The following is a 71769-nucleotide window of genomic DNA, read 5'->3' as shown; positions in this document are numbered from 1 at the left end:
AAAAAGAACCAAAAAAAAAAAAATACTTTGTGCGTATGGGTGTTTTGCCTGCATGTGTGTCTATGCACCATGGTGTGCCTGGTACCCACAGAGTCCAGAAGAGGGCATTTGATCCCCTGGAACTGGCGTTACAGACACTTATGAACTGTCATGTGGATGTTGGGAAAGGAGCCTGGGTCCTCGGGAAGAGCAGCCAGTGCTCTTAGCTGTCTCTGACTCCTCCCTTTTGCTTTTAAAAGTGTCTGTCACTGGCCTGGAACTCGGCAAGCAAGCTAGGGTGGCCGGCCAGTGATCCCCAGGGTCTGCCTGTCACGGTCTCTGCCATCTCTTTATGCGTGGGTTCCAGCTACCGAGCTCGGATGCTTGTATGCTGCAAGGCAAATGTTGACTGTCGCTTTAGCCCTTAAAGGCATTGTAAAATTAGAATAACTTTAAGCATACAAGGAGGCCGAAAGACTCATACACTAACATAACTTAACCTACACTCAGATTCAAGCATTAATAATTTGCTTTCTGTGTGCAAGGGTCTTTCCTTCTCACACAGCTCCGTGCTCACGCCCCGGTAGAATCTGCCCTGTTGAATCATTCAGAAGTACAAGGGGGCAGTAACACTTGAACTTTCACCCCTTGGTGTAACTCTTCCACTCACACAAACAAGCATGTCCTCTTGTGTTATCTCAGCCCCACTACTACCCTACAATAATTATCAACAACTCAAACGATATCTAATATCGAGTATGCGTGTTTGCATGTGAGCACGGGCAGACGTGTGCTGTGAAGACAGCGTGTGGTGATCAATTCTCTTCTTCTACCATGGGGGCGGGGCACATCCCAGGGGTGGGGCTCAGGTCATCAGTCTTGGTAGTTAACACCGAGACTTCTTGCCAGCCTTCTTTTGTGACAGATTGGATACGAAAGCATTTTCTAATACAGGTAATAGTAGTACTATGTTGTCTTAAAGCTGGTGTCTCAGCTCTAAGCAACTCTTATGCAGAATTATTGTCTTAATAGCAGAAAATTCTATTGCATTCCTGGTGAAGCTAGCAGTCCAAGGTCAAGGTAAAATTAAGCTTGGTTTCCCTGGAGGCCATTTTCCTTGGTTCGAAGGTGGCTGCCTACTTTCTCGCTGTGTCTCCACAGAGGTGTGGTGCCTTTTCTTGCCCCGAGCTGTACGAAGCCCCATTATTCAGTCTGCATGTTAGGGTGGATATTGAGCACTAGATGTCACAGGTGAGAGGCGGTGTGCTTTGCTGTTGGTGGCACGCAGGAATGGGCGCTCTGTAAGATGACTTCAGCTGCCTGCCTGCCATGTGTGGTGTGCTCAGCTCACTCCCCATCCCTGTGGTGATGATCTCTTCGAATCGTCGTCAACTGGTTGCACGGCAGAGACAGCCGTGGTTTGCATGGAAATCTAATGAGGTTTTGCTTCGTTCTAATTTATGTAATGTCAACCCTACAGTTTTAAAGAATGCTTCACAGAGCAAAACCAAGAGAGGTGCCTCCCGTAAGCAACAGCAGAGTGAATCCAACTGGAGAAGGAGAAGGGAGAAGGCACTGGGCAAGGTCGGGACACATTTAGCCAGTGGTGGCGACTGAGTCTTGGCGCCTCTCCCTTCTCTCCCTCCTGCGTGTGCCAAGTGTCTGAGGCATAGGGCCCTCCACCTGTCCAGATGCGCACATCGCAGTTACATAGATTGGGCTGTGCTCTCTGCCTCTCTCCTGTTACTCTATCTCTGTCTCTCGTTTTATTCTATCATGGAGAACCACAGAGGATCGGTTACTGTGCATGCTACCTCTTATTTGGTTTTGAGATGAACAGCTCTCCAGGGGCCTTTTCTCTTGAGCAAGAGTCGATTAACATCACCCCCACCCCCAACAGTAGCGCTTGGGTGTAAACGAAAACCTTTCGTGTTGTATCCCATGATCGTTTGACTTCAGTCTGATGCGTTAAGTTGCACAAGTCAATGATGGATGGAATTTCAGGCATCAGGCACAGGCAAAATGGAAAGGTTTCATTTTATGTTTGAAAGACTTTTCCCCTGAGGGTCTCTGAAATGACTTGTATTATACTGGCCACCAGCACTCTCCATGGCCACCAGCACAGTCCTTCTTTCTGCTGCTCACTTTGCCCTCCTGGCAGCAGGAAATAAGGCATGTGACACTAGACTCCTTTCTTCCCCTTCAATCCCAGTGTCACGCAGCACTAGTTTTTCTTTTTCCTTTTTGGACACGAGGCTTTTACGGGCAGCCATCTGAATTACACGAATAAGGTTTAATTTCTTGTAAAGAAAAAAATATTAAAAGTTGGGATTCTCTCTATAACTCCTGGAATCTTGGCAGCCCGTTGGGCTGTGCTTGGAGGGAAAGGAGGATTTTGACATGTGTTGGCCCTGGAATCCCACAGCGCGGGCCGCCGTGGCCACTGTGAACTTTCACCTGAGGTCTCGTCTACATTGCTTTCCTCTGAGGTGGGGTGGGCGGGTCTGAGGAGGGGATCTGAGAATCTCCATGACTAAAGAGAGAAAGAAGATGAATTCTCTTCCTGTCAAAGTAGTAAAATACACGTCTAGACACGGTCTCCGATTTTACCATTTCATATTATCAATGCTAAGTCTATAAAATGTTAGCTATCACGGCCTTTCTCCCTTTAAATGTTGCTCTCGATGTAATGCCACAACCCAGGGTGGACCGGCTGGTTGGGTTTTGTTTCTCTCCAAAACTGGGAAGTTTAGCTGTTCCATCTGTGACAGAGGGGTCACTCACAGTTATCACAGAAGAACTGGGTGAATTAAGGCCGAGCGAGAAGAGAGAGAAAGCAAGATGATTGGACAGTTCTCTTGTGACTCAGGCTGGCATGGCCCAGTGCACGCAAATGTGAGAAGGCAGGTTAGGTACTGTGAGGGGCTGACAAAGCCCAAACATGCTGTGCACACGGGAGGCCACTGCGTGTCTATCACATGAATGGGTGTTAGAATGGGCTTCTAACAGGAACATGATTCCAGCAGGGGTCAGCAGCATCTCATGACTCAATGTAGGCAAAGAATGGCTTATAAACGTCCACCTACTTCCAGGGCATTAGAAATCTAGACCACCATTCTAAAAGTTCGTTATTATATGCATACATTTGAAAATTAAATAATAGTATGACTCTAAACGCTAAAACAATTGGGTGTATTTCAAAGAAGAAAAACTCCAAGCACTTCAATTTCACAGCCCTCAGGTTCTTTGAGACCTTGCTCTCTCCTGCCATTTCTGAGACTTCATGTTGGCTACATATCTACAGGTTTGTGCTTATAGAGTTTCTCACTTCTGTCAGGCAAGCAGACATGGCAAAATACATGTGCACACACATACATATACACACATACACTCACACACATACACACATATACACACACACACACATATACACTCACTCTCTCTCTCTCTCTCTCTCTCTCTCACACACACACACACACACACACACACACACACACAAGCGAAGATTTCATTAGAAGTTAAATGAAAGCAATGAGATAAGGACTGACTTTGTGGTGTCTGCTCCAGCACTCTTGACTTTTTCTTCTGTTGTTTGCCGAATACACACAGAGTTTGTGCACCTGCTAAAATCCCCATCTCAGCTCCTTATCTCCCCGGTAACCCACCCTTGGGCACATCCTCTATCTCGGATTGGAAACATTTCTCACACCAGTCACTCTCAGCAGCGACTGGGCTCAGAGAAAGGCATCATGGTGAAAGATAGCGTAGCTGATTTAGAATGTTAATGGTTTTAGCCACGGCCAGGGAGTTCATTTTTTACTAGCTGAGCAGAGATTTATGGTGAATAAAATTTTGATCTGGAGGAATTAAGGGTCTTTAATGATCTTAGTTTTTGTTTTTTGCTCTTCTGTACAGCCATGAGGAACCACAGTGCTGTCCGTGAGTTTGTCCTTGTTGGACTGTCCACCGACCCCTACATTCAGCCTGCTCTCTTTGTCCTGTTCCTTCTGGTTTACCTCCTCACCGTGGTGGGGAACACCCTGATGCTGTTTGTGATTGCGGCTGATTCTCACCTCCACACACCCATGTACTTCTTCTTGAGACAGCTGTCCTTCCTGGACCTCTGCCATTCTTCTGTCACGGCTCCCAAGATGCTAGAGAATCTACTTTCTGAGGAGAAAACCATCCTGGTTGAAAGCTGCTTGGCTCAGGCCTTCTTTGTCTTCGCCACCGGTGGCACCGAGGCCTGTCTACTTGCAGCGATGGCCTATGACCGCTACGTGGCCATCGGCTCCCCTTTGCTCTACAGCCAGGTGATGAGTAGCCAGCTCTGTGTGGGGCTGGTGTGGCTGTCCTGGGGTCTGGCCATTGTGGATGCTCTCCTCAACATACTTCTGGCTGTCAGTTTAGACTTCTGTGAGGACCAAACCATCCCTCACTTCAGCTGTGAGCTGTCTTCTCTCTTCCCTCTGTCCTGCTCTGACACCGCCGCCAACTTCACACTCCTGCTGTGCTCCTCCGTCGTGCATTTCTTCGGAACCCTGGTCATGATCGTATGCTCTTATGGCCGCATCGTCTCCGCGGTCCTGAGGGTCAGCTCCTCCACGGGGCGAAGCAAGGCCTTCTCCACCTGCTTGTCCCATCTCACCACTGTCATCCTGTTCTACGGCTCGGGGTTTATCAGTTATCTCTTACCGGTTTCAGGGTCCCCCCTAGAAATGGTCTTCTCCTTGCAGTATAGCCTGATCACCCCCATGCTGAACCCCCTCATCTACAGCCTGAAGAACAAGGAGGTGAAGGCAGCCGTGGGAAGAATGATCAGGAAGCATTGTTAGCCTCTTGAACATCACACACAACGTTACGGTAAGACAGACGCGGAACCGTGGTGCCACGTGACCAAATAATGGGCTCTGAGGAGAGTTCCTGGTTGTCCACGATGAGAAGGCGCTACTGGGGACAAGCCTCTTGCCTTTTTGGAAATATTTGTGAAAGAAGCAGAACTCTTTGGGTGATAGATCTCATTCACAAAATGGTAAACGGATCAGTGGAGCCTCTTTTCCAGGAGAGCATCTTACAACAATATTTCTGTTTCATAGCTGTGCACATAGCTGTAATCATTGGCAGCTCACTACTCTTTCATATTTAAGGAGATAGACCCCAAGTTTTCAGGAAATCTGACTCCCCCAGAGACAATGACTATCATGTGGTTGGGGGAACCTGTGGCCCCGGAGAGGCTGACAGTCTTGTCTCTTCCTCCTGATGAAGCGTTCCAACCCAGACATTCTAACCCGGAGTGAAATCAAGACTTAAGCAAAGTTATCTAGAATCATTTCTAGGAAGTCCAAATATTAATTATAAACAAAAAAAATCCCTTGGAACCAAGCCTATAATACTGTACCTCCTTAAAAGAACTGTAGCCCCGTTCTCTTGCAACTCTCCTTGGGGTGATGTGTGAAGAAAGAATAACGATGTCATATCTGATATATTTCTTAACATTCCTGGGGTAGCAAGAGGCGACACTTGTAATTCCTGGGGCCTCTGGACAGATCTACTTCAGATTATGAGTATCCTAGATTATCCATGGGGGTTTAGCACAATCCCACGAATCCATAGAGTGTGAGCATTCTACAGCTAGACACACAGAAAAGGCCAGGCAAGCGGGAAGGACAGAGATAATGTAAGCGAAAGAAAGATTTACTATCACCCCGGCCTCTCAATGCTGGCGTTCTTGATGAAGAGGTCATGAGGCAGGAACTGTGGCCAGCTTCTAGAAGCGAAGAGCACCAGCCAATAGGCAGCAGGGGGACAGGGCACTCGCTTCTCAGCACTGAGCTTTGTCAGAGCCTGGAAGAAGCAGAAGAGGATGTAGAGGCTGAAGAGGCAGAAGGGCTTCTTCACAGGCACTCCAGATCAGCACTGCCAAACCTTGGGCAACGCAGAGTGTGCAGCCCACCCAGACTTCTGACCTAATGTATTATAACATAAGTATCTTCATGACTTAAAACATGTTTTATTTTTTTTTTTTTTTAGAATTTCATCCAGGAGTACTGTATTTACATCATTTTTATCACAAACCCTTTTCCACACACAACTACCCCCATATTCCCCCCACTTCACTTCACATTCATGAGTTTCTTCTTCTTTAATTATTGCTGTCCTACCTGTCCCCCCCCACCACACACAACCTACTGAGTCCATTTCGTGCTGCTCATGTGTATATGTGTTTAAAGTCGGCCACTTAAGATCTAATTGGTAAGCCCTGAAAAGGTCCGATTCTCTCTCAGTAGGCTTTAATTGCCTGCAGTGTTTCATCTGGGCGTGAGGCCCTGTGGGATTTCCCCCACCCACGTTGCCATTTCAACTGGTAGTGTGTCCTATTTAGGCAGCCATGTTTGAAGTGGAAGTTTCTGGATATGTCAGGTGATGCAGACTCAAGCGGTGGAGCTACCTCACAATGGTGTTTTGCTCAAGCAAGACCCGTGGGAGGGCACGTGAAAATAGGACTCAACAAACAGTGGTGGTGCACTTGCACAGCTAGCTTTGCAACACTTGGTCTTCGCTGATCTTCACGTCATTGAGAGAGGCACAGTGGAGAACTTCTCCAGGCATCCTGGCTGGTCCTGGTTGCTCTGCTGACTCATGCTGATTCGGTAGAGGAGGCCTGGTGGTTTCTGCTGGATTATGCCACTACTGCTGATTCAGTTTGCTATCCTGACACTACTGAACTGGACTATGGTATCCTGACAGAGATCAGAATTGCCCCAAGAGGGTGAGGTGGGGTCGAAGCATTAAAAAAACTCTTATTAAAAGTAGGTTTAAGAAATCTAAACCTACACATGTTGATGAGACTTCATGGGTGTAGCTTCACTTGGCGTCTCTAGGAGACGCAGTTCTCACAACAAACTCCCCGTTCCTCTGGCTCTTACAGCCACTCCACCCTCTTTCCTCCCATGTTCCCTGAGCTTTAGTGTAGAGGTCGTGTTATAGATGGGTTTGTTGGGGGGCACGGGTATAGTTTTTCTGCTACTAAACTAGTAATAATTTGTTATGGTAGTAATAGAAAATTAATGCATACCACGACGTTGAATATTCTACTTAATAATCGTCTTAACAGGTACGTGGGATAGAGAGGTTCTACTGTGAAGAGATAAGACGTAAGATGTGTGTGCTTGAGAAGTTGTTATCAGCAAGACGATGGTGCCTGACCCTAAGCCAGGAAACTGGGGCTAAACCATGCTCTCAGTTACTGAACACAACCCATCACTGCTACCTCTACGTCTCCCAGGTCCTCTGTGTATGCTCACAATCTGATTCAGTTCCTTAAGACCCAAGGATGGTAACTGGCCTTGAAACAGGAGATGTGACTTGTCAGGGAAATCTACAGTTTGTTTCATAGATTAAAAACAACAAAAGACCTGTCAGGAAAAGGAAGCTATTTGGGATTAATTGCTAAAATGCACTGAAGAAAGTGAGCCACGCCACTCAACCACTTGTGGCATGCAGGAGTGTTCCTATTTCTCCACATCCTCACCAGCATCTGCTGTCACCTGAGTAAACGTTTGGTCGTGGCCATTCTGACTGGTGTGAGGTGGAATCTCAGGGTTGTTTTGATTTGCATTTCCCTGATGACTAAGGATGTTGAACATTTCTTTAGCTGCTTCTCAGTCATTTGATATTCCTCAGCTGAGAATTCTTTGTATAGCTCTGTACCCCATTTTTAATAAGGTTATTTGATTCTCTGAAGTCTAACTTCTTGAGTTCTTTCTCTATTTTGGATATAAGCCCTCTATCAGATGTAGGATTGGTAAAGATCTTTTCCAAATGTGTTGGTTGACATTTTGTCCTAATAACATTTGTTTTTTGCTTTACAGAAGCTTTGCAATTTTATGAGGTTCCATTTGTTGATTCTTGATCTTAGAGCACAAGCCATTGGTGTTCTGTTCAGGAAATTTTCCCCAGTTCTTTTATTGTTGAGGATAGTTTTTGCTATCCTGGGTTTTTTGTTATTCCAAATGAATTTGCAAATTGCTCTTTCTAACTCTATGAAGAATTGAGTTGGAATTTTGATGGGGATTGCATTGAATCTGTAGATTGCTTTTGACAAGATGGCCAGTTTTACAATATTAATCCTGCCAATCCATGAGCATGGGATGTCTTTCCATCTTCTGAGATTGTCTTCAATTCCTTTCTTCAGAGACTTGAAGTTCTTCTCATACAGATCTTTAATTTGCTTGGTTAGAGTCACACCGAGGTAATTTATATTATTTGGGATTATTGTGAAGGGTATCATTTCCCTAATTTCTTTCTCAGCCTGTTTATCCTTAGAGTAGAGGAAGGCTACTGATTTGAGTTAATTGTATATCCAGCCACTTCACTGAAGTTGTTTATCAGGTTTAGTAGTTCTCTGGTAGAATTTATGGGGTCACTTAAGTATACTATCATATCATCTGCAAACAGTGATATTTTTGACTTCTTCCTTTCCAATTTGTATCCCTTTGATCTCCTTTTGTTGTCTGATTGCTCTGGCTAGAACTTCAAGAACTATATTGAATAAGTAGGGAGAGAGTAGGGCCACCTTGTCTGTCCCTAATTTTAGTGGGATTGCTTCAAGTTTCTCTCCATTTATTTTGATGTTGGCTACTGGTTTGCTGTATATTGCTTTTACTATGTTTAGGTACAGATCTTGAATTCATATCTTTCCAAGACTTTTCCCATTGTGGAGTGATGAACTTTGTCGAATGTTTTCTTGTAAGAGTGGGGTGTGAAGTCTCCCACTATTATTGTGTGGGGTACAGTGTGTGCTTTGAGCTTCAGTAAGGTTTCTTTTATGAATATAGGTGGCCTTGCATTTGGAGCATACATATTCAGGATTGAGAGTTCATCTTGGTGGATTTTTCCTTTGATGAATATGAAGTGTCATTCCTTATCTTTTTTGTAACTTTTGGCTGAAAGTCGATTTCATTCGATATTAGAATGGCTATTCCAGCTTGTTTCTGGCAACCATTTGCTTGGAAAATTGTTTTCCAGCCTTTTACTCTGAGGTAGTGTCTGTCTTTGTCACTTAGGTGTGTTTCCTGTGTGCAACAAAATGCTGGGTCCTCTTTACATAGCCAGTCTGTTAGTCTATGTCTTTTTATTGAGGAATTGAGTCCATTGATGTTAAGAGATATTAAGGAATAGTGATTGTTGTTTCCTGTTGTTTTTGTTATTAGAGGTGGAATTATGTTTGTGTGGCTCTCTTCTTTAGGGTTTGTTGCAAGAAGATTACTTTCTTGCTTTTTCTAGGGGTTAGTTTCCCTTCTTGTGTTGGATTTTTCCATCTATTATCCTTTGTAGGGGTGGATTTCTGGAAAGATATTATGTAAATTTGATTTTGTCATGGAATATTTTGGTTTCCCCATCTTTGTTAATTGAGAGTTTTCCTAGATATGTTAGCCTGGGCTGGCATTTGTGTTCTTCTAGGGTCTAAATGACATCTGCCCAGGATCTTCTGGCTTTCATACTCTCTGGTGAGAAGTCTGGTGTAATTCTGATAGGTCCGCCTTTATATTTTACTTGACCTTTTCCCCTTACTTCTTTTAATATTCTTTTTTTGTTTTGTGCATTTGGTGTTTTGACTATTATGTGACAGGAGGAATTTCTTTTCTGGTCCAATCTATTTGGAGTTCTGTAGGCTTCTTGTATGTTTATGGGCATCTCTTTCTTTAAGTTAGGGAAGTTTTATTCTATATTTTTTGAAGATATTTACTGGCCCTTTAAATTGGGAGTCTTCACTCTCTTTTGTACCTATTATCCTTAGGTTTGATCTTCTCATTGTGTCCTGGATTTCCTGAATGTCTTGGGTTAAGAGCTTTTTGTGTTTTACATTTTTTTTTCATGGTTGTGTCAATGTTTTCTATGGTATCTTCTGTCCCTGAGATTCTCTCTTCTATCTTTTGTATTCTGTTTGTGATGCTTGCATCTATGACTCCTGATCTTTTTCCTAGGTTTTTTATCTCCAGGGTTGTCTCCCTTTTTGATTTCTTTATTGTTTCTATTTCCATTTTTAGATCCTGGATGGTTTTGTTCAATTTCTTCACCTGTTTGGTTGTGTTTTCCTGTAAATCTTTAAGGGACTTTTGTGTTTCCTCTTTAAGGGTTTCTACTTGTTTACCTGTGTTGTCCTGTATTTCTTTAAGGGTGTTTTTTACGTCCTTCTTAAAGTTCTCTATCATCATCATGAGGTGTGATTTTAAATCCAAATCTTGCTTTTCCGGTGTGTGTGGATATCCAGTATTTGCTCTGGTGGCAGAACTGGGCTCTGATGATGCCAAGTAGTCTTGGTGTCTGTGCTTAGGTTGCTGCACTTGCCTCTTGGCACCTGGTTGTCTCTGGTGTTAGCTGGTTTTGCTGTCTCTGACAGTGGCTTGGCCCTCCTGTAAGCCTGTGTGTCAGTACTCCTGGAGGCCGGCTTTCTTCCAGTGGGATCTGGATACAGAGAGCTGTGTCACAGGGTCAGCTCTGGGCACAGGCAGAAACCAGAAGGATCCTGCCAGAGGGCTCCAGCGGGTTCCTCTTGCACCAGGAATGTGAGCAGACGTGGAGGTCTCCCCTGTGCTCTCAGGATTGTCTGCACTTCTGAGAGTCTAGCTCTCTCCCCAGGGGATCTGGGTACAGATCTGTGGGTACAGAGCTGTGGGACTGGGTCAGCTCTGGGCACAGGCAGAAACCAGAAGTCTTGTGCTGTTTTTATCAAATGTATCTCTCCTTTCCCAGCTTTATTTAGGCAGAGCTGCTGGTTTAAAGTTGTATGGGTTTCAAGCTAATTAACATAAACATTCACTCACATATTTCCCTGTGCGTTAATAACGTTTAAGATCTACCCTCTCAGCAAATCTCTTCCCTATAATACAATAATGTCATATTCGCAGGGTCAAACAGCTGCTCCCTGGGCTTGGTTGTATAACGCTCCCTTTGTGCTTGTTGTAGTTGAGCAAACAGGAATGCCCTCATCTAGAAGGCAGCCCCATTCTGTCCTGAGCAGTCTCTTTCCTGTGACTAATGCTCGCAATTTTCCAAATTCCTGCTGTAAAGACCTTTCTTCCCCCTTCCAGAAAATCCTCAGTCCTCCAAGTAACCTTCCCCAAGTCCCTCCCCCCAAGAAAACTCTGCACATGAGTCCAGACTGCTCTCTTGCTATCGCCCTCCCCCAGTGTACTGGCTGGTTGCTGGGAGTCTTGGGTTCTATAAGAGAGCAAGCTGAGCAAGCCAGGGGAAGCAAGCCAGTGAGTAACATCCCTCCATGGCCTCTGCATTAGCTCCTGCTTCCTGACCTGCTTGAGTTCCAGTCCTGACTTCCTTTGGTGATGAACAGTGATGTGGAAGTGTGAGCTGAATAAACCCTTTCCTCCCTAACTTGCTTCTTGGTCATGATGTTTGTGCGGGAGTAGAAGCCCTGACTAAGACACCTGGTAAGAGCCCTTCTCAGGTTTAGAAATAAACCTGTCTGGCTCCAGAGCTGCCTCCCCTGCCACATCCGTTTACAGTACATGCTATTGCCATTTCCTCCAAGTTGAAACATTCTCTCTTCAAGGGAAGAGGGAGGCTCCTAAGTTTTAGGAAGCTAAAGAAACTTAACAAGGCTCAGAATGTTGCACAATTCACAAAGCCCCTGGGAAGGTTCCAAAAGCAGTAACATGCTAGGGAGAGGAGACTCTAGAAAATTGTCCAAGAAACTCCCAGGATGCTGTTGTATATAGTACTTTCTGTTAAGATTAAAACATTCCTTCTTGGAGGGAAGGATATTCTAAACAGAGGGAAAGCATCATCCTACAGAGAAGCTCCTTAAATTAGAAAGTAAACAATACAACAGCCTGAGGAAGTCCCTGAAACTGACCAGATTCACTAGTCCTCATTGGGCTCCTCTCACCACAAGCATATCTAATCAGTAAGGATTACTGAGAGACATTCTCACACAAACTTGAACTGCCTCCAAAAGGCTCAAACTGGCCAAACCACCTGAAAGAAACAAACTGCCTGGAAAAAGGAGAGATCAGCTGAGGTATCTAGAAGAAACCAAAAAGAACCAGCTACTGGGAAGAGGCTCTATTACCTGCACTATCTGAAGGAGACAGTCTCCAGCCTCTTAAGCTACCTGATGTTTGTGTGCTCCAGGTTTCCAGGTTTCTGGAGCTGTCACCTATGCTAGGGTGGAATTTTTTTGACGAGGCTATCTTTGAGTCATTTCTGCACCTGTAAACAATCCCAATAAAACTCTTGGCTCACCAAACTGCACTTTGGTGGTATCCCAGGCTTTGCTCTGTAGTCAGTTACTTACCTGGTGTGAGTAGATGTTTCTTCTCCCCAGGGAGAGTCACACAATAAGGGACAGTTTGGTTGGAATGAGTGGCAGGTAAAAGAGATTGGGACCTAATCTGAATGCAACACATGTATACATGCATGGAATCACCAAATGACACATTTAACTAAGAAAAAGACAAAAGAAAAAGAATCACATCGTACTAAGATTTTTCCCAACCTGTGTCTCCAAACAAGCCCAGTGTCCTCTGAAGCACACAGTCAGCCTGCAGCATCCACACTTCTTGGAATCATTTCTGTGTTCACATTGAGGTTTTAGTTCTATGACAAAGTACCAAATAAATGAAGAAAATACTGATTTTGGTTTCTAGTTTCCAAATTTTCACCTCTGATTGGCATCTCTCTTTCCCTCAGGCTGTAAGAAGCAGAAACATCCTGAGAGAGGGGGAGCAGCAGAAAACTGCTAAGCCCTGGGGATGGAGGGGGTAAGGGGGTCTGAGGTGGGGTGGGGGGTGAAGGGGCAATGTATGGAAAGAGACAGTGTATATACTTTAAAGCATGCTCCAGTGCCACATTGTCTCCAATTAGGCCCCACCTCCAAATTATATTTTAACTGTGAACTCATTAATGGGTTAACCCAGCCACCAGCTGTGCACCAAGATCTTAACACAAGAGTGTTTGGGGTATTTTATATTCAAACCATAGCAAGACTTTAGTCAAGAACTTTGAAAATTAAGAAAGAAGTCAACTGTATAATGATTTTTTTAAAAAAAAAAAAGTTAGTATAAGAACAAGTAACAAGGGCTGGAGAGATGGCTCAGCGGTTAAGAACACCGACTGCTCTTCCAGAGGTCCTGAGTTCAAATCCCAGCAACCACATGGTGGCTCACAACCATCTGTAATGGGGTCCGATGCCCTGTTCTGGTGTGTCTGAACAGTGACAGTGTATTCACATATATGAAATAAATAGGTCTTTAAAAAGAACAAATAGTAACTAAAAAGTAACAAATGTTTGTAGGTGTGTGTGTGTGTGTGTGTGTGTGTGTGTGTACATACACACAGGTACACAACATTGGAGCAGTAAGTTTATATAAAGCAAAGAGACCTTGAGAAAACATCTGGTGCTGCTTAGTTCTTTTTTTTTTTTTTTTTTTGTCAGCTTGAGAAAAATCGTGGGAGGCTGGGAAGTGTAAACATTAAACTGAGACAATGTTTCTATTTGATTGGCCTGTGAGATAGTTCTTAGTTAATGATTGACCTGGGAGAGGACAGCCCACCTTGGGCAGTTCGATTCCTACCCAGGTGGCCCCGTAGGTGTGAGAAAAGTAGCAGGATTCGATCGTGGATCCAGAGAAGAAGCCTGTGAGCAGCGCTCCTCCAAGGTCTCTGCTTCGGTTCCTGCCTCTAGGTTCCTACCTTGAGTTCCCGCCCTGACTTCCCTCGGTGATAGAGTGCGGCCTGTACAGCAAATAAACCCTTTCCTCCCTAAGTTGGTTTTGGTGAGTGTTTTATCACGGCAATAGAAACCTGGCTGGAAAGGTTGGTAGCGGTAACAGTAGAGTGGTCTTCCTCTCTCAGCCATAGCCTATGTAGACAGAAACCCCACAACCATCAGAGTTAATCTGAGCTCTAGACCAGATGGCCCTGCTTACGGAGCACCCCAGTCAGTCACCCCGAGCACACATTCTCAGCAGCAGGTGCACATTCTGCAGGCCATGCCGCGTCAGGATACAAAACAAGTCCTAACAACGAAAAAAATCAAGTACATTTTCTGACCAAAATGGAATAAAATAAAAACTGTTAAAAGGGGCGACTATGAAATCCCAAACATAAATAGAAACAGAATGCCCTGCTTCTGCACAATTAATGGGTCAGTGTAGAAAATAAAAAGGGATTGCAAATTATAATGGAAACACGATGTACCAAAGCCTGGAATCATAGGGAGAAAAAAAACCTGTAACAATAAACGCCCACTTAAAAAATAAAGATTTCAGATAACTTAGGAACAAACAAAAGTAAAGTAAAAAATGTTAATGAACCAAATCCAAAGTTAGTAGGCAGGAAAAAATAATACCAGAACAGAAATAAAACAGACCAATCTCAAATCGCTGCATTTATCTATCTATTCACATAGACGTGACAGTAATCATTAAAGAATAAAAGGTCGTACATTTGAAAAGGGGCACAGATGGGTCAGGGGGATGGGGAGAATTTAAGGGGTTGAAGCAATAAAGGGGGTAAATCATGTAATTATATCTTAATTAGATTTAAAAATATAGACTAAAAACAATGTGAAAGATTAATTATTTTAAAAAGAGAAATGTGGGCACAGGGACCAGGAAGTGGGGGGAAATTGCCGGGATTCAGACTCTGGACACCAGCATGAGGTGCAGATCTAACTTTATTGTTTAGTGTTAAGCTTATATACAGTTTTTTATCGGATTGGGGCATGTTTATGTACTCAAGGGTAAATTGGGGCACAACATGTGTTATTTCACTTATTCTGACTCATCTGCCCGTGACCTTGTAGGGGAGGAGTCAGCCACCCAGGGAGACTTCCAAGAAGACTGGGAAGCAGCCACCACCTGGCCTGGGGTCCTTTGTGTTGTCTCACCCGAGTGCCATCTCAGATCCTACACACACACAGCAGATCAGGACTCCTCAAGGAGTCAAAAGAGCCATGGTGCTGTGCTAACCACTTATTCCTCCACAGCCCCCACAGAGAAATTGATATCTCTTCAGTGGAATAAAGATGATTCAAATAAAATCAGAGATAAAAAGACGTTACAACAAAAGCGTGAAGAATCGGAAGAGATTTCTTGAAAAAAATTCATACCAATGACTTGGAAAACCCACATCCTGGACACATACAATTTACGAAGTGATAAATCACACACACACACACACACACGTACAAACACACACATGCATACACACATGCACACACACATGCACACACATGCACACACATGCACACACACATGCACACACACACACACACACACACAGAGCAACATTAAGCTACTTATTATTGTTTCCCACCGAAGAAAATGGCAAGGTTAGTTTTGTGCTGGATTATATCAACCATTTAGGAACTAACATGTCTTTTCAAATTTTCCCAAAAGCTGGAAGAGAGAGAATATCTCTCAACTCATTTATGAGTTGTTTTTTTTTTTTTATGAAGCCAGTGATGTGTGTATTAGACAAGAGCACCATGAAGACTAAAACCACAGACTATTAACTTTGACAAGCATACATGGAAAAATCCCTCATTAGCTACTATCGACTCGATACCATGTTAAGTGGGCTCCATGTTCAAACGGGATTCACGCTTAGGATGGACGAATAGTGCAAAAGGAGCCAGGCAAGACATAGGACACATCGCCTTATTAGAATGAAGGACCAAACCCTGTGTTCTTCTCAACAGATGTAGGAAAAACATCTGCAAGATTTAATATTCATTCATGATGAAACCTCCCAACAGGATATGCATGAAGGAAACGCACCTAACGCAGTAAAACCAAGCACCAGCAAACACCACAGTCAATAAAGAGGTAAGGACATTTACTCTAAGACCAGGGACGACACAATGATGTTTACTCTTGCTCTGAGAGTTGACATGACTTTTGGTGCCTTGGTCGGGAGTATTAGGCAAAAGAAAGCAATGAAGGACACATGGAGTGGAACAGATAAACTCTGATTTCCTATTTGCCTGGGACACTATCTTATAGATATAAAATCCTGAGGGCTCCCCTGAAAAAACCCTTAGGGCTCATAGCCAAATTCAGCCAACTTACGAGATAAAGCCGGTTGTTTCTGGTCAGTTCCAAGGGCCGTCTTTAATTAGGTCGTTTGTTTTCTTGGTGTTTAGTTTGTCTTAGCTTCTTTGTATCTTCTAGACGCTAACCCTCTGTCTGAGAGCTGGCAAAGACGTTTCCCATTCTGTGGGCGGCCTCTTCACTTGATTGACAGTTTCCTTTGCTGGAGAGAAGTGGTTTGGTTTCACAAGGTCCCATTTAGAAGATGTTATTCCCTGAGCTACTGGGAGCACTGTTTAGTAAGTCCTCACTCATGCTTATGAGCTGGAGTTTGCTCCTCACATCTTCCTCCGGAAGTTTCCGAGCATCAAGTCTTATGGTCCTCCATCTATTTGGAGTCGAGTGTTTCGGTGTCATTGTCAGAGACCAAGTAGCCATAGTTATATGGCATTTTATCTGGATCTTTAATTGTATTCCATTGATCAAGACATCCGTTTGTACGCCAGTAACATGCTGTTTTTATTTTATTTTTTTTAATATTTTTTCTTTTTTTTTTTTTTTCGGAGCTGGGGCCCGAACCCAGGGCCTTGCGCTCGCTAGGCAAGTGCTCTACCACTGAGCTAAATCCCCAACCTTTTTTTTTTTGTTTTTATAACATATGTTTCTGTAGCATACTTTGAACCCAGGTGTGCAAATACTTCCTGCAATATTTCTGTGGAATAATACAAACCTGGTGCACAATGAAATATTGCTTAGTTTCAAAGGGAAAAAATGAAATTGTGAAATTTGAAAGTAAACGTGTAGAACTTGAGGAAAAAAAATCAAATGCACGAGGTCACCAAAGCCCCAAAGACAAACATGATGAATTCTTTTCTCATCTGAGGGTCCTGGCTTCAAATTGTCCATTTTGTATATTTAACATGAAATATATGTGGAACCTGGAAATAGGCCATTGCTGGGGGAGCATTCAGGGAGAGGAAATGGTAGAATATAGGTAAAAGGAAAATAGGTACGGGGAACACAGAGGACAAATGGTTTGAGCAGACAATGGGGTGACAGGATGGAGAAAGGAGGGGTCAGGTGAAGGGTGACACCAGGGTGACGTTTACCCGGAGAAGCCTCGTAGGATTCTGTAACCCAAGTAAATAACTATAAGCCAGGGAGACATCTGTGGCATGAAAGAACAGAGGAGCATGCTGGGAGCTTCAAGCGAGGACGGAGACGGAACGTTGGAGAGAGGAGAAAGAGGAGCTGATTAACCAGAACCAAGAATGCACGAAGCAGCTTTGTGAGACACCACTAGTGTGTAAGATAATTAAACATATAATTTTTGAAAGGTGCTTGAATGGAAATACCTCGCATTAGTAAATAATGATGTTCCTAGAAGACGCGGGTTAGCAAATGATAACCCAGTGCCGGACACAGATTATCTCCCTGTGAGCTGTTGACCCAGGGGCACACTAAACGCAGGCTATTGCTGTTCCTCTTGGTTGCCCACCATGACTAGATTGTAAGACGTATTGATGAACTACTGTACACACTTTGACTGTAGGACAGAGGAAAAACGGTCTTGGGCTGACCAGGAAACTGTCCCTCATGATTGGTGTTCTAGTGCTGGGAGGTGCTATGCAGGCTTCTTTTCTTGGGAAGAAAAGACATTAATGGCATATTTATTCACTGCTAGACTCTTCATGCTGTAGTGTCTCTCTGCCAGAGGAGATAGGCCCCACTGGTGGTAAGATTGTGTGTGGGGATAACCAAAGATTTGCTCCTTAGGAGGGAATCATTGGTTGGCACTGTGAGCATGGTCAGAACCTACAGCCTGGTCAGAACCTATAGCCTGGTCAGAACCTATAGCATGGTCAGAACCTATAGCCTGGTCAGAACCTATAGCATGGTCAGAACCTATAGCATGGTCAGAACCTATAGCATGGTCAGAACCTATAGCATGGTGGGAACCTATAGCTTGGTCAGAACCTATAGCATGGTCAGAACCTATAGCTAAGGATGTCCTGGATCTAGGTGTGAACCTAAATATTGTTCTTATAAATATTCATGTCATCAAACTGAATTCTAAATACTTATATTTATATCCATAGATTTGTGCTGCTCCAATTTTGGTCGGAGATGCTACTCACCGTGGTGGGTAGCAGTTAATTAATTCAGAGACACATCCTGCTCAACGTGTAGAAAATGAGTGACTGTGAACATGCCGCCGTGAAAGGACATTTATGTCAACATCCCCCAACATCTCCAGGGGTCACTGCAGAAGAGGGAAGGGAAGAACTGAGACTGGAGGATGAAGAGCAGTGTGTGAAGTGCTGTCTGTCCTCCAAACACAACACAGGATTTTCACACAGGAACTCACAGCAGCTGCGGGTAACCACAAAAGATCTGTGCAGGATCAAGCCAGTTAAAAATTCTAGCATAGAGGCTGGAGGGTGCTCATGGCGCTACCCCTAGTGGAAGAGTTACTGGTGGTTGATGGCTGCTCAGGGAGAACTACTTTTCTTCAGGAGTGTGGCTACTGGTAGGTTCCCCTTGCACACTCAGGGCCCCACACCCACATATGGGAAGGACTAACTGGGCTCAGTGGGTTAAAACACAATAAGACCCTTTAAAAATATCAAATGAGGACACATGGAGTTGGGAGGGAGACAGGAAGTTGGGAGGGAGACATGATGAGGTATCTTGGGGAGGGAAGGAGGATGGCAGTAAATCGTGGATATAATAAAGATATATCACAAACAAGTATGAAAACTTCAAAGTATAATAATTAAAATAGGAACAATGAAAATCAGTATCAATCTGGAAGTTTCTCAAAAAAAAAAACTGGAAATAGTTCTTTCTGAAGACCCATTTATACCGCTCCTGGGCATATACCCGAAAGATGTTCCACCATACCATAAGGACACATGCTCCTCTATGTTTAGAGCTTAGCCTTATTCATAATAGCCAGAAACCAGAAACAACCCAGATGTCCCTCAACAGAAGAATGGATGTAGAAAATGTGGTTCATTTCCATAATGAGATTCTCTCCCGCTATTGAAAACAAGGACATTATAAATTCTGCAGACAAATGGATGGAACTAGAAAATAGCATCCTGAGTGAGGTTACTCAGACCCAAGAGGACAAGCATGGTATGGTATGTACTTACTGATAAGTGGATACTGGCCATAAAGCACAAAATACCCATGATCCACCCCACAGACCCAAAGAAGTTAAATAAGAAGGAAGGATCAAATGAGGATACTTAAATCCCACTTAGAAGAGGGAACAAAATAATCATGGGAGGCAGAGGGAGGGAGGGGCATTCGTGAGAGAGGGGAAGGGAGGGGTAGTGTGAGGGGGAGGGGCAGGATCAGGTGTGAGGAGAAACAGGAGAGAGGCCCAGAGGGCCAGGAGAATGAGCTGACATATGCAGTTGTGGGGAAGGGAATGGGGGGAATTTCTAAGAATGGGGGACAGAGACCTGGGGTGGGGGAGGCTCCTAGGACTCAATGCAGGTGACCTTAGCCAAAATGCTCAACAGAGGGGATATGGAAACTGAAGAGACCACTCCAATAATGAGACCAGATCCCCAGTGGAGGAATAGGAACACCTACAAAATTTTCAACCCCAAATTGCTCCTGTCTAAATGAAATGCAGGGGCAAAAATGGAGTAGAGACTGAAAGAATGGCTGACCAGTGACTGGCCCAACTTGGGGTCCACCCCACAGCAAGCACCAGCCCCTGGCACTATTACTGATGCAATGCTGAGCGTACAGACAGGAGCCTAGCACGGCTGTTCTCTGAGAGGCTCCACCCAGCAGCTGACTGAGACAGAGGCATTTCCACAGTCAAACACCAATGGAAGAATTAGGAAGACCAACAGTGTCAACTAACCTGGACCCCTGGGAGCTCCCAGAGACTGAAGAGCAACCGAAGAGCATACACCGGATGGTCCAAATCCCTGGGCTCACGTAGAGCAGAGGGCTGCCTTATCTGGCCTCAGTGGGAGAGGACGCATCTAATCCTACAGAGACTTGATTTCCCAGGGTTGGTGGGATACCCAGAGAGGAACCCTCCCAAAGGCGAAGGATGGGGGAAGAACTTTGCGTGTGTGTGTGGGGGGGGACAATTAATTAATAAAAACAAACAAGTAAAAGAGACAGAAAGAAAACAAACGAATCAGTAGGTATTCAGACATCCTCACAGTGAGTAATCTGAAAAAGTGAGTAATCATTTGTAACAATCACAAATTATCCGGACATACTTTCAACCAAAGAGGCAGACTGCATTTACAAGAAGTATGGTGGAAGGGTGAAAGGCATCAGAGGGGGACGGCAATAGAAAGGCCCCTGCGCTCAGATCAGAAAGCTCAGTGGTGCTCACGTCCCTGCTTCCCTAAAGGGGCTCATAAACTCACTGCATTCTCCATCAAAACACCAATGACACTTTGTGCAGGAAATAAAAAAGGAACCTTGACGTTTTTGGGGAGCCTCAAAAGGACTCAAATAGCCAAAGCAATCTGAAGAAAGCAGAACAAAACTACAGTGCTCAGCCAGCGCGATGCGTGTGTAAAAACAGACACGGAACAGTGAAACAGAACAACGCCCTCCCCTGCCCCCAGCTTCCTTTTGTCGAAGACATCAAAGACGCACACTAGTGAAAGAACAATCCTCTCAATAAACTGCTCCTGGGAAAGCTGAAAACTAAATTGAACTAGACCTCATGCCCCGCTCCATACACTGACGGAACACGCAAATGTAAGACCAAATTTAAATTTATGAAGCAGCTTGAATAAAATATACAGCAGATGATTCTCGGTATTGGGCAGTGTTGAGGCTTTGCCTTTCACCATCTACTGAAATGCTAAATGCAGGCCTGCAAGACCTGGAGTCTACACGTAGCTCTGTGACCCTGCCCCCAAGTTAATTCTGATTGGTGAATAAAGATGCCAACAGCCAATAGCTGGGCAGGAGAGACATAGGTGGGGTTTAGGTGTCGAGGGCTTGGGGGAGAGGAGGGCAAGGGAGAGAGTGAGGAGGAAGAGGAAGGAGAAGCAGCCGTGGGCTTGGAATCCGGAGATTGTGGCCCTGCGGGATGGCTGACCAATTGGAGTTAAGAGCAGGGCAGATGAAACAGTAATAACTCGGGTTCACCAATAGGAAAGTAGATCGGAACAGCATGGAGGGTGGGCAGCTGCCCACCTGTTGTGTTATTTAAGGCTTATTGTGAATATAAAGACTGTGAGTGTCTTTCATCCTGGAACTAAAGGGTCAAAGGCAGGGTCGAAACCCCAAGTCAGGATTAAATATTTTCTACAACAGGGCAGGGCAGGGATTTGTTTTAGATTTTAGAAGCCCAGAAAACAAAGACAAAAATAGACAACTAGAGCTACATAAAACTAAAAGGTTTCTGGATCCAAAGGGAGTGATCAATAGGTCAAAGAAACGGTGTACAGGGAAGGGACAGAGAGCTGACACCCAGAATGTAGTGGGAGCTAACAACTCAAGAACAAAAACAATAGACAGACCAGAAAAGCGACTGAACCGGGGCTGACTAGCGGACACTGAATAAAAGGAGGCATGCAAATGGCCAATAGAAAGGAGGCATGCAAATGGCCAATAGAAAGGAGGCATGCAAATGGCCAATAGAAAGGAGGCATGCAAATGGCCAATAGAAAGGAGGCAGGCAAATGGCCAATAGAAAGGAGGTAGGCAAATGGCCAATAGAGAGGAGGCATGCGGGGTTGGGGATTTAGCTCAGTGGTAGAGCGCTTGCCTAGGAAGCGCAAGGCCCTGGGTTCGATCCCCAGAACCAAAAAAAAAAAAAAAAGAAAGGAGGCATGCAAATGAACAGTAGAAAGGAGGCATGCAAATGGCCAATAGAAAGGAGGCAGGCAAATGGCCAATAGAAAGGAGGTAGGCAAATGGCCAATAGAAAGGAGGCATGCAAATGAACAGTAGAAAGGAGGCATGCAAATGAACAGTAGAAAGGAGGCATGCAAATGGCCAATAGAAAGGAGGCATGCAAATGAACAGTAGAAAGGAGGCATGCAAATAGTCAATAAAAAGGAGGCATGCAAATGATTAATAACTACATGAGAAAACACTGAACATCACTCGTCATCAGGGAAATTCAAATCAAGACCACAAGTAGATATAACCTAAGCCTAGTAAAAATGAACTGTTAGCGAAGAATCAGCATAGGGTTGTGATCCCAACATTTGAGAGGCAGAGGAAGGTGATTTGAGATTAGCCTGGGATGGTGCATAGTAAGACAGAACAGACAAATGTCTGTGGGACATTTGCATTCTCTCAGTGGGCAGAAAAGTTTACTCCAGCCCTGTGGAAGCTCCTTTAAAAACTAGAGCTGGAACTAACACCACATGATCCAGCCACCCCACCCTTGGCCGTGTTAGCCAGAGGAGCCAAAGTGAGCATGTTAAATGTGAATTGCGCACACAGTGGAGTTTTTGAATGTAGTATAATACACGTTGGCCGTGAAATGAGTGAGATCCTGTCGTTTATGACAATCTTGAAGCTGAAGATCTCTACGCAGAACGCAATAAGTCAAGCACAGCGTGGTCAGCACTCCATGGTCTCTCTCCTGTGTGGACTCTGGGTAGGAAAGCTGAGCTCAACAAAAGTAGGACATGAGTCCGTCCTCAGGCTGTGGAGGGAGCAAGGGAGGCACAGGGGGAGAGGTTGGTGAAGAACAGGCAGACCTAAGAGGGGACATTCTGGTGGCTGTTGCTATCAACAGTGAACCCCATGTTTCAGAATAACGAAGAGAATTTTCACACACTCTCCACCAAGAAACAATGTTTGAGGCAATAGACGTGCTGATTATTCTGATTGATCGTGGCAGCGCGCACACCTGTATTAAAGCGTCCCACTATGTGCCTAACGAACACGTGCAGTATTAGATGCCAATTTAAAATCAAGTCAAACCAAAACAAGTAACAGGTTAATGAGTCGAAAGTTTTGGTTTTAAGTTGTGCCTTCAAGGAATACAAGGTACCAACCCAGCCGTCTTTGGGGATCCAATTCAGCTACAATTCAGCAACCATCTACCAACTATTTAAACCTGCTGACTGTGTGTTACCCCTGAGAACTCCGTGTCTGCTAACTGCTCTCTGATGCCGGGAGCATAGTGGAAGCCATAAGGAAGAAATGGACGCGTGCCTGGGACGGAGGTGATCAGAGACAAGTTGATTAAAAACGAACGAATGGGAATCTTAGTGATTTCTAGCTTCTCTTTTCAAGGGTGCAGACAAGCCTGAGTTCAGGACCAGTTCTGACCTGTTTAAAATATATATATTACATATATTATGTATATATATGTATGTATGTATCCCTGTAAGTATGATCTCATTTATTCACAAATATTTCTAGGAAGGAAAAGGATTACCAGTTACGGGACTTAGATGGTTGTGAAAAGGCTTCCTAAGGTCAGAGCTGTTTGCTGTCGAAGCAGATTAACTGGTTCAGTTAATGGTTCATTCTTTCCATCTGCAGCGTGCAAAGACCAGGGAAACGTGACCGCCCGCCTCCTGGAGCTGGTTATCCCTCTTCCCTTCCCTCTGTATGTTTCCGTTGCTCACTATGGCATCCTCTCTCTCTCTCTCTCTCTCTCTCTCTCTCTCTCTCTCTCTCTCTCTCTCTCTCATCTTTCTTCACGAGGTAGAGGTAGTGGTGGATTATCAACCCCACTCTGCCTTTCAGCTCCATCTCATTTCCTGTTTCTTCTTTCTCTTCAGCTTGGTGGGTAACAACCGAATAATTAAAATTAGAATGATGAGCAGGCTAGAAATACCAGACGTAGTGTGCTTAGTGCTAAGTCCTCAGAGTTTTGCAAATAGCGTTGTTATCACATTGTAAATTTGGGGGAAATGACACACACAGAGACATACAACCACACACACACACACACACACACACACACAGACATATAGCTACACACACATACAGATACACAGAGAGAGACAGACATACAGCTATACACCCATTGTGTACACACACAGACACACAAGTGTAGACACACATGTGTACACACACAGACATACAGAGACACGCATATGTATACATACAGATACACACTTAGACACACACATACATGTACACACAGAGACACATACAGACACACACAGACACACACGTGCTTGTGCAGTGGTTAAATGAATTCGATATTTTTCTCCAGGACCACGTTCTCTCTGTTCTGGTTCCCTCTCATCCCATCCCGGGATCAGAATATGGAGGGATTTTCTAGAACTGTCAGGAAGCTGTATCAGAGCTGCTGAAGCAAGACTGGGAAGAAGTGGTGATACAAAGAATAAAATGTAATCGCTGTGTTCTATGTCTCCTGATCCAGTAAGGTATGTTTATGGGCTACAGAGAGCTCACTTCTCGTTAGAACCCCTCTCACCTCTGCCACCAGACACGTGTGGGGGCATGGCAGGCACTGTCAAGACAAAATCTGCAGGTTTATCCACAGTGTCCTTCCATCTTAAGTTTCTGTTGCTTCTTTGTAAAGCTGGAGATCTGTCATGATTCCAGACAACCCATCCAGAGAGACGCTGACCCAAATTTGCCTCAAGATAACCAGGTGGCTCCCACAATGGTGTTCACTGTCTGGGCTTTGCTTTTATTCCTTGTTTCAAATACAATTTTTAAACTGTCTGTGGGCAAGTTTTAATTTCTTGTCTGATTCTGGGATAATTTATTCTAGGAAATGCCTTGGACAGTTTTTAAATAACTGTACTACATTTATTTCTTTTCTACTAAACTCGCTTTTATTATACTTCCCCAAGTTTGGCTCAGGTTGTACTTTACCTAGAGTCTGGAGACGTGAACTGCTAAAACGAGTGCGATTTCGAAAACTAAGAAATATACCTTTATATTTTATTATATAGATATTGCTTTGTTTTTCTGGGACCCTGTTTTTTAAAATACTTGAAGTTTTAATTATGCATATGCGTGTCTGTGTAGGTATATTTACATGTGTGCATGGGGCCCACAGAGGTTGGAAGGGAGTGTCACATCCTGAGCTGAGATGCCCGGGTGGGTTCTGGGCACTGAACTACATCTTCTTCCTCAGAACTATGCATTCTTAACTACTGAGCCACCTCTCCAACTCTTCTAGGACTCTTCTAGCAAAGACAAAAACCCCTGTGAGGATCCTGGATTATGCCATTAAATATCCTTGTATGTTTCACATGAAACCATCCCCCAAAAAAGTTTTTATATTTTTTCTAAGTAAGAGAATTTTTGCACAAACATGAGAACATAATTGGAACTTTCCAGAACACATGTGGAAAGCCGGTGTGGCCAGGAGCTTCTGTAACCCTGGAAATGGTGGCAGGGGTCAGGGAGACAGGAGGATAGCTGGGGCTTGTAGTCCACTAGCCTTGCTCCAGGTTGAATGAGAAATGCTGTCTCAAGGAGCAAGGAATGGGCACTCCTAGTCTCTGGGTTCTACATAGGCATGGGTAGCACATGCAACCACACACACATGCTCACACACACACACACACACACACGATGTATATGTTTTCAATTTAATTTCTAAAATTGGAAACAATCCTATAAGGCAAGTCAGCCCTGGCAATTGCAGTTGGGGCTAACTCTGTCCGAGGGGGGCACCTCTTTTCGATGAAGTGTCTCAAACTCCATCAGTCATGTGGCTTCCTTTGTGACTCTCAGACACCATGGTCTCTGTGCTCGGGGGAGATGGTTTATTGATGTTATTATCTGCCAAGTGCTTTCTTCTACTGTCATGAGATGAGGGATGCATCTCAGAACGGAAAGCAAGAAACCCCCTCTAGGCATTGTGTGCTAACCATTTCTCATGCCTTAGTAAAGCACTCGTGGGAAATACACTCTCCAAATGCTGACACAGAACCTAGGGAGGATGCGTAAGTCCTGTAGAAGCTGACCAACCCTGACCCCAGACCATGTCTTAACCTCTAGCGATTAAAAGGGTGAGGACCACGGATGATGCTGAAACAGAGCCAAGAGCATTGAACAGCCTCTGTGAGCTAGACGTCCATATCTGATTGTCAACCAGGGCAAGAGAAGATGACGTTAAGTTATAATCAACTGTGTGGCTGCAACTTCATCGTCTGTGCGCTTTATCCTTTTGTTTATGTGCTTTCTTCCAGGTGTTTTTGGTTGGTTTGTTCTTTTACATTTCGTTTTTAAGCAGTGTGTAGCCTTAGGACATTGAAGGTCAAGAGTTGATCAGGCTGGCCATTGTTTTTCTTTCTTCCAAAGAGACTTTCTTCCACTATATCCCCATTGTGGCCAATGTTATATGACCAATATCTATATGTATGTATATATATATATATATATACATATTTTTTTTCCTCTTTCTTTCCTAACTATCCTTGGCTAGGCAACTCCATGACCCCAGTGACTCCTTGGCTGAACTGAGAATTCCAGTCTTTTGAATCCACTCATGGCCTTGCTCTTTGGACATGTTATTTTTCAGATCCTCGGCTTTCCTTAGAAGAACATAGACCTAAAACAAACAAACAAACAAACAAACAAACAAACAAAACAAAACAAATCCCAAATGACAAAATCCCAAGAGCCCATGGCCGAAGGGTAAGAATGGCCAATGTGGACAGTTGGCTGGCATGATAAAAAAAAAAGTGTGTGATGTTTAAAATATCAAAATAGTTATCATGTCTGGACCAACAATGGACAAAATTTGGATCCCAGGGTGTTGAGGAAGTTATTTATTTGAAGAAGAGAAGACATCACAGAAAAGGAGGTCTCTTTCTTTTTCAAACGCCAAGAGAGGGAGCACTACATAGCTATGGGGAATGTCAGTGCCGTCTCTGAGTTCATCCTCCTTGGTCTGTCTGCTGATGCTCAGGTCCAGGCTGTACTCTTTATGGTTTTCCTTGTGATCTACGTCCTGACCCTGGCGGGGAACTCTATGATTCTGCTAGGGATATCGACTGATGCTCGCCTCCGTTCTCCTATGTACTTTTTTCTGGGCCACCTCTCCTTCCTGGACCTTTTGTATTCGTCAGTCTCCATGCCCAAGATGCTGGAGAATCTAGTGTCTGAGAGGAAAACAATCTCCGTGAAGGGTTGTCTGGCCCAGGCCTTCTTCGTGTTTGCCATTGGAGGCACCGAGGCTTTGCTCCTTGCGGTCATGGCCTATGACCGCTACGCGGCCATTTGCCATCCTCTCCTCTACCACCAGATGATGAGCAACTGGTTCTGTCAGGGGCTCATGTGGGGATCCTGGAGCCTGGCCATACTGAACTCACTCATTAATACCCTCTTAGCTGTGAATTTGGACTTTTGTCACCATGGAACCGTACACAACTACAACTGTGAGCTTCCTTCTCTCTTCCCTCTCTCCTGCTCTGATGTCTCCACTAACGTCACTGCCTTGCTCTGGACTTTTCTCGTACACGCCTCTGGAACCTTCCTTCTCGTGGTATGTTCCTACGGCTGCGTTTTCTCCACCATCCTGAACATGAGCTCCACCAGGGGCAGAAGCAAGGCTTTCTCCACCTGCTCCTCCCACCTCACCGTAGTGACCTTGTACTTTGGTTCAGCCTTCCTGCGCTACGTCCTGCCGACCTCGGGGTCTCCCGTGGAAACGTTCTTCTCTCTGCAGTACAGCGTCATCACTCCCTTGCTGAACCCCTTCATCTACAGCCTGAAGAACAAGGAGGTGAAGACGGCTATGAGGAAGCTGCTCAGAAGGTGCTGCCAGCATTTTGGGTATGTTGATCGGAGACGCAGGGTGAAGTCTTGAGCAGACTGAAATCAGGATGCAGAGGGACGAAAGGGACGACTCGCAGAAGTCAGACGCTATGTGAAAATGCTGGGATTTTCCCTGAGGAATGACACTTCCCTCAGTGGCCTTCAAGTTAACCCTGTTCAGAGTCAAAGCCTTAAATCACCTGACTCTCCTATTATGAAGTTAATTTTAAAAGTTATTTGTCTATTGTTTTATCTTGAAGAGGACATGTCTTAGTTTGTCTCCCCCAACTCCAAATACTTTTTTTTTTTTTTTTTTTTGTAACAGGACCCATTTTCTTTTGGGCAGAATTCCAGTGTCCCGTTATCTATGTATCAGGGTCAGTGCCTTTTACTACAATAGGGATGTTCACGGGATGCTGTGGGCTGGTCATTCTGTTTCAGCTCCCAGGAGTGTGACTGATCAGACTATCCAGCTTCCTGTAGCGATAATCTTTTCAGCGTGACTTGGCAGCTTCCCCATCTATTTCCCTCCTCCTTGCATGTGAATGACTGTATGATGTCTGATAGCTTTTAAATAATCCATCTCTGTGGCATGACTTACATAGAGTTACCAATTTTAAGGTTCAGCGTGACCATTACTTTTAACAATGGTACTGGCTTATATTCATTGTCTGTTGTGATGAGTTTCATAAAGGCATTTTTGAGAACTTCATGTATAGGAATGGAAATTGCCACTACAGTAGTGAATAAAATATTTCTATACGAACACAAAGTACCCATGGGCCTATTGGCAATATATTTCCTTTCATCTCCTGGCTCTTGGCAACCACAGATCAACCTTCAGTGATTTAATGTTGCCTCTCCTAGAATTTCACATTGATGCAGTCATGGTGTAAAGTAAATATTTGTGTCTGTTTCCTTTCCCTCACCACAATAAGCCCAATATATTCATTTACTCTCAAATTCACATATATGGGTAGAAATATTTGTGAAGATGTATGTGGGCATCCACCTGGGTAAATAAATACCTAGCGAGGAATTATGGGGTTGCAATGATTGTCATATTTAAGTCTATAAGAACCTGCCTTGCTACTTTTAAAAGTGTCTGCACGATTCTGTTCCCATCAATTGTCTATGAAGACCCCATTTGGTCTCTAAATCCTTGCCAATACTCGGTATTGGAAATATATTTCAGATGTATTTTCCAATTCAAGATTCAAGTAGACTCAGATAAGCTCAGTTTGTACGGTAAAAACGTTCATAAAGGAAACCCTAAGACTGCTGAACCTTCTGGTGAATTTTTAACAAAGTTTATGAGAAGCAATAATATAAATTTAAAACAAGACCTCCCAAGACACAGAAGAGCACAAGTATTCTCAAGTAACTTTATGAGATCCTGATACCAAAATCAATCAAGGAAAATAATATAGTCTCGGGAAAAAGCTTTCATTCAAGAATCTGAAAACAGAGTTTCTAACTAATATTGCAATTATTTTTAATACAACAACACTTACTCTTGTAAATAAATTTTTGTCTTACAGTAGAGTGCCCTCTATTTTATGTGCAGGAGCATCCACATTCAAAATTCCATTTCTGTTCTTATCTCTTGAATAATCTGGAGAAATAAAGATAACTGGTCTGTACAATTCGCTCATACCTACAGCACTTTTATCTTTATTGTCTCCAAAAACACAGGCATTCACAACAGTCAAGAATTCCTATAAACCGATGGGTAAGGGCTAAACATATCGAGAAGAAATGTCTATGTGGAAGAGAAAGTTACATGTTCTGAAGAGAAGCGGTGAACAGGGCGGTAGTCACTACACTGTGACTAGAAACATTGTTTCAAAACAGTGAACAATGCCTTTCGGCTGATGTCCTGTGAACAAAGACGTTCTATTAAGCTCATTCCTTTATGTACTTGGTAAAACTAAACCCACCCACTAATTATGTCGCCAAAGGAAGCATCAGAGTTAAACAGACCAGAGACTATTGTGGCAGAGTGGAGAGACAGCTCCACTGATCCCAAAGGCAGGACAATGTTTAAACACTGGAGTGAGTTAATAGAAGGTTCTGGATGACATTATCCAGGACATTAGTCAATGGGATATATCAAGCACATTGGGTCATTCTGAGTTTTCAAGTGTTTGCCTCTGGGATTAGACCATCTGAGTCTCTGTTGTCAGAGAGTCACAACCTGAAATGCTTTCCCCTGCAGTGTTTTTACTTTAAAGACGCTCCCTAGGTCTTTGTGAGAAACATTCCCGGGTTGTAAAGCTGGCCAGGGGTCAAGGTAGTATTCCTGTACAGTTCAAAGAGGCAAACAAGTAACTTACAAGTTCAGAGTTTCCAAAGTAAAGGGAGAACTTTGGGAGGAGAGATGACTTAAGAGCTCTCACTGCTGTTGGAGTGGACCAGAGTTCAGTTCCCAGTACTTACATTAGGAGGATCACAGCTGCCTGTAACTCTAGCCCCAGGGGATCTGATCCCATTTTCGGCCTCCTAGGGTACCCTCACACGAGTGCACAAACACATACACACATAAGTAAAAATAAAGTAAAAATAAAAAAACAAAGACAAACAAACAACAACAACAACAACAAAAACAGAGTCATTGGGGCTGGAGAGGTGGCTTAGTAGTTAAAAGCACTTGCCATTCAGGTTCTATTCCCGGTAGCCATAACCAAAGTCCTCTTCTTGATGCTCAGGGACCAGGCACACATGCAACGAACAGACATGCATTCAGGCAAAACATTTATACACATAACATAAAAATAAATCTAGACATCCTTAGATGGACTGCCCTTTTCTAAAAGGAAATGGAAGAGGGGTGGCTCTGGGGTGGAGGGGAGGTGGGGGAGGGGCTGGGCAGAGGGGAGGGAGGAGAAACTTTGGTCGGGACGTAATGTATGAGTGTGGGTTGCTGTCTATGTGCAGGTGAGGGCGGGCACAAGATAAAACAGGGCCTGTGGTTGGGCAGTGAAAAAGACAAGTGGGCAGAGAATTTTAGAGACAGGACAGAGAGGATGGAGAGGGAAGAAGGAAGGAGGATGGAGGAAGAGAAGGATGACGCAGATCCGTGTGGCTTTAAATAGCCACAGGTAGTTATGAATCTCTTATAAGGGATGGATAATTACAGGACAATTTGTCTTATCTAGGTGGGCAGTTTATATCAATATCAATTGACTCTGAGTTCATCGTGTGGACGTTTTGTGGGGTGAGAATTTACTGATACAAATCTGATTGATAAATTACGAGCCTGAAGAGTTTTGATTTTACTGGCATTCGTGACAGCTAACTGGGAGATGGACGGCCGATGAGTGGGGCTAGCCATGGATGCAGTGAGACCGTTGGGGCCAGAGGGTAGCCGGAGCTAGCGTGGGATAGCCCCTCATTTTTTATTATTTAACACAACCTATGAGAGAGAATTGAAACAAAATTTTTTAAAAATCAGAATTAAAAGGGTTTCATGTTCAATACATATAAGGAAATTGCTAAGCTAGTTAAGTCAAGAAAGCAAACAGTTAATAAATTTAAGACACCAATTCACCTGTCTTCTAGATGGGCAAGCTCAGCTGTCACTCATTAGCTACCTGGGTGTAGCTAGCCTTCTGCATTACTGTACTTGAGGAGTCTGGTCTACTTACATAGCAGCCTCAGAGAAACACTTAGAATAAGGAAATCATGGGGAAAAAACAAAAACCAAACCAAACGAACGCCGACCAATGGTGTGATTGCCTGGGTGACATGCTTGTATCCTGAGAATCAGTGTTTCCTTGTTGACTTAATGTAGCACAAGATTAGAAGATCCTCGAAACGTTTTCAATGCTGAGCCTGGAGGGTTATCCTGGCACACCATCTTCATCCACTTCCTGTTGCTGCAACAGAGTACCTGAGACTTGGGGACTTAGAAAGAAAGAAGTGCGCTTAGGCTCTGGATCTAAATGTGACACTGGCTCACTGCAGTTATGTTTCTAGACGATGTCACAGTTGAGGACTGGAGCACTTGTGGAGGTGCTTGCTAGAAACTGGATTTTTAAGGTGACACCCGCAATTCATCACTTCTCCATGACGGTGTGGTTTCACACGCAGCAAGCTTTGCTCAGCACACTGACAAGTCGGACCAAAGAGGAATAGAGAGTGAAATATCAAAGAGTGACCGGTTCCATGCAGACGAGGTGATAAAGGGATGTGGTAAGTTCTCTCAGGTTCTTTATTAGGCCAGACGGCCATGGGTGACTACATGACCCTAGAGTCAAGGTGGGCATCAAAGACATGTCTCTAACGAGCTGCTTTTCATTCTGAAGGCTACAGCCCAATTTAGGGAAGGATGTAAAGTGGGCCAGAGCGTCAGGGAGAGGGGAGCCTGATGGACACCAGGACCTGAGCAAAATAATGCTGTCTGGAAGAGAAGTTACTTTCTTGCACACATGCCGAACACAGCTATTGCTGTTCACACAAGGAACAAAACAAGAGGATTTCTTGGTTTCTCTCCCTGCAGTAAGAGTAAGAAGTAAGTGGGTGTTACAATGTAATAATGTGGAGAGGGAAATGTTCATCCAGCGGCGGCCACTGGGCTTTCTGCAGAAGCTCCAAAAGGAAGATAATGCGTGCCGCTGAATCCTCCTTCTAGAAAGTGTCAATCTACCATTTTATCAATTAATTATCCCTCGTCTGGGCTATACACAGATGGCCTCTGAGTAAGCATTCAGTTATAATCTAAAGACCAAAGAAGACCCCCTCCACACATGCGCATACTGTTACTTCCTCTGTGACTATGAACTTCCCCCAGACAAACAGCACCCTAATTATTTATTCATCGACCTACAACCAGCCTAGCACAGGGCAACCAAGCAGGAGGAAAACAAACGAGAAAGTGCTAGTGTCACACAGATTGCCCAGGAGCATCCTTACAAGCAAAACAAGAAACCAGGAAACAGGAAGAAGACAATGAAGATGCCCAATGCTTCTTAACAGGCACTCATTCAAATCAGAATGCACGAATGCTAACATTTTAGTGTTTATCCAATCAGAATGCACCCACGTCAACACTTTACCGTTTACCCAACTAGAATGCACACGCGCCAACATTTTTGTGTTTATCAAAAATTAAACATATGTTCTGTGTTGTCTATGTTGTTACCCACTGTGGTAGTTTGAATATGCTTGGCCCAAAGAGCAGCGATATTTGGAAGTGTGGCCTTGTTGGAGGAAACGCATTACTATGGGCTTGGGCTTTAAGACCTTCCTCCTAGGCTGGAGAGATGGCTCAGAGGTTAAGAGCACTGACTGCTCTTCCAGAGGTCCTGAGTTCAATCCCCTGCAACCACATTGTGGCTCACGACCATCTGTAATGGAATCCGATGCCCTCTTCTGATGTGTCTGAAGACAGCAATGTTGTATTCATATAAATAAAATAAAATTAAAAAAAATATACCCTCCTCCTAACCATGTGGGAGTCAGTCATCGCCTAGTGGCCTTGCAGATGAAGATGTAGAACTCTCAGCTCCTCCTGCACCATGTGTACCTGGATGCTGCCATGTTCCCACCTTGATGATAATGGACTGAATCTTGAAGCTGCAAGCCAGTCCCGATTAATGTTGCTCTTATAAGAGTTGCCTTGGTCACGGTGTCTGTTCACATCAGTAAAACCCTAACTAAGACACCTACTCAGATTTTTATTTGGTTAGGGAAAGAAAATCAACTTCTGAGACTTAAAAAGCTGAATTCTTGGAATATTCTACATCATTTCCTTTCGATGTGAAGCAGGTGGCAGAAACTCACTCTCTGAGCTCCTCCATTCTTACTAAGTTCCGGTGTTAGGAGTTCCAGGGCTGTTTCCCAGTAGTGGAAACTCAGGTTGGGATGAAGGACTAAAGGGCTAGGAATGTAATACACTTGGGGAATTTTGCTTAGAGTTCATGAGGTCCTGGGTTTGATTCTTAGTCCATGTGATGAGAGAGAGGAGGAGGAGGGAAGGGAGAGAGGAAGAAATGAAAAGGAGGAGGAAAAGAAGAGGAGGAATAAGAAGAGGAGGAGAAGAAAGGAGAAAAAAAAGAAGAGGAGGAGGAAAAGGAAGAGGAGGAAGAAGAAAAAGAAGATGATGGAGGAGGAGCACAGGACAGAGCTGTCATATCATAGAGAAGTCTGAGACTTTATCAATCTGCCATTCTTTTCATCGATCGGATTTCTTTAGGACTGAAAGGGAAGGCACAGTTCTACCCGTGGAGTGGGAAGCTGCAAAGGTCAGCATGAACAATTCCAAATTATGGTGACAACGACTTCAGAGTATTCTCATTTTCTCTGGTAGGGAATCTCCTGTCTAAATGTCAAGGACTTGGTCTGAAATCGCTTTAGGGGTCATTTGTTTTACAGCTCCAGTCTCAAGAAATTTTGAATTTATAGAAAACAGCTTGATTATGTAGCCCCTCAGAAATTTTTAGAGATAAAGCAAAATCTACAGGCCCCGTAGATTTGGGCAGCTGGCGGCCTTGCAGGAGTGTATCAGTTCTTCCTGGTTTTCCAATGCGTTGTTCCTGTTCACAGTAGATCTGACTGTCCTTTGCGTGTCTGTGGTATTGGATGTAAGTATCTTATTCCTGATTATGAGTTCTATTTTTCTGTGTTGGCTTAGTTAAGGGTTTGCCGGTTTTATTTTTGTTAAAAGTGCAGCTTCCAGTCCCACCCATCTTCTCTAACTTCCTTCTCCCATCTCACTCACATGATAAGACTCTTGCTGTCTCTGCCCTTGTGCTAAGGTTGACTCAGTTTGTCCTTTTCCACAGTTCCTTAAGAGGTGACATTTAATTGCTGAGATTCGTCCTTTTATGTTTAGCCGTCTATGGCTATGACGTTCCCACTTAGGATCACTTTTCCTGCATCCATTTCTTTTTCAATCCTTTCCAAGATGATTTGTAAACAATTCATCCTTTCATTTTTCCTTCGAGACATTGGTTGCTCAGGAATATCCTATTTGGTTTCTACACATTTGTGAATTTTCCCTGGTTCCTCCTAAAACATGAAACATGTTGGTTCATTTGTTTGTTTGTCTGTTGGGCCGTGCTTAAGTAAGTATTCCATCACTGAGCTAAACTTCCTGCCCTTCTCTCTTTACCAGGGTCATCCGTGTGTCTGTGGGAATGGTTACTCAGGAGACCATTGTATTCTACAGTGTCGATGACATCATCCATAAAGAACGATGATTAAAACCAAGTCATGAACGCACTAAGTACCAAAATGTAGATAAATACTATTATGTGGAAACTAAAACCCATAATTTATTCAAATACTTTATTGATAAAACAAATCAGAGTGAGGGTGTGTATTTGCGTACAGATGAAGAGTAAATGCCTTGCCTTACGGATGACTTTATGAAAAGATTAAAAAAAGGTAAAAATGAGTGGAGGCCTCCTTCCTTTCTGGGCATGCTGGTGTGGGTGAGGCTGGGGCAGGATCGCCCCACTGTGGGCATTGCCTAGCTGATCCACATGCACGTTCAGTTCTCAGCAGACAGGTCACAGCTGATTCAGGTACAATTGGTCACGTAGCTCATGGGAATTCCACAGTTATAAAAACCACGTCTGGGGTTCACATGCCTATATTAAAAAAATGAACTAGAAAGAAATGTTCTGATGAAGCCTAGGTATGCTGGTGTTGAAATTTATAAATTTGTTGATCTAGGGAGTTCCCAGTCAGAATGTCCTACGTCATGGTATACCTAATGAGTTTCTTACAGACACTCTAGGGACAAAATGGAACCTCCAATCAGTGGGACATGTTTCCTGTGTAGACTGACCTAGTCACAATATTTTTCTGTCTAAATGGTGCACCCATGAGTGCTGTTGATGGCTGGTTATGTATCTTGCCCTCAGCCTTAGACTTCTGAACACCTGACAGTAACAGAAATCACGATTTTGGATCACAGTTTAATCCTACAGAAGAACTAGCTTGGTGGGAAGAAAGGATAAAGGGGAAAATATCCTTGACTCTGTAGAAAGTCCTTTGGCAGAGGGAGCTCACAGCTCAACGATATCTAATCTGAAATAACGAAGTTGCAAGAGGTTTAAAAAAAAATGTTTGAAACCAGCACATGTGTTCTGGGTTTTGAAACTCGTTTCCGGTGACCCTGTGTTTCCTGTGCTGTGCTTTACAGTGTTTACTTATTTGTGTCTTAAGCTTCAAACGAGAATCTCATAGGGAAGTGATCCCCAGCGGTGGCTGGTGTAAGAATTGCTGAGGAAAGATTGAAAAATAAAAAGACCCCACAGAGATCTACTCTAGAATAGAATTATGAGGATGTGAAGGTCAACCTCGTGAAGGAAAAACGGGGATGGAGAGCCAGGCCCTGCAGGTTTCTGAGACTCCTCAAAGAGTCCAGATCTGCTATACACATCATGAGATCTAAGATGGCCCCCGGAACACCAGGGAGACAACAAAAAGAAACCGAGCCCAGGGTAGTGGCTACTCTCTCCCCAGCACACTCTTTCTGAGTAACCTCATCAGGCAGGGGCTTTCACTGGGGCACAGTAATGGTGTGAGGAGATACAATTGGCCAAGGATTTAGGAGTTTGGGATTGACTCAAACATTGTACATACACTTATGCGCTGCAAATAAACTCAGATCTGCACCCTGATGCTGCTCTCCCAAGTCTGATTCCCAGGATTTGTCTTGTGACTCTAATACCTTTTAACTCCCATCCTTGGTCCTGTTCCCACACAGAATCTTGTGCCTTGATGAGTCTGAGAACCCAGCCACCAATACTGTAAAGTTCCCCAGTGCTGAAAACTGTGTTTATGGATAGAGGAGACAGGGCTAATACACAAAGACTGCTGTCTTAGTCAGGGTTCCTATTCCTGCACAAAACATCACGACCAAGAAGCAAGTTGGGGAGGAAAGAGTTTATTCAGCTTACACTTCCACATTGCTGTTCATCACCCAAGGAAGTCAGGACTGGAACTCAAGTGGGCCAGGAAGCAGGAGCTGATGCAGAGGCCATGGAGGGATGTTACTTACTGGCTTGCTTCCCCTGGCTTGCTCAGCTTGCTCTCTTATAGAACCCAAGACCACCAGCCCAGGGATGGCACCCACAGTGGGCTGGTCCCTCTCACCTTTGACCACTAATTGAGAAAATGCCTTACAGCTGGGTCTCATGGAGGCATTTCCTCAACTGAGGGCCCTTTCTCTGTGATAACTCCAACTCGTGTCAAGTTGACACACAAAACCAGCCAGTACAACCGCTAACCTCTTGAGACATTTGCAAGTTTTCTTTAGAACCAAGAACTGTAAAATGATTGAGACCTCTCCCTGCGCCCAGGGAAACCTGCTACATTCTAAGGAAGTCTGTATTCTATGTGTTAGAATCTAACCAGATACAATTCATTCATTTAAAAAACAAAAACAAAAACAAACCAGAGTTTCATCAATGGAGCAGGTCAGGGACCATTGGGTTCTTAATGATGACATAGTAAGAACCATGCGATACATCATGTGATTGTCAACACATGTGACTGTCACTTGACATAGCACATTAACTCCTTGGCCCACTCCACCAGCTTCCTATTTCATTTCTTTTCTGCTCTATTATTGACATCCCTGTGTCTGTGAGTTTCCCATATCACACAGCGCATCCACCAGCACCTTCTGAGCAGCCTGCAAGGTTCTCACACCCCAGCTCCGAAGCTGATCTTGGAACTCTTCCTCAGAAAAAAATGTAAAGGTGGCATCATCTGATGGCTGGTCTCCACATATGTAGTTTCCCCTTGCGATGTGGTGTGGTGTTTGGCCTTCCATGCAATTACAGGGGAAGATAAAAGGATACCATCCCAGAGACAGGCGCACCAGATTAGAAGTCAGACCAGGGCTTGCTTTCTTCCCTACTTCATTTACTCCATGGCCCTGAACTCAGGTAGAGGCAATGTCTACACCTGACAAGTGTTTGTTGATTGATTGCTAAAGAGATGGAACTGCCAACACAAAATATAATTGTATCTTACATTAATTCCTTGTCGCATTTGAAATAATACCCTGCCTGGCATAGAATAGATATTTATTAGATGTTAATGCCCCACTTGTCATTGGATTTAAACCTATTTTGCTTCCTTTTCCTTCTTTTGGGACATAGAATATTATCTCACAATGCCCCCACTTCCAGGGGGAAAACATTTTTCAGTTTTTCCCAAACTGGCTTTTCAGATAAAGGTAGGGTTAGGTGGTCAGTTTAATTTCACACCATGCATCAGACAACAGTGTTTTCTTTTCTACCAGGCAGGCACACTTTACTTCACAGTCTGAGTTTACTTGTGGCCGTGTAACTGACTGTATGAATTCCAGTTACAGCACTTTTCCCTAGCATACTGAGCCCTTTGGGACATGCCCTGCTGCCCTGAGTGACCTGACTTCACCCTGGACCTTCTACTGTCAGGCCACTTCTCTGCCCACCTTCACCAGGCCTCTTGATCTGGAACCCTTCCTGCACCCATTTCCCCTGCATACCAAGTCTTCTTAGGGATGCCCAGCTGTCCTGAGTGGCCTTCTATCCCTGCACCTCCCTTCTACCCCACAATCCTCTTCCTGCCTATCCTCAGGGGCACACCCAACTGCTGGGAGACTTGCACCACCCTCTAATTTCCACTGTCCAGCCAAGGATACCCACCAGAGGTCTGCTACACCAGGATCATTGAGGTTAGGCAATACCTGCTACAACAGAAACATCCAGGGACAGCCAGATGGCTAAAAGCCCATGAAAGAATACAATCAACAAAAGTCAGGCAATATGACATCTTCAGAGCACAGCTACCCTACTACATCAAGCCCTGGATATCCTAATACAACAGAAACACAAGAAAATGACCTCAAATCCAATCATATAAAGATGATAGAGACCTTTAAAGAGGAAACAAATAAACCCCTCAGAGAAACTCAGGAAAATACAATTAAAGAGGTGAAGGAAATAAATAAAACTGATGAAAACCTGAAAATGGAGATAGAAGCAATAAAGAAAACACAAACTGAGGGAATCCTGGAAATGGGAAACCTAGGAAAGAGAACAGGAACAATGGATGCAAGTATCATCAAAAGGATACAAGAGATGGAAGACAGAATCTCAGATGTAGAAGATACAATAGAAGAAATTGATACATTAGAAAATGTTAAATCTAAAAAAATCCTGACACAAAACATTCAGGAAATCTGGTGTGCCATAAAAAGACCTAGCTTAGGAATAGAAGAAAGTAACAAGTCCCAGCAACAAGGACCAGAAAATATTTTCAACAAAACCATAGAATAAAATATTGCCAACCTAAAGAAAGAGATGTTTATGAACATAAAAGAAGCTCACAGCACCAGTTAGATTGGACCAGAAAAGAAAATTCTCCCACCACATAATAATCAAAACACTAAATCTACAGAACAAAGAAAGAATATTAAAAGCTACAAGGAAAAGGCCAGGTAACATACAAAGGCAGACTTATCCGAATTACACCTGACTTCTCAACAGAGACTCTAAAAGCTAGAGGGTCTGGACAGATATCCTGCAACCTCTAAAAAGCCATAGATGCCAACCCAGACTACTATACCCAGCAATTCACCATAGAAGGAGAAAATAAGATATTTCAAGATAAAACCAATTTTAAAATATCTGTTCACAAATCCAGCCCTATAGAAAATATTAGTAGGAAAACTACCCCCAAGAAAACACAGGAAATAAGCAATTCCAAACAAACAAACAAACAAAAAAAACAAGAGAAACACACACACACACACACACACACACACACACTTACACCAGCACCATCAAAATAATCATTAATATCTCTCAACATCATGGACTCAATTCCCCAATAAAAAGACATGGGCTAACAGAATGGATTGGAAAATAGGATTCTTCATTTTGATGCATATGAGAAACACACCTCAGCAATAAAGATAGACATTACCTCAGAGTAAAGGACTGGAAAAGCAAACGGATCCCAAGAAGCAAGCTAGAGTAGTTACTCTAATATCTAATAAAATAGACTTTCAACCAAAATTAATCAAAAGAGAAAGGGAAAGACACTTCATTTTCATCAAAGAAAAAAGAAATCTACCAACATTACATCTCAATTCTGAACATCTATGCCCCAAACACAAGGGCATCCACATTTGTAAAAGAAACATTTATTAAAGCTCAAATTGCATAATGAAACCCACACATTAATAGTGAGAGTCTTCAGCAACCCACTCTCACCAACCAACAGGTCATGAAAACTAAACAGAGAAATAATAAAAGAAACCAATGTTATGAATCAAATGGATGTACCAGACATCTACAGAACATTTCACCCAAATGCAAAAGAATATACCTTCTTCTCAGTACCGCATGGAACCTTTCCCAAAATTGACCCTATAGTTAGTCACAAAGCAAGCCTCAACAGATACAAGAAAATTGAAATAACGCTTGAATCTTATCAGACCACCATGAATTAGAGCCAGACTTCAACAACAGAAGAAACACCAGAAAATCTACACACATATGAAAATTGAACAACTCTCTACTTAATGACCTCTGGGTCAAGAAAGAAATAAAGAAAGAAATTAAAGACTTTCAAGAATTCAATGAAAATGAAGGCACAACAGGCCCAAATTTATGGGACACAATGAAAGCGGTGCTAAGAGGAAAGTTCATAGCACTAAGAACCTCTATAAAGGAATTAGAAAGTTCTCATACCAGCTACTAAAAGCACACCTGAAAGCTCTAGAAAAAAGAAGCAAGCACACCAAAAAGGAGTAGACAGCAGGAAATAATCAAAATCAGGTCCAAAATAAATCAGTTAGGAACCAAGAAAACAAAACAAAGAGTCAAAGAAACCAAGAGGAGAAAATCAACAAGATAGACAAACCCTTAGCCAAACTAAAAGACAGAGAAACAGCATTGAAATTAACAAAATCAGAAATGAAAAGGGAGACATAAAAACAGACAATGAGGAAATTCCAACAATCATTAGGTCTTACTTCAAAAGCCTATACTCCACAAAATTGAAAAATCTAAATGAAATGAATGACTCTCTAAACAGATACCACTTACCAAGTTAAATCAAGATCAGTAAACTATTTAAACAGCCTTATAATCCCTAAAGAAACAGAAGCAGTCATTAAAAGTCTCCCCCCACCCACTCCCCCAAAAAGCCCAGGGCCAGATGGTTTGTCAGAATTCTACTAGACTTTAGAGGAAGAGCTAACACTAATACTCCTCAAACTATTCCACAAAATAGAAACAGAAGGAACACTGCCGAACTCACTCTATGAGGCCACAGTTAGTCACCCTGATACCTAAACCACATAAACATTCAACACAAAAAGAGATTTCAGACCAATTTCTCTTATGAACATTGATGTAAAAATACTCAATAAAATACTAGCAAACTGAATCCAGGCACACATCAAAAACATCATCCACCATGGTCCAATCGGCTTTATCCCAGGGATGCAAGGATACTTCAATATACAAAAGTCCATCAACGTAACCCATCATATAAACAAACTGAAAGAAAAAAAAATCACATGATCGTCTCATTAGATGCTGAAAAAAAGCCTTTGATAAATGCCAACACCCCTTCATGTTAAAAGTCTTGTAGAGATCAGGGATATGAGGCACATATGTAAACACAATAAAGGCAGTATACAGCAAGCCAATAGCCAACATCAAATTAAATGGAGAGGAACGTAAAGCAATTCCACTAAAATCAGCGACAAAATACTCTTTCCCTTTTTCTTTAGTATAGTATCTGGAGTCCTAGCTAGAGCAACAAGGCAACTAAAAGAGATCAAAGGGATACAAATTGGAAATGAAGAAGTCAAAGTATCACTATTCAAGGATGATGTGATAGTATACAGAAGTGACCCCCAAAACCCTACCAGAGAACTCCTACAGCTGATAACTACCTGTAGATTTATGGGCGTCTATGGGTGTGACCCTACATTAGCTTCCTACCAGAGGGGTATATAGCAGCTGAAGTGGCCACCTCCTGTAGCCAGGCAGGGCTTCCAGGGGAGAGAGGGGGACATTAATAATCCACACACAAAACCTTCAACCCAAAATTTGTCCTGCCTACAAAATGTGCAGGGATAAAAATGGAGCAGAGACTGAGGGGTCAGCCACCAATGACTGCCCCTTGAGACCTAGCCTATGTTAGAGAGCCAACCCCCGACACTATTAATGATACTCTGCTATGCTTGCAGACAGGAGCCTAGCATAACTGTCTCCTGAGAGGCCTCATCCAGCAGTGGATGGAGGCAGATGCAGAGACCACAGCCAAACATCAGGCAGAGCCCAGGGAATCCTGTGGAAGAGTGGGGGACAGGAGTGAGCAACTCGGGGGCACAAGAACACCTACAGAGTCAGCTAACCTGGAACCACGGGGACTCACAGAGCCTGGGCCACCAACCAGGAAGATGCAGGCGCTGGACCTAGATCTGCTACAAATTGTAACAAATGTGCAGCTTGCTCTTCATGTGGGTCCCGGAACAAGTGGAGCAGGGGCTGTCTCGGTCTCTGTTGCCCGCCATTGAATCCCTTTTCCCTACCCCGACTGCCTGGGTGGGCCTCAGTGGGAGAGGATGTGCCTAATCCTGCTGGGACTAGATGTCCTAAAGTAGAGTGGTACCAAGGTGGCTCCCGTTCTTTGAGGAGAAGGGAATGGGGGGGGTTTGTAAGGATGGGACTGGGAGGAGAGGAGAGGGGAGGGAGGCTATGATGAGGATGCAAAGTGAATAATTTTTTAAGAAAAAAAAGGTCAATAAAAATACATACTTTGCATGTGTGTGGGTGTGTGTGCGGGCGCGTGCACGTGCGTGAGGGCACACCCATGCACATGTGCACGAGTTCTTGTGCATAACAAACGACAGACCAGTCAGGCGAAAAAGTTTGGAGTGAACTTATCCACAATAGAGGAATTAACAATAATTGTTTTCTAATAAAGATCACTTTTATTGTCGAGAGAGGGTGGGGGAGGTGGAGGGAGGGAGGGGGAGGAGGGGGAGAGGGGAGAGGAAGAGGGAGAGGGAGAGAGAAAAGGAAGAAAGAAAGAAGGATAGAAAGAAAGAAAGAAAGAAAGAAAGAAGGAAGGAAAGAAAGAAAGAGTATTTGCAGGATTGATTCCTAATACAGCTTACAGGTCAGACACAGCTCTCTTCCCTCTTACCCTTGGACAGGACTATTCTAAGGCCACTTGAGACAGTGGAGACGCTAGGTGAAAGGAACCTGGTCCTTTCATAAAAACAAAGAGCAGAGATCCTCTCCCACCCCCCACCCCCCACTGGTTTCACACCGTCCACCCACATGTAGTGAAGGACATGAAAAAGCTTTTACTAGAGTTACGGTACTGATTTGTTGGGCTACACTAATAAGCACCTCTCCCCTACCTAAGAGAACTTCCAGCACTGGTTCTGGAGCTGAGGAGAGACGCTCTGGTCCAACCATCCTCACACATCCCGTGAGCTGCTCCTAGAAGGCCCTCTACACCGGTTCCCAACTGCAGGTGTCCCTCCTCTCTCATCCCATCGTCCCCGCTCCTCTATTTCTGTGAGTCTCTGACCTCCCTGCCAGACACAGTCACTTCTCTTTGCTTCTATCCCGGCTCGGGGTAGATTTTTAAAAACACGTATCACATACCTTATGATACGCCTCTGGCACATGGCCTCCACTGATAGGCTATAAGATTTTGCGGAACGACTGTGATAAAACAACGGGAATATATCATTTACCAGCTAGGTTCTTTCTACCATTATCTGTTTTGTAGGTGTTTCTGGTCTTTCCCAGTCTCCTTCATTTTATTAATGCTTTAGGGGAGCCCTGCCCAGCAGAAATGTAGTGCAAGTCACAATTGTAATATGCAAAATTAACACACTTAACCCAATGTAGCGTAAACATTGCATTTTAAAAAATCAAGTCTTCTAAATGTGCCGTGCACACTTGTAGCTCATGTCTCTTCAGATACGAAGGCAATGCGGCAGCAGGGCCCACTTCACACAGCACCATCTTGGTGGAGCCAACGTGAAGGAAGGCGTCATTAGAAGTCCACTGTCCAGTCGGTTGTCTGTCTGTCTGTCTGTCAGGAGGGCTAGCCTGAGGGGAGGGTTCCAGCCCTCTTGTCGCCCCCACCGCCAGGCGCTGTGGGTGGTCGCAGGCTGTGGGCGGGGCCCCGGGAGTAGCAAAGCCCCTGGGCTGCGGCAGCAGCGACAGGAGCGTGGGTCCAGCGGTCCCCTCCGCCCCCGCCCGCCCCCGCCCGCACCACGGAGCCCCGGAAGCGGCGGGATTTCCTGTGCCCGCCCCGCGCCGGCCCTGTCGCCTGTCGCTGGCTCTGCGGGCCACGGGCTCGGCCGCGCCGGGCGGGAGGCAGTGCCAAGGGGCCGAGCCGGGGTGAGTGGGGCCGGGGTGCGGGTGGGCGTGGAGGAGGGCGCCAGCCTGGCCGTGGGGACGGTGGCGTCGGTGTCGCATGCCCGGTCCCGTCGCTGTCACTGGCATGGGCGTCCCCGCAGCACCCTTCTGTCACTTGCTATAGCCCCGGCTCGCAGGAACCTGTTTTCTGGCCTCACTTAGGGAGCTCCAGAGTCTTCTGAAATCTGACCCTCCCCGTGGTGCTGTGACCAGGAGAGAAGAAATCTTACTCTGCTGGGCTCAGGGCCCGAGGTGCCACACCTGCGGTGGCCCGGCCACTGGGAACCACTCTTGTCCCTGTGCCCTTGGGCCACTTTTTGAAACCAGGGTCCTGAGTCTGTCCATAGAACTTGCTGCAAAAAAAAAAAAAAAAAAAAAAAAAAAAAAAAAAAATTCAGCAGGTGCCCTGCCTCCCAGATACATAAGCAGGCAAGAAATGAAAGCCCAGGAACCCAGGCTCCAGCGGACTTGGGATCGTCCTGAACTAGAGGAAAGGAAAAGAAGAAAACAGGTGAAAGCTGAAAGGCCAGGTGCTGGCCCTGCCTCAACACCCTAGGAAATACAGGCAGGTGACAGTAGCAGGTGACATCCTTTGCTCGGTTCCTGTTAACATCTCCACAGGTTTTCTGTCCTCACCCAGCTGGCCCAGTGTGCAGACACATTTCCCATGGAGGACTCTCCTCTGAAGGAGGGGACAGGGAAGTGGGTTGAGACTGGTGTCCCAGTACTAAACTGGAGAGGAACCTGCTGGAGGGCCTGCCTAGGCAGCGAGGGAATGAGGAGGACTGGAGGTGCAGAAGGGTGGTTGGTGCCCTGCGTGTCTAAAAGTGAGAAAGGACACAGGCGCTGAAATCCAGAGGAGAGCTAAAATGGAAATTCCACTAAGTGCTGCCTTACCCTCTTTCCCTTCCTCACCTAACACCTCTGGAAGAGAAACCACCCACGCTGGGAATCGGCCCAGGATGCGTCCATGAGGCCCCAGAGTCATCTTTGAGCTTCAATGATGGAAGAGGAGTTTGTTCATTTAGTACATTGTTCTTAGAAATCTGTTGTCACAGGCAAATGGACCAGGAAGTAGCTGGCCTGGAGTCTGCGGTAGCCCTTCCAAGCCTCCTGGGGTCTTGCAGATGTGACCGAATGACCCTGTGAGGCAAAACAGCCCCTGAAATTCTGACTTGTTCTAGGGAGATTACTGGCCGCTCTGTCTACATGGGAAGGGAGTAGGAGTGACAGAAATCCATTGGCACGCAGAACGTCGTTCTACCATGGTTGTCAAATGCGTCCTGTCCTGTTCTAGGACTGCTGTGGATTCTAAAACAAACCCCAACCTAAATCCCTTTCTTGCGATCAAACCCCATTTATTCTGTTTTATGGGTGGCGTGACTGACCGGCCGTCCGTTGCTCGTCAAGCCCAAACTATGTCTGCTGTTTCGGCTTCCCTTTCTTGACTCAAACCTCTTCCCATGAACAAACACCGGCTTCCCCATGCCGTTCTTGGACTTCGATATATTCTTTGTAAGGCGCCGTGACTGGTGCCCATCACGTACTCCAGCCCACAGGGATGCTGACGCCCTCTAACGTTGTGTTAATAATGCCGCCTTCCCGCTTCCCACCGCTTCTCCACGCTCTGGTCTTCCCACCAGTCCCAATTAAACTTCAGCTCCTCACCGACCTGTAGTTTCCGCTCCCTGTCAGGCTGCTCTGGGTACATCCAGCTCGCCTGTGTAGCGGTCCAGGTCGCTGTCTTTCTGCTGTGTTTGTCTCAGTTCTCATTTCCTATGTAGGAGTGACAGGTCATGGGTCCCTTCACTGAGATTTAAGGGAGGGCTGTCTGGTTCATCTTGAGAGAGCAGGTACTCAGGACAGGTCTACCCCCTGGGTGGGACTTCTACACCAGTTGATGAAAATGTAATCTGAGGCATAGACTCTCTCGGTATGTTTGCACCCATCTTTGTTGAGTGGATTCCCTTCCTGCGTTTTCAATGAATTCGCTGCACCTTGAGTGGCTGAAAAACAATGGAAACCCTCTGGGTTTTCAGGAGTGGTCTTTAAAGTGAACTTCTTGCTGTCTGGAGAGGTCTGTTTATAGCGTGAGGCCTTTGAATACCCGGGACCTGACTGTGGAGCACCTGTCGGCTCCTGAGTTCCTCCAGGAAAGCTAGGCTCACACTGCCTTGTAAGCACATCTTCCACGGGGCTCCTCTGCTTCCTGTCCTTAGCCTTGGGAACTGCATCTCCTCCTCTTCCGTAGATGAGTAGATCCATTGTTGACTTGTTCCAGGTCCTAGCGGACGCTCGCTGCAGACATGCTTTCGGAACAGAGCGTAGCCCCGGGTGCAGGATGGGAGCCAATGAGTGCACAGCTGGATGCAGCGGAACCCGGGTCAGAAAGAGGAGCCCGGGAAGAGGGCCCGTGGAGAACAGCACCAAGGCCGCTGGAGCACCTTCACGGTGGTCTTGAAGACGAGACACTGTCCCTTCAGGAGAAGGGTAAGAGCACACGGGGATGGGGAGGTTGGGAAGCACTAGAAGTCTCTGTCTCTGCTCAAAGAGTGGCATTAAAAATCCCTACATGCAGTGTCTCACACTTGTAAGTTCAATCCTTGGAGGATAGTTAGGAGGATTGCCATGAGTCCCAGGCCAGCCTGGGCTACATAGCACGGCGCTGTCTCGAACAATAATAGTAACGTCCAATTGCCACTGCCTGAAGACTGTACCAAACACCAGGTTCAGTCTTTTTTCCTGGGCCCTGCTGTCCAGTAAGCCATGAGGTCCTGCATCTTCCAAACTGTGTAAACAAGCCTCTTCTGTTTCTCACACCGTCATTCCTCCTATGGGCAGGTGCGTCATTAATGGCATTCAACATGGGAGACGCACGGAGTGCTGGGAGACCCATGACAGTTGGAGGACGCGGTCAATGATATGTACACTTGACGAGAGGAGCGTCAAGCAGTGCGCATCTGAACTACAGCTATTCTAACTAAATGTCCCTAGATCCTTGTGAAACTCTGTCAGTGGGGGCCTCTATGTACGTTTGAGTTGTACCCGTGAGCGCAGATTGAGAAATAAATGGGGCCCAGTGCATCCTGGGGAAGAAGATGGGTAGTTCATCTCTGACGGCTCCTCTCTCCCCTCACCAGCTCCGTCTGCTCCCTGGGTTCCTGCCGTCCCCCAGGAGGGGGACACTGGAGACTGGGAAATGGCAGCCGCACTTCTTGCAGCTGGGTCCCAGGTGAGCCGTGCTCCCCTTGTCCTTCTACAGCTGGGGCACCCTCCCACTGGCTTGCTACTTCCCGTGAACGCTAAGGTGTGCTTGTAACGGGATAGATTCTGTTTAAGGGATGTACAATGGTGTGTTGTTGGGTGAGTATGTTGTCTGCGGGATGGGGGTGGAGAGTTCAGAATGACTAGCTGATCCGATTGTTTTAGGAAGAAAATCTGAAATCAGGCATGGTGGTGCCTGCTTGTAATTCCAGTTACTAGGGAGGCTGTTGTAGGGGGGCAGCTTGAGCCCAAGAATTTTGGGCCAGTCTGTGTGGCACAGTGAGACCTTATGAGAGAGAGAAAGAAAGAAAGAAAGAAAGAAAGGAAGGAAAGAAGGAAGAAAGAGAGAGAGAAAGAAAAAAGAAAGGAAAGAAGGAAGGAAAGGAGAGAGGGAGGAAGGGAGGAAGGGAGAAGAAAAATCCTGGAAAAGGTGAGAAAAGAGGAGCCAAGAATGCTTGGAAGATCATCAAGTAGACAGGGTGGTGTAGATCGTGGAGCTTTTGCAAAGAGCTGGAAAGAGAACGTAAGTCGAGAGAGTAGCTGTGGAAGGATAGCAGTGTTGGCAGCAGCAACATCTCAGAACGCTTACCATGGGAAGCCTTCCTACGTACTTTATACGTACTGAATACCGTGAGAACAACTCAGTCGCTCCACTCCAAGAACACTGGGGCAGAGAAAGATGGAGGCCTTTGGATGGTGCCACTCCTGCGGTAGTAGCTAAGATCCATTCGCCTCCAGATTTTGGGCTTATCCGTTGTGTTGTAGCACCTGGGGGGACGTCATCAGCGCCCCAGGGAGACAGGCATGTTCTGTTTCTATCGTGCTGTGTTGACAGAGAAGGGAAGGTCAAGTGGAAGAAGGAGGCTATGGTACAGTCTACAGGAAAGACTGAGGCAGGTAAGAAGGGATACAGTAGACACCTGTAGCTAAGCCACGGGCCCGATGGATCCTGGAGCCTCTGACTCCTCAGGGTCTAACTCGGGAGCTTCCTCTCATCACTTTACCCACGTTCACTTCTCGGTCTCATTTCCTTTTTTCTCTTTAAGAAAGCCACGTGCCTGGCCTAGTGAGTGACCTGCTAGTGGGTTTTCTTCAGGGTCCCCTCCTGCCCTCCTTCGTCCACCGCCTCAGCCCTTCACAGTGAGGTCATGTTTCCCGTCAGAGCAGCTGCTAACAGACAACTGCCTGTCTTGTTTCAGGGCTTGGTAACTATCAAGGATGTGTCCTTATGCTTCTCTCAGGAGGAGTGGCGGAGCCTGGACCCCTCCCAGACAGACTTTTACGGAGAATATGTCATGCAGGAAAACTGTGGGATCGTCGTCTCTCTGAGTAAGGGGGATCTTATGTACCCTGGAAGGGTAGGGCTGCCCACTTCTGGGTGTTAGAAACTGCCTGCCTAGGAGACTTTCCTTGGCTGGGACTCCGTCCAGGCAACAAAGACAGATGTTGGTGCTGAGCCCAAAAGAGTTGAAGTGAGGGGTCTCTTTGGAAACAATGCTAAACTGTGGAGTGAAATCGTGAGGCTCGTCCTGGTTGGGAACTTGAGGCTCCTCACACAGCAGAGAAAGGGACGACTGGAGCTCAGTCCCAGGAACTGGAGCATTGCTCTGGGGAAGGGGAAGGTGGGGCAGGTCAGACTTAGCAGTGCTAAGGTAAAGTTGTAAGCAGAAAGGACAGAGCCCGAGGGTTTGAGGAGGAGGACTGGCTCTTTGGGAAGGAGTTTGTGGTTTTCTAGGAAAAGGAAGAGGGACTTGAGATGTGACTGGAGGCTGTGTCTGGCTGTTTTGTCCTCTCATCCCAGCGAGGAATCTAGGAAGTGGTCTTGGCCATTAATACAGAATTGCTAACCTGGTGTGTGTCTGTTTCCTTTTCTCCTGGACAGGGTTTCCCATCCCCAAACTGGACATGCTTCCTCAGCTAGAAGGAGGAGAAGAACAGTGGGTCCCTGACCCCCAGGACGTAGAGGGGAGGGACATCCGGAAGGTCACGTATGCAGGTGAGGACCTAGAAATACCCATGAGGATGTCATCTTTACGTGTCTCTAACCAAAACGTTGAGAGTTTTGGTTTTCCAAAAGCAAGGCTGGGTGCGGAAGGCATGGAAGTCAGGCTGTGCGGGTTTGGCCTGCAGCCTGCAGCCGTGAGACCTTGCTATCTAAGATGTTACGGTTGAATACGCTAACACCGGGAGCAGTAGACGAGGGCCCAGGCACATAGCAGGCACTTGGCGAGAGTTGACGCTGGCGTTCAGCATCCGAGCCATCGTAGAGATGTCTTCCAACTCTGTCCAATGACGCTGACAGCAACCAGCAATAGCTGCAGCTCACGCCTTCGCTCTCGTTCTATGCAGAAGTGTGAAGATGGTACCTAGTAGTGATGCACAGTAGTAAATGTGAAAGTAAATAGTGTTGGTAACTAGAGAGCAGTGAAAGCGTTTATCACTTACTGAGTGCTGACCAAGAACAGATATGATTACCTTAAGAAGGGGTTCAGTCCTACTACACACACACACACACACACACACACACACACACACCACACATAGACACACAGACACACACACATATACACACATACACACACCACACATAGACACACAGACACACACACATATACACACAAAGACACACATATACACACGCAGACACACAGACACACAAATACACATACACATGCATATACACATATACACATATACATACACATACACACATACACGCACACATACACACATATACACATGTGCACAGATAGGCAGACACACCTATACACATACATACACACACATACACATACATATACACACATACACAAACACATACATACACATATACCCACACATACAAACACACATACATGCAGACACACATACACACACATACACATATGCACATACAGACAGACACATATACAAATACATACACATACACACACATATACCCACACATATACAAACACACACATACACACACACACACACACACACACACACACACACACACACAGAGGTTCCATTCCTGTTTTGCAGAAGAAGAGTTAAAAAGGTAAGATGTCTCTGATGAAAACTAGGCTTTTGAAAATCTCCGTAACCACTGTGCTATCCTGGGCTGTCGTTTGGCATCAAACAATGTTCCCTGGGACTTGGGTGCTGGGATCCTATCATGGGACTCTCCTTTTAAGAGCTGCATTCTTCCCTCCCCATAGAAGATGGAGGTGAACCCAAGGGTGATACCCCTGAGCTAGAGGCAGAACCTTCCAGAACATTATCCAGTATGTCTGAAGAAACTGTTCTCTGGAACCCAGGACAGGGTCCAAGCTGGAGGTCCATGCCCAGCAGTTCCACAGGAACGCTCCCAAGCCCACGGTTCCTTCAGGAGGCCAGCGTCTCTCATCTACGCAGCACAGACTCTCTCTTAAAACCACACACGTGCCCTCAGTGTGGGAAACGGTTTGTGTGGGGTTCCCACCTTACCCGACACCAGCAAACACACACTGGAGAGAGGCCCTACAGCTGCCTCAAGTGTGAGAAAAGCTTTGGGCGAAGGCATCACCTGATCAGGCACCAGAAAACCCATCTGCACGACAAGCCAAGCAGGTGTCCTGAGTGTGGCAAGACTTTCCGATGCAGCTCCCACCTGGCCAGCCACCAGAGAGTGCACGCGGACAGCAAGTCCTGCAAGGGCCAAGAGATTGGAGAGAGTCCTGGGGCTCAGTGTGCCCCGCCAGTGCCAAAGTGCCACGTGTGCACGGAATGTGGGAAGAGCTTTGGCCGAAGACATCACCTAGTGAGACACTGGCTGACCCATACTGGGGAGAAGCCCTTCCATTGCCCTCGCTGTGAGAAGAGCTTTGGCCGTAAGCACCACCTGGACAGGCACTTGCTGACCCACCAGGGACAGAGTCCTGGGAGCAGCTGGGACAGAGGGACATCTGCCTTTTGAAATCTCTCTCTTCGGTAGCTGCAGTGATATCTGTAAGCCGGTGCTACCAGCAGCCACTGCCAGGCCGTCCCTCTCCTGTACCCAGAGAACGGGAGCATTTCTCACCTCTTCTGTGAGACAACGTGCGAAAACAGAGTTCTTTGGGCAAAATTTGGGGAAATGGTGCAAATTCTGTTTGTGCCTATTCATCCTGAACCTACTCTCAAGGGTACAGCGGAACCAGCAGTGATGGTTGAGGTCTATGCGGTACCAATTTCTAAATATTTACTCTACAGAGAGAAAAGGTGAAAGGGTCCGTTGTGAGTATATCAAGGGCTCTGAGATCCTCCACAGATGGCTTCTATTTGTGTAATGTTTCCTAAATTTGTTTGGCCCAAGGATCTATTTCATATCCCACAGAATGGATGACTCCATGAAGTTTACTTCTGTGAGCACTGGGCTAAACTGCAAGGAGGAAACAGGAAAAGAGATGGTGACCAGGCATTCGGAGCCTGAGAGCCAGGGGCCAGACATTCTCTGTGGGTCTGCCTCTCTTCCCCCGTGATTACACACCTCTCACTCCTACCTCTGCAAAGTATAGAGTGACCGTTCACTCGAAATTCATATTCCCCTCATCCTGCACATACACACACACAAACACACACGTGCACACACATGCACATGCACATGCACACACCACACACACACACACACACACACACACGGTTGAGAGATCAGGTTACAGAACTGAAGAATGAATTTTATACCCCCAAATAATCAAGGCCCACACGGAAGGAAAAACTATCCCCTTGAACAGAGTTTTCTCTTGTCTGTGTTTTTGTGTCTGTGTGTATATGTGTGCAGGGTCTTTGAAGACAGCATGCTCAGTGCAAATTGTACAAGTTAGGTTTTCTAGGAATTGTGTTCTAGGGATAAGGGTAGTGGGGACAGTATGAGTTTTTGGTTTTGTTCAAATGTATTCTGAGCGGTGAAGGGAGTTGTGGTGGAGTGGTGTAACGACGGCTTAACTTGTGTACAAAGTTTTCCTTGTTATTCCCAGGATGTAGACAGTTGTGGACTTGTATATCTAGGTCTGAATCTCTGGGAAGAGATTCTCTTTCCCTGCAGAGACAGAAAGGGACAGTGACTTTTGATTGTTGTTGACCTCAAGCGATGTGATGGTGGTTTGTGTTGCGTGGGGTTAGGTCTTGTTCTGTGTGAAGTGCTAAAAATAATTAGGGAAGGGATCACGGCGCTGGGAGTCTTTCTCATCATCCTCGTTTGGCATTCATCAGAGGGAAGAATTGTCGCTGAGCCTCTCATTCTCCCAGGAAAACAAACTCGAGGAGCTAAGGCTGTCGCTTACCTTGGCAGCTTAAGGGTAATGAGCTTCCTGCCGGTGTTGAACCTTCCAGTTCTGGGAAGGGCTTCACACCCAAGACTCTCACCTCGAAGGTTAGCACCTGCACTGGGGGTTCAGACAAACATGCTCACACCTGTCCGGTCATTTGTTTTCATCTTTTTTTTCTTTTTGGTGATTGTGTTAATGCCCGTCTTACAACTTAACCTCTATTTAAGAGAAGTTTGGGGTGAGGGAGGAAAAGAAGAACGTGAAAGTGTGTGTTTTCAAGGTTCCCATGCTACTTTTTTTCTCCTTGAGGTATTTATTTCTCCAACACTGTTGGAATTAGCCAGAGAGCCAGGAGGGAGTGGGTTTTCAGAAATCTAGTTAATGAGCGCTCTGCTCAGGCAAAGCTGGGTGAATCAGACAGAGCCCTTGGGCCCTTGGCTCAAGAGGAATTGAAATGGAGTCATTCTGCTGACTGGGCATTTTGTTTATTTGAGCAGCCCAGCCACCAACCCCTCTCTGATGCTGCTGAGAATGGCCTCCCTCCTTCCTCCTTCCTTCCCTTCCTCCCTCCCTCCCTCCCTGAGCTGGGGTGCATTCTCTTGCCTATGCTCTGATGAATTAAGCAAAACAATGGGCAGCCTTTTGCAAGCAGGCCTTGGCCTCCCAGGATTAGAATCACTCTAGAACCAGTGTTATGAGAATGAGAAAAATATCTCCCACTTTGATACAAAGATTTAAGAGAAGTGAGTTCTGTGCAAAGCCAGAACTGTTCTCTGTAGCAGAACATCTTTCAACTTAAGAGATCCCTTGGGAATCTGATGGAAACTGGAATTTAACTTTGCAGAAAAGTAGACATTTACAACCCACTCATTTGCATACGCATGAAGTGGACTCTGAGCCTGCCGGGCATCTCCGAAGGGGAGGAATAGTTGTTAGCGATATCGTACACCTTTAATCCCAGCAGCGGGGAGGCAGAGGGAGATTATTTCTATGTTCTGGATGAGCCAAGGCAATATAATGCCATCCTGTCTGAAAAAAACAGAAGGAACTTAACCTGCCTGACTCTGGTTGTTGTATAGATGATACCTGTGCCAAGAGTTATAAGGCAAGATTCAGTAAGTATTTTAAGGACTTAAATACTGGAAGGCACCAAGAGACGAGGACAGAGCCAGGCCTGCAATGACTTGGATACTGCTTATACTGACCGTACTCTGCTCTTAGGGAACATCGCCATGCTCACGGCTCAGCTCACAAAGCTGGTTTTAAAGACTTGTGGGAGTTATGTTCCTACTTAACAGAAGATACCTCTTAACAGTTTAAACCTCCAGCCTTTTATCTACTTTAGTAATTGCAGGGATAGAAAGTGGAGCCCCCTGCCAAGGGGTAGGTGCACCCAATTGAGAAGCAGCACAGAGTTTAAGGGCTCTTTTCTTTTCTTCTCTTTTCTCTTTTTTTTTGTAAAAGGAACAGTCTTTTGGCTCATTTCTGGTGTACCATTATCTTTTCTACCTCGGTCCAATACCAACACCTTTGGACAAACAATAAAACAAGCAACGGCCATTAAACCAGTGAATGGGTCTGATTCTTCACATAGGAAGTCAGCCCCAAATTTTCACCTCCTCAACCCTTGGGTGTCATGACCACACTCTCCAAGACCCTTACATTTTAAAGGTTTTATGTGTGCGAGAGTGCTTTGCCTGAATGGTATGTATGTACGCCATGTACGTGTGTCTGATACCCTCAGAGGTCAGAAGTGGGCAGTGAACCTCCATGAACTGTTTTTATCTCCTGTGTGGATGCTAGGAATGGAACCCAGGTCCTCTGCAAGAGCAACGGGGGCTCTTAAAGGTGGAGTCATCTTTCCAGACCTGCCACGTTAGCCCCTTTAATTAAACATGTCAATGTTTTCTCTGGGCAAAGCTACAGAACAGGGAGGTCTACCTGGAGGAGCACCTGGTTTCCTGTTTGTGACCCGTCGTCACGATCTGGAGAACCCTTACACGACACACTTTCCCAAAGCGTGTTTTCTCAAGGCTCTTGTCATTTTAAACCACAATGCAAGCTTTTTTTTCCCCTGCTAGAGAGATGCTATACTTTCAGGAGAGGTACAGGGGCCATAGTTTGGGGCAGAGCCTCTCTCCCTTCTCAACACACCTACAAGGAAACCACTGTTCCTTGTTTCCACCAAGGACAGCCCCAGGCCTAGAGGTTCCTTCTATCTCTCTTCAGGTATCACACTGAATCCGTGGGTAGGACTGCGCCACTAAAATTCCCTCTCACTTTGTGTGCCATACCACACTGTGGGTCTCAAAACGTGGTCTTTGGAGCCCAACAACCAGTATTTTGTTTTGTTTTGTTTGGTTTTTGTTTTTTTTTTTTTTTTTTTTTTTTTTTTTTCTTTTTTTTTTTTTTTTTGAGCTGGGGACCCCAACCCAGGGCCTTAAACGCTTCCTAGGTAAGCGCTCTACCACTGAGCTAAATCCCCAGCCCCTTGTTTTGTTTTAACATGCCCTCCGGAATTGAGAACCCACTGGCTAGAGACGCAGTTGTCATCTGAGCAGTGATACTTCACCGTCTGAATGGACCAGCACACGCAGAGAGCTCGTCCTGGGGTCTGTCCCCTAGGTTCCCTCAACCCCTCAGAACTAGTTAGTTGCCACCTTCAGTCAAGCTCTTGTAATTGCCTGGGACTGGGGATTTCAATATCTTCTATCTCACACTGGGGGAAAAAAAAGAGGGGAGGGGGGACGAAAAACAAAACAAAAAGCAAAATGCTTAACTCCACACCCCAGGCTCCGCCCCTCGTCTTGCTCCTCCAACTCTTGTTTCCCCCACAGGCATCACCCTACTTGTTTCCTTCTCACTTCTGTTGTTCCATTGAGTTTGTTTTGCCTGAGTAATCTCACCCCTTCCCAGGGGTACTTATTCTGCCCCATTTCTGTCCCTGCAAACTTAGTTTCTCTAAGTTTCTGGCTAATTCCACTCCACCACAATCCCATCTGTTGTCCGCCACCCCAACCCCACCCCGCCTGCTGCCTACTCTTTCCCCTCCCTCCTTTTCTCTTTCCTTTCTCTGTCTTCCTCCCTCTTCTACTGTATTCAAAATCTCACCCTCCGTGTGCGGACCCACAGTGCACTGCCCCGCCCCACTGCTCGCCTTCCCCTGCCTGGTCCAGCTCTTTCCCCTTTACCCTGATGCTTGTCTTCCCTTTCAAACGCATTTCCCATCTTTGGTTCCGGGGGGGGGGCGGGGGCCGGGCGGCGTAATTTGTGTTTCCTGAGCCTCAAACTGTCTCAGCTTGAGGGAGGGGACACACATAAAGGTGTGTGCTCGTGCCCACAGCAGGGAGATGGACGAGGAGTTAATATAGGGGCAACATATCCAAAGAAAATTAAAGACTTAGTAGCTGAGAAATTCATTCATTTCTCCAGATTTTTTTTAAAACCACAGTAGAGTATTGTGTCGAGGGGTGACACGGAGGACTGAAGGGAGGTTGTGTGTCAGTCTGGATAGGCCCTAGCCGGTCCCCTATCCTGCTCAGCTTCCGGTGCTGCTGGCTCCTTGCCGTGACCAGCTCCATAGCGTGCTGCAGCAGCCGAAAAAGAGTGGGTGGGACCTTGGACTTCCTCAGTCTGGGACCGCTCTGCAAGTGCCCACTATGCCTTTATGGATAGTGTGGAGCCCATCGTATTGACCTCTGGCCAAGTTCACAGAAACTGGATGTTTTCGGGAGCTAAATCGAGCGGGCGAAGGTGGGGTTACTGCATAGAGAAAGCTGGCTCTGGGGTTGCTTTGAGTGGGGCGGGGCAGGGACAGAGAGGCTGATGGTTGACCCACTAATGTGTTGTTTCAATACCAAGCCTCAGGCCTGCAGACAGAACTGCCTGGATGCATGAGCAAAGTCTAGGGCCTTTGGGACTCCACACTGTAGAGAGAAGCCTCTAGATCCCTACTTAGTAGCACTGGTAAGAGCAAAATCACAAGTCATGTTACCAACTTGACTACATCTGGAATTAACTCTAACATGCAAGTAGCTGGGTCTATCTCTAACAGATTTTTTTTTTCTTAATTGGACCCACTTTTTATCAAGAACTCTAGAGGCAGAAAGATCCTCCTTTAAGCTGGGCCACACCTTCTGCTGGCAGCCTATAGAGAGGATATGGAAGGAGGAGGCTCGCCCTTTGCTTGCTTGCTGGAACTCTGGCAAATCTCCTCATTCCTTCACAGACATTAGAGCCTACTTCTTCATGGCCGAGACACCCGGATTCAGGGACTGAAAAACTACTGGATTCTTGGACTTGCCATTGGTAGATAGCCATTGTTGGACTAGCTGAACCACAGGCACTCTAATAAATGTGTGTGTGTGTGTGTGTGTGTGTGTGTGTGTGTGTGTGTGTGTATGTGTGTGTGTATACATATACATTTTGTCAGTTCTAGATAACCTTCTAGACAAATTATAAAGGTAAATTCATCAGAATAACATTTGGCTTCTCAATAAAAACAAAAAACCAAAAGAGAACAATGCATTCACTCTAAGTTCTTAAAAAAACAAAACAAAACAAACAAAAAAAAAAAAAAACCACAAATGTCAACCCTGACCCCTTACCCAGCAGAGCTATCTGCCAAGTTGAAGCAAAAATTCAAGTCTCAGGCTTTACACACCAATGGCCTTGAGGCCTTAATCAAAAGACATAGCTTAAATGAAAGGGCTAGAAAGAAGAACCCGCCTTTCTGTCGTCTATAAGAAAATCATCTTACTTTCAGAACAGACAACACTTTAAAGGGGAACAGACAAAAACATCATTCCAAGTGAGTTGGACCAGAAAGCAGGCAGACATTGCTGTGACGATATCTGACAAACCAAACGTCAAATAAAAATTAATCAAAAGACATAAATACGGCCATTTCATCCTGTTCAAGGGAACAACTAACTGATAAGGTGTTACAATTCAAAATTCTGGTACACCCAGTCTCATAAAAAAAAAATCATACCAATGGACTTCAAGATACAAGTTATCCTGACTTCAGCAATAGTCGACGGTTTCAACCATGCACAGCCCCCCTCTGGGTAGAAAAGAAATAGATGGGACAGTTCACTTGAGAAATTGTTTTGGTTAATACATCTGAACCATGGACAGGGTGATAGAAATCTCAAATGTGCTGCCAAGGCTGATGTGACTATTGGCATGGGGGTAGACAGCTGAGAACTGTCTAAACAAACACAAAAAAGACTCAACCAGAGATGGCGTCGTAAGACTTGGCCCCCAAGCCCTACGTCTGGAATGTCCCACTCACAGAGACACAGAGACAGAGATCGATGCAATAAGCAAGAGGTTTAATGATCCAGCACACTGGGGTGACCCTGAAGAACAAAGGCCCACACCCTTTATACTGTTTCAGGTATAGGCTTTAGGTTATAGCATGAGTTGGTTACTCTCATTGGTGGGGCCTATTACTTTGTTACTTCACTGGTGGCCTCCTTGTCCTTTGAATTCATTGGAGGCCCTTGGTGGGGAAATATCTTGGCACAAAGAAGGGGTGGTGAAGGATGCTGCCCTTACTGCGGTTATCTCATTTCCTGGAACAGGGTGTTATCTTAAATTCTTTGGACAGTGCGTTAATGTCCCAGCCACACTGTTTGCCCAAGGCAGCCTTTGTCCTTAAAGTTTGAGTCTTAGCTTTTGACCTTCAAGTTTGAATCATACAGCATTGCCTTAGTAACAAGAAAATCATCAGAATTAAATGACATCATCTATCATACATGCTGCCTCATAGAATGCTTGGTGGGTCTGAACCTCAGGACTTACTCCATGCATTTATGGTCTCGTTATGAATATGACAGAGGATTTTTGTTTCAGTACAGCTTGTGCCTAGAATGACTTATTTCTCTGGGGAGGATGTCACCAACCAGCTACCACCTCCAAACAATCAAATACAAAGGGGTGGCCATTTCCACTGTGTTACTAGGTTCTCTCCTTGGCATAGGGGTGACCAGAGCTGTTAGTGTAGGAACCCCAGCCCTGATACTAATAAAAATCACAAGGCCCTGTGGATAGTGACAGTCGTAGATATATAGAAGATGGGAAAGTCCATCCCGGCCCTACAGGATTCCCTGTCCTCCCTGGCGTAGTCTTACAGAAGAGGCCTAGACTTGCTGTTCCTCCAGCAGGGACGACTCTGTGCAGTCACAGGGGAGAGTGCTTGCTGTTCCTATGTTGACCACTCGGGGGTGGTCAAAGAATCCATGGCCTTAGTCAGGAAGACACTACCTACACAAGAGAAGACTAGAAAGAAACAATCTCAGGGTTGGTTATGAGTCCCTCTTCAATTGGTCTCCTTGGCTGACTACCCTTGTCTCTGTGCCCCGATAGGTCCCTCTTAACCTACTGATGTTGGCCTTGACTTGTGAAATAAATGCTTTAGTTACGTTTGGTAAAGAACAGATTTCCACCAGTCAGCTGATGACTCGCCAACAATGCCAGCTCACAGAAACGTCTCAGGGATTGAGACGGCTCATCACTAATGGGGTGGGGGGTGGGGGGTGGGGGAGGTGTGGTGTGAGGCAGGCTGATTCCATGACAGATCTTAAATTGGCAGTTCAGGAGACTACACCTAAATTTCTGTTTCCAAGAACTGGGCAAGTCCAGGCAAGTCAGTTACTGAAAACAAACAAACAAACAAAGTGGGCCTCAGACAGCCAATCAGAAACCGCCCTGCCATCAGATGCTGCCAGGCCACCTGGCCAGAGGCAGGGGCAATGGGCCAGCAACAGTTTCCAGACTCCCCCAGCAACAGTTTCCAGACCCCCACGCCCCAGCAGTGGTTCTGGAATGTCCCTCAAGATAGAGCCAACAGATTAAGGAAAAGGTCACCTACTCCCTCCCCGAATCCCCTTAGTGTGCTTTAAATCAGGACTTCCAAGATCACTTGGACACCTCCATCTGGGTAGATGGTAGACCCCAGCATGATGGACTTCTACAGAATAAAACACTCTCTGCCTTTGCATAAACAAGCAGACAAACAAACATGAACAACCAAAAGAAAATAGGCCTTTCCCAGAAGCCAGCAAACCTATTGAGTTAGGGCCCTAAGAAGTGCCACTTAGCTGAAACACAGGAATTCAAAATAGCAATTATAAGTATGTTCAAAGACCTTCATGATAACTTGAGTGGATGCTTCATTTCATGAACACATAAACAGTTGGATGAAACAGTAGAAACCATTTAAGACGTGGAAGGAGAAATTAACAAGGAAACTGAATCACCTATGAAGACATAAGCTGAAATAAAACCGGGAATGAAATGCCAAGATAATAGACACACACCTTGGAGATAATCCTTACCCAGAGATTCAAGACCGTGGAAGAGAGAATTTCAGGTCTTGAAGATAAAAGAAATAAATCGGTCCAAGAAAAGGTTAAATTCAAACAAATCTAGGCATAAAACATCCAAGAAATCTGGGACACTGAGAAGACTGTACCTACAAATAAGGCTCCAAGAAGGAGAGAAATCCCAGTCAAAGACACAGAAAATATCTTTAACACGATTATAGGAGAAAACCAACTCATTCTAGAGAAAGAGATGCCTCAAGTCACAGGAATACAGAACACCAAACAGATGGGACCCGAAATGCCCAGCTACACATAATAATCCAGACATTAAAGAAAGGATATTAAACCTGCCAGGGAAGGACACTACGTAACATAGGAAGGCAGGCCCATTTGAACAGCACTGACTTTCCAGTGGAGATCACGAAAGGTAAAAGGCTAGGTTGATGGTCTACATGCTCTAAGAAGCAAGAGATTCCAACCCAGACTACCATGCTTAGCAAAAAATATCAGTCACACTGACAGAGAGAGGAAAAACATTTCATGATTTAAAAAAAAAACAAAACAAAACAAAACAAAACAAAACAAAACAAAACCCCTCAAATTTAAGCACTGTGCACTGATGGAGCTGCACAGAAGGCATTAGAGGGAAAACTTAAGTTCAGAGTGGAGTTAGCTACGGTGGAGAAGACAGGAAGAATAAGTAACACTGGAACAAATATGTCAAAAGAGGAGGGGGAAAAGAGCAAAATAACAGGAATTAACAAACACTGCTCATTAATAACTCTCACTATTCCCAACACCCTAATTATAAAAACATAGATGGATTGGGTTAGAAAGTTGCACCTTACTAACAAGGATAGATGTCACCCAGGATAAAAGGACAGAAATGGGAATTTTCAACCAAAACAGAACCAAGAGGCAGGCAGGAATTGCTACTTTATAACTGACATGATAGACTTCAAACCAACAGTAACCGGAAGAAACTGTGAAGAACACATTCTTATCAAATGAGTAAGTCCTCAAAGAGGATGCTATGATTCTAAACACATATGCACCAAAACCAAGGGCACCCAAGTTGTAAAGGAAATACTACTGCAGCTAAAATCACACATTGACCCTCATATAGGGACAGTGGTTCCTGTTAGCACTCCAGTCTCTCCAATAGACAGGCCACCCAGACAAAAGCTAGACAGAGACATGCTAAAGCTAAAAGACATCGCAAACCACACAGACCCGACAGACATCTACAGAACATTTCACACAAGCAAACACAAAAGGATAGGTTTTCTTCTGGTAAGCTTATAGAACTTTCTCCAAAACTGACCATGTATTAGGGCACAAAGCAATTCTCAAGATATGTAAGAGAATTGAAATGACATCCTGCATTTTATCAGACCACCACGAATTAAAGCAGGACAACAGCAACAACAACAACAACAGAAACAGAAGAAAATACACATACTCACGGAAACCCTAAAGACAAAAATGAGTCAAGACAGAGATCAAGATGGACATTAAGAACATATGCACCAGAATGCTTCACTCCTTCTTTAAAAGGGGAACAAGAATACCCTTGGGAGGGAATAGGGAGGCAAAGTTTAGAACAGAGACAGAAGGAACACCCATTCAGAGCCTGTCCCACATGTGGCCCATACATATACAGCCACCCAATTAGACAAGATGGATGAAGCAAAGAAGTGCAGGCCAACAGGAACCGGATGTAGATCTCTCCTGAGAGACACAGCCAGAATACAGCAAATACAGAGGCGAATGCCAGCAGCAAACCACTGAACTGAGAACGGGACCCCCGTTGAAGGAATCAGAGAAAGGACTGGAAGAGCTTGAAGGGGCTCGAGACTCCATATGAACAACAATGCCAAGCAACCAGAGCTTCCAGGGACTAAGCCACTACCCAAAGACTATACATGGACTGACCCTGGGCTCCAACCTCATAGGTAGCAATGAATATCCTAGTAAGAGCACCAGTGGAAGGGGAAGCCCTTGGTCCTGCCAAGACTGAACCCCCAGTGAATGTGATTGTTGGGGGAGGGCGGTAATGGGGGGGAGGATGGGGAGGGGAACACTCATAAAGAAGGGGAGGGGGAGGGGCTAAAGGGATGTTGGCCCAGAAACCGGGAAAGGGAATAACAATCGAAATGTAAATAAGAAATACCCAAGTTAATAAAGATGAAAAAAAAGAACATATGCACCAGAACCAATGAAAATGAAGGCAGAACATATCCGAACGTGTGGAACATGGTGACAGAAGTTCTAAGAGGCAAGTTCATAGCATCAAGTGCCTACATCAAAAACTGGAGAGATCTCAAATTAATGACTTGGCAAGACATCGTCAAGCTCTAGAAGCACAGAATAAATAATGACCAAGAAGAGGAGACAGCAAGAAATAATCCCTTCTGGATAAAATAAATGAATAGAAACAAACAAGCAAACAATATAGGGAATCAATGAAATGGAGGAGAAAATCAACAAGGTTGACAGACTCTTAGCCATATTACCTAGAAGACGGAAAGAGAGTCAAAGGACAATTCTCAGGAAAATGCACACACAGAATGAAGGGGAGGGGGAGGGGGAGAGGAAAGGGAGGGAAAGAAGGGAGGGGAAGGGGGAGGGGAGAGAGAGGAGGAGGGGTGAGGGGGAGGGATAGAGAGGTGGGGCAGGGGGAGGGGAGAGTGAGGGGGGGGCGGGGGACTGAGAGAGGAGAGGAGGAGGAAGAGAGGAGGGAGGAGGAGAGGGGGAGGGGTGGGGGAGGGGAGAGTAAGGGGGAAGGAGAGAAAGGATAGCTAATACAATTCTAAATAATAAAAGACCTGCCAGAGTATTGCTATCCCTGGTTCCAAGTTACACTACAGAGATATAGTAATAAAAACAGCATGATCTTGGCACAAGTCTTAGTGTTTCCATTGCTATGAACAGACACCATAACCAAGCGACATTTCACTGAGGCCGGCTTACAGGTTCAGAGGTTTAGTTCACTATCATCAAGGCAGGAAGCATGGCAGCATCCAGGCAGGTAGAAGACTGCCTTGCAAGCAGCTAGGAAGAGGATCTCATAGCCCACCCCCACAGTGACACAGTTCTAACAAAGCCACACCTCCCAACAGTGCCACTTCTTATGGGCCAAGCATATTCAGACCACCATGGCACATAAACAGACACATGAATCAATGGAATCAGATTGAGGTTCCAACCTGGTCAACATAGCAGGCTCCAGGGCAGCGAAGACTACATAGACCCTTCATCAATCTACGGTTAGCCATCAATATCTTCAGAGATCTGAGAAGGGTAAATTGTAGCAGGAAGAATAATCCAAAATGGCCTCTATATCACTTAAAATGATGGAGCCTTAACCGGCTACCTGGACGAGTACCCTAGGCTCCAGTGGAAGTTTCACTGGAGGCAGAGGTCAGACTTTGGCTGTCACACAGGACAGCATAGGCTTTTGGCTGTCCGACCCTAAAGGTCTGAGAGAGTTTCCTTTGGATGAGGAACTTGGGAATGCTGGCCTGCCTTGACTTAGGCAGAGTAGGTCAGTCAGCCCAACAGTGTCCACAGTTTTGCAGGGCCCTGGTTGCAGGCAAGGCACGGGGCAGCACTTTGCCCAGTGGTTATCACTACCACAACTCAGGCGCAGTTGCTCTGTGATCCACCATCTTCCTCGTGAGAGACCCGGGCTTAGCAGCAGTAACGCCATTTTGCAAGGCTGTACTTAGATGACTGGTTCAGGGAAGGGTCAGAACACTGAGAACGCGGCGGCCGCCAAACAGGATGTTTGTAGTTGAGTGCCTGACAACAAAAGGGAGAAATGAAAAGCCGTGGGAGAGGTCCCACACCCTAGTGGAGGGCCGAGTCAGCCGTTATGTTCCAGGAAGGCGGCCAGGGAATTTGCCCCTGGGCTGAACCCTCGCCTCATTAGAATCCACCAATTATGTCCCTGTAACCATGCATCTGCTTCTGTATGCTTGCTTCTGCTCCCCAGAACTCTATAAAAAACCCGTCCCTGTTTCCACGGGGCGTGCCAGTCCCCCGAGTTGACTGAAGCGCCCACAGGTGCCTGTGTATCCTGATAATAAATCCTCTTGCTGATTGCATCCAGTGGTCTTGGTCTGGTCGATGGGCTTGAGGGTCTCCTTCCCAAGGGAAAGTTCTCTCTGAGAACTTTTCACTCTGAGACTTGAAGGTCACTGCCAGGAGCTGGCATTTCTGTCGTGGGAAGCTTACTCCTGAAACATTTTAAATACCTGCCTTTCAATAAAATTTTACTTGTTTTTAGTTATTTGCTTCAGGCTTAGCCTTGGAAGCATATATAGAAGGCTGAACAAAGTTTACTCTTGTAAAGAAATTGCATCTGTACTTAGAATGACTACAAGTATAGTTCTGAACATATTAAAGACATTTATAAGGTGACTATCTGGGGCTGGAGAGATGGCTCAGTGGTTTAGAGCGCTGACTGCTCTTCCAAAAGTCCTGAGTTCAAATCCCAGCAACCATGGTGGCTCACAACTATCTAAAATGAGATCAGATTCCTTCTTCTGGTGTGTCTGAAGACAGCTACCACGTACTTATATATAATGAGTAAATCTTTAAAAAAAAAATTAAGGTGACTATTAATCTGTATGTTTTAATCATCTATTCCAGTTTACAACAAGCTAGTAGCCTTTATAAGAATTTTATTTTTATTCCTGTGAAGTTTAGCCTTTTAAAAAATTTACAATTTTGAATTGAAACTCTTTTAGCATTGAAATAAAACCTTAAACCATAAGTGCAGTCCATAGGGAGACTGGCAACTTTATTCTCCTGGTCTATTCATAGTGTATTGTTACAGAACATTCCAGTTTCTTATATGACTCAGTTTATCAAAATCTGCCAAGCTTAACAAAGTTAGCAAAACCAGGAGCCTAGACCTAGACCTATGTCTCCGTGAGCCTGAGTGGACATCAGGGCAGGAGAGACATTCTATAGGCTACCTGTGCCTCAAAACACAGAATAAACCCCAAACGCTTAATAGTGCTTACAAACGCCTAGGCCATAAGTTAGGCTAGTTCCCTGGTTAACTCTCAACTCATTACCCCTTTTATTCTAACCCGAGGTTTTATTATAACCTGGTTTATGTGGCTGGTTTCTTCTCCTCATCATCTTACACATCTTCTCCACATCCCAGTCTTTTCTTTTTTTTTTTCTCTTTTCTTTTTTTTGGAGCTGGGGACTGAACCCAGGGCCTTGCCCTTGCTAGGCAAGCGCTCTACCACTGAGCTAAATCCCCAACCCCCACATCCCAGTCTTAAGAAAAAGAAAAATCCCCTGCCTGACCCTCTCTGCGGGAAGGCACAGCGAGAGCACCGCTATCAGGTCGTTCCTCAGCTTTCGGCAATTAGATTTTTACGGACAGGTGGCGCACACAGAGCACGAGAGATTGTCCGTCCGATTTAGTCTCTGGTGGTTTGTGTGGGTGCTCATAGCTGTGTCTGTACCTCATTAGCCTCTTATTTTCAGTCTGTCCAGCGATGCTGTATACATGCTGTGCTTTAGCCTAGATGTTACTTTCGTCATGAAATCAGGTGCGTTAGGGTCTGGGGACTCTGATAGATCTCTCAAGAGGGAAAACCAGGGCCCGGTCAAAATCTGGACGAGGCAAGACCAAAATTCCAGTAATTCAATGCTTAGTGTCTTGGATTCATTCATGATCCGTTTGGTCCCTCTGAGAGACTCGGGCTATCTCTCAGGCTTTGCCCTCTGACCTAGTCTATGTTCTATTGGCTCCATTTTACTGTGGCCGCTGTTTTTGGTGGCCAGCCATCCTATGGCCCTCACACTTCCAAAGTCAGTGGGGTTCTTTGCTGCAATTGGGCTGCATTTTCACCAATGGTCGGTGCTGGGTTCTCTCAGGGTCTCCAGTCCTGCTGGACAGTGCTAAGCCTCAGCCTCTCTCCACGATCACCTCACGATTTTAAAGCCAGCACCGCCTGGATCGCTCTTGTGCTACCAAGTTTGGCTCCCAACGCGAGGTTCAGTTCTCTATATAAGCGTGTGGAGAATGCAGCTTTCGTATTTTACTAACAGAATATTGGTTAAAATATTGTTTATTATAGTTAACTCCATCCGTCCTCTGGATGGAGGTGCCTGAACTGGGAACTTGGTGGTGGGCTACTCCTTGAGGGTTAGTTTTTGCCTGTACCTCGGGAGATCTCTGTTGAATAGCTCAAGTGTATCTTGTGCTTAGAGACAGGACTCTCACACAGGAGGTATTTTTTTTTTCTGACAGAGAGTAACAAAGTTCTGCCTGACATGCGGCAGAAAATTTTAAATGACCATACTTGAGGTTAGAGCAGCGGAAGCCATAAGCAATGCCATAGCCAGGCTTTCAATAACATAGACCAGCAGAAAGTAATATTCTGAGATTGTCCACACCTAAAGACTGAATCTTGAGAGCAGAACAGCGGTCACAGCGAAGGAAGAGCTGGTCAGTCTTCCCCAACCGGGTCCACTTCACTGCTTTTGGGCACTTGTGAATTTAAAGGGACAGAGACAGCAGAAAGGAAAATGAACAAAAACACAGGACATTCACATGGTCAGAAAAGATGTGTCAAAAACAAAACATGCGACTTCTCACTAGGGCCTTGGAAAGAAGTTTGTGTACCTTATCACGTACCTCTCCACCCCCAGATGGAATCCCACCAGAAATAGTACCAGGAGACACTTTATTACGATTTACCGATGGAGGTCTCCTCAGACAGGTCCTTGCTGGTTTCGTTTTAGTGTGACAGTTAGCTCCATCAATCTGCCAAAACCATGCCCAAAACATCTTCAAAGTGCACACCTCCTGAGGCAGCATCCTGGTCCTAGTACCAGAGAGAAGGTCCAGCTTCAGAATTTGTGTTAGGATCTTAATCTCGCTGGGGCGTCCGAATGTTAATCTCACCAAGTAAGAGTAAAGACCATTTTTTCGGTTGCATTAAGCAAGCCTTATTTTCTGTCAGACAGGGATGTCTTCCTAAAGCTAGGTTTGAGAGAATAGCATTGGACACAGGAGACAATGGGGCTTATATGGCCCAGAAAATTTGCAAGGCTAGGGCAGTTCCAAGGGTTTTTGGTTATGTAGGAACTTGGCAGAACATCTCAAAATTATTTGGCAAACATCTTATCAGGACGGTGGTGAGGATATGTCCAGGTTCTAGAGTGTAGAAAAAGGAATGAACTTATTTTGACCTTGTAGTAAGATGCCTTTTAATATTAAGGTGGCGTCAGGCTGGTCCATCAGTTCTTCTTTGTGACTTTGTGCTGAGGGGCACCTGGGCTGACTCCGTACTTGGCTAATTTGAATAGCTGTCCTAGCATCCCTGTGGTGTGTTGATAGTGTCCGTCAGGTACACTCTCAGGAGCTGTGTAGCTGTATCTTGTGGGAGTTCTGTTTTTGGTGTGTTGAAGAAACTCCACACTGAGTTCCCAGTGGTAGGAAGGACTGACCCTTTCCACCCCCAGCAGCATCTGAGGGTTCCCTTCCCCCACATCCTCCCAGAATTTGGTTGTTCTTTTTTTTTCTCCCTTATTTGTAGCCATTCTGATCCGGAGGAGGTGGAGCCTCTATCTTTTAAATCTATGTTTCCCCGATGGCTAGGGATGTTGACCGTTTTTCATGTTTATAAGCCTGTTGTACGCCATCTTCTGAGTCTCCACCTTCCCTCCGCTTAATTAACCTCCTAGTTTTACAGTTTGCTTTATTTCTTTTTTATTGATTGTTTTCTTTTCTTACTCCCGTTACATTTTACTTAGCCCTATTAAACTTAAAGCAACGTTAACTTTATTTTTATGTCTGAGATCATTTTTGCCTTTTTTTTTTGTCATATTCCTTCGTTGAGGACAGTTGGGTTAAATTTCATCTTTCCTTTTCTAACGTTTTAAAAAGTTTTGATTCGAGCTGGTTCTCTTTCTCTGTGTGTGCATGTGTGTGTACAGGTGTGCACGCACACGTGTGCATGAATGTGTGTAGAGTGGCCAGTGCCAGGGGTATTCCGTAATTGCCTTCCATTTTATACTTTCAAATTCTCTTATGTTTACTTGTAGAGGGCCGCAATAACATGCGCCACCACTAGATGGCGCTGGCTTCCACTGCGCCCCACGTGGAAGGCCAAGTCAGTCAAGATGGCGCCAGCCTTCGCCGCGCCAGCTGGCCCCCTTCTCAGGAAGTTAACTGTGCGCATGTGCAAGAGTGCCTTCGTGCCAGGTCTTTGCCCATTCCGGGGCGTGCCTGATGAGATCATGAGTAAGCAACCAATCAGGTGTGGATGCCTGCCTGAGGGTTAAATAGGCGCGCCTGGCCGGTGCGTGGGGCTTCTCCATGAGACAGGAATAAAGTCACTCATAGCAAGAATTTCTATGTCTCGCGTGCTTCTTGCCGGCGGAAAGTCGCGCGTGGGACATTTACTTTTACTCATTCTTTGAATTTTTCATCTCTCTCTCTCTCTCTCTCTCTCTCTCTCTCTCTGTGTGTGTGTGTGTGTCATATTTACCCTTCATTTCCCACTCTAACCCTCTAGGGTTCCCCATTACATGCCTCTTCTATCTTCATACCTTCCTTTTATAATTTTTTTTAAATTACTTTTGTATTAAATTTTTATGACTTATTTGATCATTTTTCTCTTCTCCAGCTCCTCCCCACCTAACTTCATGTTCCTTTTAGCTCTCAGAAAAGCCCAAACCCAAAACAAAAAAAGCAAACAAACAAAAGATCAATAACTCAAAACAAACAAACAAAAAACAAACAAAAACAAAAACAAAAATCCAAAATCAATCCTAAACACAGAGAGAGAGAGAGAGAGAGAGAGAGAGAGAGAACAAACTGTGGAGTTAATTTTCTGTTCCCCACCTACTCCTAGACATGGGGCCTGTCCTGGAGTGTGATTGGTATACCCAGTGGCATTGTATTGGAAAAAACAAATTCCTCTTTGCCAATGGCTGTCCATTGCAGATAGATTCTTGGTTAGGGGTGAGACCCTGTGTCCACTTCCTCCTCTCAGTGTCAGGATCCATTCAGGCTTGAGCCTGTGAGGTACCATGTGTGCAGCTCTAGTCTCTGTGGATTCATACATGCATCAGTCCCTTCATGTCTGCAAGACACTGTTTCCTTAAAGTCAGTCACCACCGTTGGCTCTTGTGGCCTTTCTGCCTCCCCTTCCACACAGATTCCTGAGCCTTTAGGGGAACGGTTTGATAAAGGCGTCCCATCGAGACTGAGTGTTCTAAAGCTTTAAGAACATTGTTTATTTGTATGTTTGTTGCTTAATGATCTGTCAAAGTCTTGGTTACAGTAGCCTTATACTAAGTATTGAGCTTGAGCAGCAAGCACTCTTAACTGCTGACCCATCTCTCTTGCCCTGATCCTGAGCACAGGCTGTACACACATTTTCTACCAAGGAGCTGTAAATTCCCAGCTCATGTGATATATATTTTGTATGTGTAATATATATGTGCATATGTATGTGTATGTATTCATATGTGTATATGATGTATATGTATATGTATGTGCATGTATGTGTATGCATATGTATATGATATATATATATATACATATATATATTATATTATCGGCCTCTAATTCTCCTTCATAAGCTGGCGCACTCTATTCTCCAAACTCATTTTAGCCCATCATCCCTCTGGTTTATGTGTTTACTGATTCCCTCACTAAAATACAAGCTACCTTACACCGAAAGTCCTTTCTGGGTTGGTTACTGTTGAGTACTTTCACCTGGGCTTACCCGTGGCTAGCACTTTGTAGGTTTCTAGGACAAAAAAAATTGATTGAATGGATACATAAAGGAATGAAACTGATGTAGGCACTGGGCCTGGGGGTGAAGGAGAGAAATTGGAAAGTTAGACTTCTAACCCCTTGAGATCCACCCTCTCTCCACTCAGAAATCGAGCATAATCTCCAATTGCTGAACGTTTCTCCCATTTCTGCTTCTCCGTGTTCCATTTTGGGTCTTAACATACTTTTTGGAGACTGCCTTGGGTGAATCCTTGTTCCTGCTAGTTTTTGTCAGGGGCCAGCCCCAGCACTTCTTTCTTGGTTCCTGTTGAGGTAGTGAAGGGGGAAGAGCATTGGGGGAGGGAGGGGCAAGACTTGATCTCGCAAGATATTTAGGGTTGCTGTGTAATAATAAAATGTTTACCTGTCTTAAGTCGAAGTCACTTTGCTGCAGTAGCTGACCTGCCTGACTGAGTTCCTCTGAGGCCAGAAGCGGCTGTCTCTGGGGTTTAGGACCTCATCGGAACATAGCAGGGGATTAGGTCAAGTAGCCTTTGTTCTATCTCTGCAGCCTGCTACTCAAAGTCACAGAAAGAAAAGAGTGGCACTTTGAAAAGTGATTTTAATCTTTCTTTTCCTAAGTTCTCTCTAAAAAGTGTTCTATGAAAGTTCTTCTGAAAGGTTCTTCTCTCTTAAAAGGTTCTTCAGTTCTGTAAAAACTTCTTCCTCTATCGGTGTCCTCAGCACTTACTCATCTTTCAGAATACATGACCACACGGTAAAAGTTTACACATAACCTCAAATCATAAATTGAATGAGAAGTTTACAACAGTGAATGTTTACATACACATCCATTAAGAACAATTATCCGGCTAAACACTCATTATCTGTCACTAGCTCAACTGGTTCACTGAAAGTTAAAAACCATAATTTTTATGACCAAGGTTTTAGGAAAGTTTTGTTTAGATAAACCCAGTAAATGTTTTATCTTATATCCTTGCATCTACAGTAAATCTTTAGTCCCCCTTTCATGACCTTTGGCTAATTGTTTTACAATCTCTTGGAATATGCTCTAAGTTGTATGTGCCTCTTGCTATCTCAGAAGCAAATAACTGATGGCCCTTGAAGACTGGCGGTTTTGACATCAGAGAGGACTTAATAGCAGTCCTATTATAAAAGAGCTTAATAATTACTAATATAATTTTAGGAATTCTTATAGAATCATCATTAAGAATTAAGACATCATCTATTTGTCTATATAGCATCACTATAGAGCTGCAGAGATCTGCTCAAAAGAGTGGGCTAATACCTAGCAACTCTCACATATATATTTAATAATAACAGGAAAAGAATATTAATAGCAGGAATCTTTCCTAAAATGTAATCTACTTGGCCTTGCCTAGAGAAGCAAATATGTCATTAACTTTAACAATCCACGGCAGAACCATCTCAGCAAGATGATCTGCTAGTTTTTAGCTTCTCCTTGATGGCTCCTGGAAAGAGCTGCCCATCTGAAGGCAAAGGCCATTGTTACCTTAGTCTTCTTTTCCCCACAGTAGCCAGCATGATGCTTGGCACACAACAATATCTATTCTGAATGAAGGGATGATGAGGGGACTTGGCTGGTGTAGGGTACAGGTAAAGGATCATCATGAATTGGATCCCTGGATACTTCCTCTGCTAGTCAGCCTTTTGGAGAGAGTCCCAACATGCTAGACAGAGCCTTACAGGCTCCTTGCAAAAGTTCTCTTCCCAGGGAGCATGAACATCCCTACTTTCTGAGGTAAATGAAAGAAAGGTACAGGTGACTCCATCTTTTCCCCATATTTAACAATCTCAGGTAAGAGCTTTAATCACACAGGGCATTGTCTGGCATCCGCTAGCTAGGCTCACAAGAATGGCTTTGTATTTTTGAACTTTTCTCCCAAGGGTGGCTGGGTTGTAATGCTGAGCATAGGCTGAGGAGACCCTTGGGTCCCA

At 45.0% G+C, this 71769-nt stretch overlaps 3 protein-coding genes across 4 annotated transcripts; all 3 read left to right on the top strand.

Annotated features, from left to right (window-relative positions):
• Positions 1-3896: 3896 nt before the first annotated feature.
• On the top strand, positions 3897-4814 carry LOC116890235 (olfactory receptor 8S1-like). The gene has a single exon (XM_032890964.1). It carries the CDS (start codon positions 3897-3899, stop codon positions 4812-4814), a length of 918 nt encoding a protein of 305 aa, XP_032746855.1.
• Positions 4815-26844: 22030 nt separating this feature from the next.
• On the top strand, positions 26845-27804 carry LOC116890233 (olfactory receptor 8S1-like). The gene has a single exon (XM_032890963.1). It carries the CDS (start codon positions 26845-26847, stop codon positions 27802-27804), a length of 960 nt encoding a protein of 319 aa, XP_032746854.1.
• Positions 27805-46434: 18630 nt separating this feature from the next.
• Positions 46435-52023, top strand: Znf641 (zinc finger protein 641). Of its 2 annotated transcripts, none has more exons than XM_032885891.1 (5): positions 46435-46654; positions 47305-47396; positions 48670-48757; positions 49311-49424; positions 50632-52023. In XM_032885891.1, the coding sequence occupies exons 1-5, from the start codon at positions 46471-46473 to the stop codon at positions 51366-51368; spliced, it is 1215 nt and encodes a 404-aa protein (XP_032741782.1). In that variant the 5' UTR covers positions 46435-46470; the 3' UTR covers positions 51369-52023. The 2 variants fall into 2 exon arrangements, with proteins under 2 accessions (XP_032741782.1, XP_032741774.1); XM_032885883.1 differs by having other exon boundaries at positions 46468-46654; positions 48628-48757.
• The last annotated feature ends 19746 nt before the right edge of the window (positions 52024-71769 follow it).

The sequence above is a fragment of the Rattus rattus genome, chromosome 1 (assembly GCF_011064425.1).
Source record: "Rattus rattus isolate New Zealand chromosome 1, Rrattus_CSIRO_v1, whole genome shotgun sequence".
Classification (NCBI taxonomy): Eukaryota; Metazoa; Chordata; class Mammalia; order Rodentia; family Muridae; genus Rattus; species Rattus rattus.
This window is presented reverse-complemented; position numbering and strand designations above follow the sequence as displayed.

What these genes read in the sequence shown, in the direction of transcription:
- Znf641 (XM_032885883.1), top strand. Translation starts at nt 46,471, where the DNA reads ATGCTTTCGGAACAGAGCGTAGCCCCGGGTGCAGGATGGGAGCCAATG. An exon ending in ACTGTCCCTTCAGGAGAAGG is followed by an intron (nt 46,655 to 47,304) that starts GTAAGAGCACAC and finishes TCCCCTCACCAG; the next exon opens with CTCCGTCTGCTCCCTGGGTT. An exon ending in TTCTTGCAGCTGGGTCCCAG is followed by an intron (nt 47,397 to 48,627) that starts GTGAGCCGTGCT and finishes GTCTTGTTTCAG; the next exon opens with GGCTTGGTAACTATCAAGGA.
- LOC116890235 (XM_032890964.1), top strand. Translation starts at nt 3,897, where the DNA reads ATGAGGAACCACAGTGCTGTCCGTGAGTTTGTCCTTGTTGGACTGTCC.
- LOC116890233 (XM_032890963.1), top strand. Translation starts at nt 26,845, where the DNA reads ATGGGGAATGTCAGTGCCGTCTCTGAGTTCATCCTCCTTGGTCTGTCT.